Raw genomic sequence first — 72,089 nt, 5'->3', positions numbered from 1 at the left:
TAGAGTTTTGGAGCTAGTTTCCTTGAAGAGTCTTTGGGGTTCCGGTAATTCTTTGAAGTAGTGTAAGGGGTATGTTGTTGGTGTTAGGTAGGTTGGTTCGTGGGGTTCTCTCTCTGTTCTGAGGGTGAGGTTTAAATTGTTTGCGCTTATGAGTAGTTGTGCTTGTTGTTGCTCAGGGTTGAGCAGGTTTTGCTCAGGTGTGGCAGGTCAGAGGCTTTTGGGGGCAGCTCAGGGTGGAAGGTGTTATTCACTCGTTACTGGTGGAGATAGGCTTGGATGTGGCAGACCTGAGGTCTCGAGGGGCAGATCGGGACAGGTGGTCATGCATGTTGTAAGCGATATTCAATCAACACTAGAGCTAAGTCAATGCCTAGTCTGGGATGCTGAGGAAAACCCTTATTGATGTATTTTTATGTCCAGTTCAGTATTCTGGATGACAACCCTTGTATAACACCCCCCTCTTAGAATCCCCCTGTCCCCACTGAGCCAGGAAGTAGGTTTGTTTTGCAAATTAAAAGGTTTATTTGAAAAATTAAACAATATCTATATATGTCACACTTTTATAATAAATTAATATCTGATAGTACACTTAGACATATGATGTTGATCAACAAAGGGTAATCTGGCACTAGCACACTTCTTTACAATCAATGAGGAGTTAGTATAGGATGGATAAAGTAGCAAAAATACTTTTATGGTTTCAAGGGAAAAGCAATGAGGAATAAAATGCAGTACAGAAATACTTGATATGATTTTAGCAAAAGATGAGATAATCACTTTTTCTCTGGCAATTCACCCCCCTCCCCTATGCAATGTAAGAAATGGAAGGAGATGGAAAGAGGAGCACACCGTTCTCAGGAATGCAATCAAATACAATACGAAATTCAATTCCCACACCAGCAAGCTTGGAGAAAACAGGTATGAGTTTTAAAACACAGGCCCAAGTGTTTTGAATGTGGTGGCAGTGAAGTGAGAAATATGCTGAAAATGCTTTTAATTCCCTTTAGGAGGATCAGGGTGAGTGAGAGATACTTGGGATGAGCTCAGGCTCACTTTAGCAATGATTCAGGGATGGTTATTAAGAGACAAACAAATTTTTAGCACAGGAAAGCAAAAAGCTGCTATCTTTTTACAGGTAAAGAAATCAGGCCAAATCGCAAATCGCGGCACAATTCGCGAGTGCGTGAATCATGATTACGGCAAAAGCATAAGGAGCAAGTCGGTTCTAGGCTTGTTGGAAAGCTTAGTTTCTAAGCTTTCAGTGAAAAGTTAAATCTCGTTCCTAGCCCAAACGGTTCCAGAGATACAGATGATTTAATAAAGGTAGATTTTCGGATTTAAAGTAAAACTCAAAATGACAGGTGACAGCTTGCAGCTGCAGAATTAACAGGTGACAGTTGTGCAGCTTTAAAAATGACAGATGACACGATTTCTAGGAGGCAGTTCTACTTAGGTTAAAATAGTTTGGATTAGATTATTTGAACTAAGAGATTGGTTCTGCACAGTTCTGCTAGCTACTCACAATATAAATTTGAACTAGGCCTCGTCACGGATCTGGTCAACACGTCCGGCTGCGGTTCTGTCTGCTCGGCGGGTCAATCAGGCACCAGTTCTGCTCACAGCGATCTGGGTCAGCTCTGCTCTGCTGGTCTAGCCTCGCTGGATTCTGGATGTAACACTGCTTTCTGGGTACTGCTACAGGTTCTTGCAAAAATCCTCGGCAAAACTTCAAACAGCTCGCCCGGCTGTTGAATAGTTTGGTTAGTTTTGAGGCCTGCTGAAGAGGATTCAGCTGGTGAATTCAGGCCTCTCTGCTACATTCTGCTACAGGTTCTGGAGATTGATGTATTTGAAGTCTGGATCTCTGGATGTGAAGTCGTCGGTCAGCATGCTCCGCAGCAAATGGAATTGAATGTCTCTACCTGTCTCAGCAGTCTCTTTTTATGTGTTTTGGAAAGTGGGTGTGTGCGTTGGTCATAACTAAACCTGCCCCTCTCACTTATCATTGGCCAATTCCTCCTCTCTCCCTTGATTGGGGGAAGGAAATGTGAGTCAGAGTGATGCTGTAGGTTTTATGGTCAGAGGAACCTCCCCTTGTCAGATTGCACACAAATCTATTTCTGACCCAAATACATATTTATCTATGTACCATTTTTCTAATATTATAGGTCCAATTAACATATTTTCTGTAGCACCAAACCATCCGATCCCTGTCTTTGTACGATGTCGTGTCCACTGATGACAGAATTCTCCCCTTTTCATCCAGATAACGACCTCTAAACCTTTCCAGATTTTACACAAATGTGCACCAGGGATATAGGTTTCAGATGATAAAGTGTCAGATTTTTAACATGCATACATTTGGAGTGAGACCCTATTTTCCACTAGCAGCCCCCCAGAATACACCACAGGGTCCTAACGCCTCTCAAAATGTTCACAGACAAATCACAAAAATAATGATATTACTTATATAATTCTGACAAGTCCGCACTATGAGTTATCTATCTTTTTAAAATTATGCCCTGGTCAAAAAGGGGTGTGGCTTCCCCATCACAGGGTGGAATAACTGGTTTATCCACTTCCCCCAAGCCAGCTTGTTCACAGAGGCACAGCTGCCCCCCAGTTTCTCCCAAGAGGAAGCTATTTTACGACGCCCCCAATATAATATTTGCCTGAGTCCAGGACAGGCCTTTGTTCAACTCCCTGTAGTCCCCAGCTGCTCCACCCCTAATCTAATCAGAGAGGTGACAACTCCTTTTGGCAAGGGGAAGAGTGGCTGAGCAGGTTTCAACTCCTGTCGGGGGTAGTTGTCAGGCAGAATCCAGTTTCATTAAGCCAGGTTTCAGCTAAATGTCACTTTTTGTTCCCAGTTTAAATCACTTACAATTTTTACATATACATTAAATAATTACTTCCTTCAAGTCATTTCAGAATATAGTTTTACATTGTATCCACCTCTTAGAAAGTCTTTCCTTGGTCTGGTTTTGTTTCATTTGTTCAGTTTTACACAAAAGTCTGGTGGTTTTAAAATGACGGCTTTCTGATAGTGGTGAGTACTGGTAATGCAACCATTTTTGGGATTAAGAAAATGAATTCCCCACAGTTCTGAGTTGCTTTTTTGGCAATCAGCATTGCCATTCCCAATGGTTTCAGGCTACTGTGTGTGTAGCCCAATGGTGGTTTTAGGCAGTGCCCTCCTGTGCTCACAACATAGGCAAAAATGGGTGGCAGCCTATTCTTCATGTTTTCCCTGTGCATTCTCTGGGCAGTTCTGGCCATCATGATGTTTTCCATGCCAGTACTGCACAGTTTTATGGTAGGGCTTGTATGCATGGGTAAAAACATCCCACAAGCCCCCCCTCCTGCAATGGCCATTCTGTCCTTTCGCTGATGGAACTCGCAAGATCTGGGATGTTCGCCTCCTCTTCTTACAATTCCATGGATGGCACAGTTCAGCATCTTTTCCTCCCTCCAGTCGATCAATCAGTTTTCCTTGCTGGTCCTGATGGGAGGCGTGGCCGGTAGTCCTTGCCCCTCGGGTCTCTGCTCCCGGTCCCCGGTCATCCTCCTTGGTCAGTCTCCATGGTTTCATCTCTCCTAGGATGGTAAAGCAAAGTGGCAATACCTATTCATAGACATTTCTTCACCACTATTAATGGTGTGGCAAACATATACATTTTATGAATCAGAAGATATGAACATATACATTTTCTTTTTTAAATTAGGAGACAAGAACATATATATATATATATATATACAAGGATCACAGAATTTGATATGCTATATGTGGAATATTTTAGGGTTGGAACTGAATTACTCTGGAGCGGCCCCCTCTGGGATTCCAGTGGATTCCTCCAGTTGTTGCAGAGTGTGCCTGGGATGGCAACACTTTAGCTGATTTATATGTACCCACTTGTCTTCCCCTTCCGCCAGACTGCCTTTGGGGATGCAGATCTTATAGGCAACAGGGGAGATCTTGTCTATAATTTAAAACGGTCCCTTCCATGTAGGCAAGAATTTTCGCTGTTTGGCCTGGTTCCTTTGGAAATTGTATAGATAGACCCAATCACCCACCTTATATTCCTTTCGGGTAGTTTTTAAATCATAGTGGGTCTTCATGCTCTCGGCTGATCTTTCTAGATTCCGCTGAGCATAGGCAAAAGCATGTTGAAGGTGTTTCCTTAAACTCTCCACATACTCCTGAGTTGTGGAGGCATTTATCAGTGTCTGCTCTTGGGTCCTGTAGAGCAAATGCTGGGGAAGCACCATCTTGCGTCAAGTCATTAACTCAAATGGTGACATTTTGGTTGCAAATGAAGGGGTAGATCTGATGGCCATTAGGACCAGAGGTAATCGGATATCCCAACTTGGCCAGAATCTGCCACAAACTTTTTTAAGATGCTCACAATGGTTCGGTTGTATCTCTCTACTGCCCCAGAAGAAGCTGGCCGGTAAGCAATATGTAGCTTTCTTTTGACCCCCGGTATCTCCCACATCTTTGTCATGACTTCACTGGTGAAGTGGCTACCTCTGTCTGACTCAATCCTTTGAGGTAGACCAAAACGGGAAAAGATGTGGTTAATCATCAGGGCAGCTGCTGTTTCTGACTTGCAATTTGGGGCTGGGAGACATTCCACCCACTTGGTAAACAAGCATGTAACGGTCAACATGTACTTGTTTCCTCTAGACGAGCGGATTACAGGGCCTACAAAGTCGATTTGCAAATCTGACCATGGCAGTGTCATCCCCCTCTTTTGGAGAGGTGCACGGTGTGTGAGGGATGATGGCTGAAATTGTGCACACACAAGACACCCCTTCAAGTATTGGTCGAGGTCCTGCCCCATGTGTGGCCAGTATGCAACCTCTCTTAAGATTTCCAGTGTTGTGTGAAACCCCCTATGACCGGCGGTGGCCGCGTCATGGGTGTGACTTAACATCAGGCTTCGGAATGAGGTAGGAACCACCCACTGATTGTGGCCAGCTTTGGATTTGCTTACCAGCAAACCGTCTTGGATCCGGAACATTTTTGGACATTTCACCAACACTCTTAGGTCCTCTTTCCCAATGTAATCTGTGTCCATCAGGGGAAAGTTCTCAGGGTCCACAAGGTGTTGGTAAAACTTACCAATGATTGGTTCCCCCTTCTGAGCTGTAATCAAATCAGCATCAGGGGTCTCCTTGCTCCATTGGGCATTTGAAAGATCATTGCGAGCATTTGTCTGGGACCTAGTGATCGCAGTGACCTGGAATTCCCCCAACAGGAACTCTATTTCTATTAGATCCCCTTGGATGGCCCTGGATTTGGCCAGCTGACCAGCTAAGTCATTTCCAGTTTTGTCTGGTCCCTCTACTTTGGAATGACCCTTGATCTTTTTCCAGTAGATGGTCATCCCATTCGATGTGACCAGATCATCAATATTTTGGATTAACTTCCCATGTTTCAGGGGTTTGTTATTAGCGCATAACATGCCTCTGGTTTTCCAATTAACCAGGTGCTCCACGAACCCGTTCCGTACATAATCCGAATCGGTGATTATGACCAGTTCGTGGAGTTAATGTTGGACAGCAGTGAGGATGGCCTGATGCACAGCCATCAACTCTGCCACCTGACTAATTCGGGGACCAATTTTGTATCCAGCGGAGGGTTCTGGAAACTCCTTCACCCAGGCATTCCCTACGCCGCCCACCAGTTCTTTCTCCCCGTTGTTGTGATCATGGTACGAGCATCTGCTTGTCTGCTATCCAAGAATGGTGTGCCGACAATGACCTCTGCCTTAATGCCAGTAAGACTGAGATTCTACTCATCGGTACTCCCACTCCCTCCTTCCCTGCAGCTCTCTGGCCTGCCTCCCTTGGCCCCCTCCCTGCTCCTACCTGCAAGGCAAAAAACCTTGGGGTCATCTTCGACTCCACACTCTCCTTCTCTCCTCATATTTCTGACGTCGCCAAGAGGTCACACTACCAGCTGCACCTCCTCAGAGGTATTCTTCCCTTCCTCTCCTTCCCCCAGAAGCTCACTGTCTCCCGAGCCCTGGTTCTCTCGAAGCTGTACTACTGTAACAGCCTCTATCTTAATCTGCCTGCCTCCACTCTCCGCCCTCTGCAACTCATCCAGAACAGAACTGCGAGACTTGTCCTTGGCCTCAAGCCCAGGGACCGTATCTCTCCAGGACTGAAATCTCTACACTGGCTCCCAGTGGCTGCGAGGATAAAGTTCAAAACCCTCTGCATTGTCCACAAGGCCTTCTGGGGCCTGGGTCCTAAATACCTTCAACTCTCTCTTCCCAAATATCTTCCTTCCCGAGCCCTTCGCTCATCCGCCTCCAATTCCCTCAGGGTTAGCCGCTTCTCGAAGCAGCGAGCTGGGGGTAGATCTCTCTCCGCGGCAGGGGCCTCCCTCTGGAACAGCCTTCCTGCCTCCCTGAAACTTGAGGAGAACCATCTCCGGTTCCGGAAGCACCTCAAAACCTTCCTCTTTGGTTCTGCTTTCTCTCTCCCTCTCCCCTGCTGAAAAGCTAATTAATTCTTCACTGAAACTGCACTGATCCTGCAACTGGACCACTCTAAACGGCCTCGGTCCTGGGCCCAGCCACTCTCCACTTGCACTGATGCCCTGGAACCCCTTTGCACTGCGGGACTGTCTCTGTATCCCTACAGCCCCCCCCTTCCCCAGCACTTGCTCTGCACTTACCTCGCACTTGCCACCAGCTGGCCCTATTTATTTATTTATTACTTTACGCCACTTACCTTGTACTGCACTTCCCCCCTCCCCTTCCCCTTGCACTTTTCCCCCTCCCCCACCCCTGCACTTGCGCGATCTGAATGACACCTGGCCTAGTAGGATCGTTGTCTGTCTCCCCTTGTCCCTCCCCTCCCTGCCTCGTCGCGCCTTGAAACACCTGTGTATAGGCGCGTTACAAATACCATATCATATCATATCATATATCATATCATCCATCCACATAAACAGTGGGCATTCCCTCACACTTGTCTTCTTCAAAGACTTTGTGTGGGGAATTAAGGTATGCCTCTATGTTGTCCTTGATTTTTAGACTTTCGTCCTCGAGACAGTTTTCTCTGGCACAATCATGCAAGTCAGCCAGAACTTGCGCGAGGGGACTCTTCTTGTTTTGGCCATATCTGACCTCCACAGGAAAGCCTTGCATTGACACAATCCAGGAAGTAATTCGGGAATTACTCACATTTCCGGCCCGGATTCTCTCACTCTGGAGATATTGCAGAGGCTGGTGTGGAGTCTCCACTATGATGTGTTCCCCCTGGATAAACGGGCGGTAATTCTTCAATGCCCACACCGTTGCCAGGAGTGCCTTCTCACAATCATTGAATTTTTCCTAGTTTTGCTCGCATAGGAGATTACTTTATTGACCTTGTCATGCTTTTGGTATAATACTGCCGTCAAGCACGTGTTAGAGAACCCTGTCTCCAGGAAGAACTCCTTGTTTCTAACAGCGTAAGCTAGGCAAGGCGCTTGTGAGAGGCTTCTTTTGAGTTGTCTTACTGCCTCGGATTGTTCTGGATCCCATTCCCACTCGACCCCCCCTTCAAGAGATGAATCAGGGGTCTAGTGATCTCTGCGTAGCCTTCAATGAACTTTCTGCTGTAATTAGTCAGTCCAAGGAGGTTCCTTAGTTCCCACAGAGTTGTGGGATCCTTCAGTTTCTGGAGTGCTTCCACTTTCTTTTCTTGGGGACAGAGACCCTGAGGAGTAATCTCATGCCCCAAGAAATTAACACGGGTTCTACACCACTGTGCTTTCTGGAAGGAAAGTTTTGCTCCGGCTGCCCTCCACTGCGTCAGAACATATCAGATCTCCGCTATGTGTTCTTCCACAGATGAACTTTTGATGAGGACATCATCTACATAAGCCAGGTTACCCCTCGCACCCAGGATAGACATGGCCTTATGTAGGAAAATGTTGAATTCATTGCCAGAGTTGAGGTATCCGAAGGGAGTCCGGGTCCATGTCTACTGCTGGCCTCCAAAGGTAAAAGCCAGTTTGTATTGGTCCTCCCTACTGACGGGCACGGTCCAGTATCCATTGGTCAGGTATATTACAGTGAATACCTGTGAACCCTGGATCTGGGCCAGCCCTTGGTCAATGTAGGGAAGAGGCCATCGGGAAGTATGGACCTGTTTGTTGAGCTCCCTAAGGTCGGCACAGAGTCTCCACTGGCCGTTCGGCTTCAATATTCCCAGCACCGAATTATTGAAAGTGCTGTTGACTGGACGGATTATTCCCCGGGACTCAAGGTTCTTAATTATTTCAGTAAGGGACTCCATGGATGCGAGAGGCAAGCGATATTGCTTCACAAACACTGGAGTCATTCCAGGGTCCGTGGGAATTGTTGTGGTGTGGATGTCAGTGCGACCACAGTCATATGAGTCTACCGCAAAGAGATCTTGGAAATCCAAGAAAACTTGTTTCAACTTTCGCTTCTGTTCCAGAGTCACATAGGCATCAGCTAGGTTGACTCTCTCTTCCAACATCTGCCAGAAGCCTGGAAAGACTTCTGGTTTGGCTATCTCAGCGGCCTCCTACAGCTGGGTGGAGAAGTCCCTGGTCAGAGTGCTGATTTGGACTGGAGGCTTCAGGTGGGAAAGGCAGTCCTCATGGACCTGGAAAATCACCTCATCCCTCCTGAAGTCACAATTCACATCTTCCTTACCATAAGGGCAAGAAGTGTACACCAGGAAGTTCCCCTCATGCCGGGTGAAAATCCTGTCTGGTGTTGTATTGTCCTCACTGTCACTGTCAAAACAGTCCTTGGGGATTGGTCCTAACAGTTCATTTCCCAAATCAATGGAGAAATGTCAGTCATCAATCGCCATTCCAATAATGGTGCCTGCGGCTAGAGTAATACTCTTTAAGTCGCTGTTATCCACCTCTATTGGAATGGTGTCATGTTCTATGTTGACTAATGGTGTTGGGTTTACCCCTAACCCTTGCTGTTGGAGAGAAGCATTTAGATGGATATAAGCATCAGGGTTTTTCAATTTTTGTCCTCTTTTAACTTTCACTTCCAGGGAGAATTGTCGGGTGCTTTCTGGGATGGTGACTTCCTCTTTGATCTGAATTTCAACTGCATAAGGTAGCAATTGAGCTGACCTAAATGCTTTTTCTGGATCATCAAAGCCCTTGGGATTATCCGCTAATCGGGACCAAGCTTTGAAGTTTATTAGGTCCAAACTAATGGCAAAGCGATTGAGAATGTTACTGCCTAAGTAAAAGGTGGCAGTGACGTCTCGCACGATCCAACAATTATGGACTATGCTCTTGTTGCCAATGGAGATTTTGAGCATACACCTGCTTGGCAGGAGATGTTTGGAATTAGGTGCTTCCAGGTCCATTTCCCATTTGTCTATCAGTTTGAATGTGGGAATGGCTGGATCTTTTGGGAGTTGGCGGAACATGGCTTCGCTGATGAAGCTCTTACTGTTGTTCACAAACACTCGAGCGAGAACAGAGTCCTTCCCATCATTTAACTGAACAGGGATGAACAACTGATCTCCAATTTGCTGAATATCAGCCAGGCTCTGAGCTGATTTCACATCTTTCTGGACTATAGGAGTGGGAGTGTCTGTCAGGAATCGAGGGTGGAAGTTGTGGGATCGATGGACGCTCTAGTCCTCACCCAATATGGCTGCCTCCACTATAAATTTAGGCCCCGCCTCCAGCTCGGCGCGTTGTATCTGTGTATTGTTTACACTATTCCCAGCGCTCGGAGTTACTCGTAACTTTCTTCCGTATTCCCTCCTCGCTCTTGTTTTCGGCTTGTGCCTGTATTTTTCTCTTGTGTTCCTCTCCCCTTTCTGTCCGCTCTGTGTTATAGTTCTTTGAGGTTTTCCGTAACCATCTATCTGTGTTCAGCCTTTCCCGCGTGCGAATCCCCCTTCGCACTCAGCTCCTCGCTCTGCCTTTCTGAACCCTTTTTCTCCGCTCGCGATCTCTTTCGCGTTCCGCTTCTTGCTACCTGCTTGTTTACTTTCCTCCGCTTGCGAAACCCTTCGCACTCAGCTCCTCGCTCGGCCTTTCTGAACCCTTTTTCTCCGCTCGCGATCTCTTTCGCGTTCCGCTTCTTGCTACCTGCTTGTTTACTTTCCTCCGCTTGCGAAACCCTTCGCACTCAGCTCCTCGCTCGGCCTTTCTGAACCCTTTTTCTCCGCTCGCGATCTCTTTCGCGTTCCGCGTCTTGCTACCTGCTTGTTTACTTTCCTCCGCTTGCGAAACCCTTCGCACTCCGCTCCTCGCTCTGCCTTTCTGAACCCTTTTTCTCCGCTCGCGATCTCTTTCGCGTTCCGCTTCTTGCTACCTGCTTGTTTACTTTCCTCCGCTTGCGAAACCCTTTGCACTCAGCTCCTCGCTCTGCCTTTCTGAACCCTTTTTCTCCGCTCGCGATCTCTTTCGCGTTCCGCTTCTTGCTACCTGCTTGTTTACTTTCCTCCGCTTGCGAAACCCTTCGCACTCAGCTCCTCGCTCGGCCTTTCTGAACCCTTTTTCTCCGCTCGCGATCTCTTTCGCGTTCCGCGTCTTGCTACCTGCTTGTTTACTTTCCTCCGCTTGCGAAACCCTTCGCACTCTGCTCCGGTGTCGTGGCATTTGACACTCCCAGCATTCTGCAGTGTTCTGACTTACAGAAAGCCCTTGTATTTAAGATTCTCATTCCTGAATCTTCTGCATATCAGTCTGGAACAATTTGCCTCATACCTGGCCTTCGGAACCACTCTTCACCTTGCCTGCAGATCTTCATTCAAGGGTTTTTTCTGCCGCTTCGGCTTTTTCCCTTGGGCATAGAGGCTGGCCCACTGGGAGCCCCCCGCGGCAGGTTTCCACTTCTGCCAAGGTGGCCTCCGGAGGGGCCAGACCTTATTTGCACGATAAGAAGGTTAGAACTCCTAAGGATCTTATCTCGACCAAGAAGAAGGAACGTCCCCGAATTCGGACTACGGTAAAGGACTCTGTATCAGAAGATTCAGGTGAGGAGAAGGGGGAGGTTGAGCCGAAGTCTGACAGCATACAACGCCTAACTACCAACATGGCATCTTTGGAACAATACCAGGAACTCGTAGCAGCTATACAGAACCTAACAGCTGAAGTACAATCCCTAAGGGCTGAAAATATAGTCCTTCGCCAACAAGTAGTGTTGCGTCGAGATGACCACGGTGACCTACCCACGATGCCTCTTTCCTTCGGCAAGTATGATGGACATCCAGGAGGTCTCAAGGATTTTTTGGATGCCTGTAAGGTATACTTCACATTCAGGCCTCATGCTTATGAGTCTAACCGAGCCAAGGTCGGATTTATAATTGCCAATCTCTCTGGGAATGCCTTATCATGGGCAACTCCACTGGTCTCCAATGATGATCCTTCCCTAAATGTCTACGATCAGTTTGTTACAGCCTTCAAGGATAGATTTGATAGACCTGAGGTTCTATACTCCTCATTAGAAGCTATCCTTGATGTCCGTCAAGGAAATACCGACGTGCAAACCTATATCTCTCGCTTCCTCAGACTGGCTGCAAAGGCTGACTGGCCGGACTCAGCTCAACAGACGATCTTCAGAAGAGGACTTCAGGACGAGATCAAGGATGAGCTTGCAAGGATAGCCAGACCACAGTCATTTCGTGACTTGATGACCTTGTCCCTCCAGATCGAGTTCAGGCTGCATGAACGCAGACAAGAACGGAGACGTCCACGGGGAACCTCACAGACAATAGGCCTGCCCTCCCAGACTCCGATCCCGAGGCCGATATCATCCACCGAAGAGTCTATGCAGATAGGAGCTGCTCGTGGACCGCTGACTCCTGAAGAAAGGAGACGACGCCGAGAGGCAGGATTGTGCATGTATTGTGGATCCTCTAAACACCTGCTGAGGAACTGTCCAGAAGTTCCTCCTAAGAAGAAGGAAAACTTCCACCCCCGGGCTGTTGCAAGGGAAGTCTCGGGGGACCTGCCAGTTACCCTTGCAACCACTCAAGAACCCTAGAAGAGGGCGAAGACAGTAGCTTAATGGTTTTCAAAGTCCACGTGAAGTTATCTGAAGCAACATCTGTTGAGGTATTGGCAATGTTGGATTGTGGTGCCGCTGGAAACTTTATGGACATTAACTGGGCTAAGGAGAACTTAGTCTCTACCAGAACCAAGCCCAAACCCATACCTGTTGAGGGTGTTGATGGTGTACCTCTTTCTTCGGGTCCTATCCGGTGGGAGTCTATTCCATTGCAGATTAGAGTAGGCAATCACCAAGAGCTCCTAGTATTCGACCAGATACGTGCAGCTCATTTCCCTTTAGTTCTGGGAATGCCTTGGTTGAGGAGACATAATCCTCTTATCAATTGGTCTGCCAATAAGGTGTGCTTTGATTCTCAATTCTGCAGATCAAACTGTCTGATTGCTACTGCAACTAAGGTGGTGACTGGAGAAGGTTCAGAAGCTCCCGGCTCCTTAATTGTAGCAACAGTTCCGCCCCAATACTATGAATACACCGAAGTCTTTCTGGATACTCTCCCCAAGCAGCTACCCCCACACCGGGCAGAGGACTGCTCAATTGACCTGGTGCCTGATTCTATCGTTCCTTTCGGAAGGATGTATCCCTTGTCCCTTCCGGAACGAAGGGCCCTCAGAGAATATCTGGACGCTAATTTACAGAATGGGCTGATTCAGGAATCCAAGTCATCCTGCGGGGCATCATTGGTTTTTATCCCCAAGAAGGATTCGGATGAGTTGCGCCCATGCATAGACTTCAGAGGACTTAATAAAATCACTATAAGGGACAGGTATCCCATGCCCCTTATACGAGACATCCTGGAGGCGGTTCAAGGGGCTAGGTATTTCACCAAGTTAGATCTAAGAGGGGCCTATCACCTCCTTAGAATCAAGGAGGGGGACGAATGGAAGACCGCCTTTCGCACTCCGTTCGGCTTGTACGAGTACAGAGTCATGCCGTTCGGTCTTGTAAATGCTCCGGCAGTTTTCCAGAGGTATATGGACAAGGTGTTTGCTGACATGTTATACCTCTCCGTAGTGGTCTACCTAGACGACATCCTTGTCTACTCCAGATCTCGTGATGAACACAGAGTACAGGTCAAGAAGGTGTTGAAAAGACTCCTTATCCATCGGTTGTTGGTCAAGCCTGAAAAATGTCAGTTTGAAGTCACTTCTGTGTCCTACCTTGGATTCATCCTTTCTCACGAAGGGATCGAAATGGACCCAAGAAAGGTTAAGGCCATTCACGATTGGAAGGAACCCGGAAACATAAAGGAGCTACAGAGTTTTCTGGGTTTAGCCAATTTTTATCGGCGTTTCATCCCCAACTTCTCACAAACAGTGCTCCCCCTAACCTCTCTACTTAAGAAGGGAGTACGGTTTTCTTTTGAAGGAGAACCGCAGAAGGCTTTCCAACTCCTTAAGGAAAGATTCTCCACGGCTCCCATCCTGATCCAACCTGATCAGACAAAACGATTCATCATGGAGACTGAAGCCTCTATAGGAGCAGTAGGAGCCATTCTCCTCCAAGATTCTGAGGACGATCTTGAGCATCCTGTAGCTTATTTTTCCAAGACCTTAACTTGTAGCGAACGGAATTATTCCGTATTGGAAAGAGAGCTACTAGCCATCAAGCTAGCTTGTCAGGAATGGCGTCATCTCCTACAGGGAGCTGCTCATAGCTTCTTGATTCGCACCGATCACAGAAATCTCAGAGTACTCCAGCAGATGGAATGCACCAATGCCCGTCATGCCCGATGGGCCTATTTCTTTCTGCAGTATGACTTTGTGATAACTTACATTCCTGGAACAGAGTACAAGAAGGCTGATGCTTTATCCCGAAGAAAGGGGGAGGTATCAGGATTATATCAAGGACATGACTTTGTTCTCCCTAAGCTCAGAATTTTGGCTTCCACGACACTTTTTCTCAAGGAGCTTATACCCCTGTATCAGAGCGGCCCAGAGCTCGCGCATAATACCACCAAGGGGAAGGATGGATTGTATTACCATAATGAGGCGCTTTACGTTCCCACCAAGAAGCTTCAAAGAATGGTTCTTTCCTAGTGCCATGACTTGCCCTTGACAGGTCATCCTGGCATCAGAAAGACCTATGACTTATTAAGTAGGGGTTTTTGGTGGCCAACGCTAAGAAAGGACGTGAGTCAATACGTCTCTACTTGCTCTGTTTGTGCCGCAAACAAGTATCAAACGGGTAAGCTGATAGGGTTATTGCAACAGCCTCCTCTAGCAAATCGCCCCTGGGAACATATTTCCATGGATTATATTGTGGATCTTCCGGTGTCTTCTGGTATGACTGTAATTATGGTCACTTGTGACTCCTACAGCAAGTTGGCACACTTTTCTGCCTTTCAACAACTGCCTTCGGCTTCTGAGACAGTGGCTGTATTCCTCCGTGACGTAGTCCGCCTGCATGGTTTGCCTAGGACTATAGTCTCTGATCGTGGTTCCCAATTCACCTCAAGATTCTGGGCTACTCTCTGTCGGGTTCTGGGAATCCATAGGGCTCTCTCCTCGGGTTACCATCCCCAAAGCAACGGCCAAACGGAAAGACTCAATGCCAATTTGGAACAGTACCTTAGGTGCTTCTGTAGTCCACAGCAAGAAAGGTGGTTTGAATTTCTCTCCCAGGCAGAGTTTGCTTATAACAATGCAATTCACACCACCATACAGATGAGTCCGTTCTTCTGTACATACGGTTTCAACCCACACCATCTACCCTGGGTTACCTCACGATCGACCAAGGTTCCAGCCTTAGATGAGGCTCTCAGAGATCTGCACGAGGTACAGGAGACAGCCAAGAAGGCTCATCTATCCAGCCAGGATGCCCAGAAGAAGTGGGCAGACAGGAGCAGACGCTCAAACCCCGATTGGAAGGTGGGACAATTGGTATGGCTGTCAACCAGATTTCTTCCCAGATGGATTCATAAGGGGAAGTTTTCTTCTAGATTTCTAGGACCCTTTCCCATTGTTCAACAGATCAATCCGGTGGCTTTCAAACTTACACTTCCGGAATCCCTCAAGAGGATTCACCCTGTCTTTCACACTTCTCTTCTCAAGGTCTACAAGGAAGACCCATTTCAGAGACCTGTTCATAGGGGACGCCCTAAGGTTGATCCTGCCCCGGACGAGTACGAGGTGGCTCGTTTGATCGATTCCAGGTATCGTAAGGGCAGGCTACAGTACCTGGTACATTGGAAGGGCTATCCTAAGGAGGAGAGAACCTGGGAGCCTGACTACCACATACATGCTCCTCATCTTGTGAAAAGGTTCCATCGCTTTCAGCCAGGCAAACCAGGGGGACCACCAAGGAAGAGGGGGTATACTGTCAGGAATCGAGGGTGGAAGTTGTGGGATCGATGGACGCTCTAGTCCTCACCCAATATGGCTGCCTCCACTATAAATTTAGGCCCCGCCTCCAGCTCGGCGCGTTGTATCTGTGTATTGTTTACACTATTCCCAGCGCTCGGAGTTACTCGTAACTTTCTTCCGTATTCCCTCCTCGCTCTTGTTTTCGGCTTGTGCCTGTATTTTTCTCTTGTGTTCCTCTCCCCTTTCTGTCCGCTCTGTGTTATAGTTCTTTGAGGTTTTCCGTAACCATCTATCTGTGTTCAGCCTTTCCCGCGTGCGAATCCCCCTTCGCACTCAGCTCCTCGCTCTGCCTTTCTGAACCCTTTTTCTCCGCTCGCGATCTCTTTCGCGTTCCGCTTCTTGCTACCTGCTTGTTTACTTTCCTCCGCTTGCGAAACCCTTCGCACTCAGCTCCTCGCTCGGCCTTTCTGAACCCTTTTTCTCCGCTCGCGATCTCTTTCGCGTTCCGCTTCTTGCTACCTGCTTGTTTACTTTCCTCCGCTTGCGAAACCCTTCGCACTCAGCTCCTCGCTCGGCCTTTCTGAACCCTTTTTCTCCGCTCGCGATCTCTTTCGCGTTCCGCGTCTTGCTACCTGCTTGTTTACTTTCCTCCGCTTGCGAAACCCTTCGCACTCCGCTCCTCGCTCTGCCTTTCTGAACCCTTTTTCTCCGCTCGCGATCTCTTTCGCGTTCCGCTTCTTGCTACCTGCTTGTTTACTTTCCTCCGCTTGCGAAACCCTTTGCACTCAGCTCCTCGCTCTGCCTTTCTGAACCCTTTTTCTCCACTCGCGATCTCTTTCGCGTTCCGCTTCTTGCTACCTGCTTGTTTACTTTCCTCCGCTTGCGAAACCCTTCGCACTCAGCTCCTCGCTCGGCCTTTCTGAACCCTTTTTCTCCGCTCGCGATCTCTTTCGCGTTCCGCGTCTTGCTACCTGCTTGTTTACTTTCCTCCGCTTGCGAAACCCTTCGCACTCTGCTCCGGTGTCGTGGCATTTGACACTCCCAGCATTCTGCAGTGTTCCGACTTACAGAAAGCCCTTGTATTTAAGATTCTCATTCCTGAATCTTCTGCATATCAGTCTGGAACAATTTGCCTCATACCTGGCCTTCGGAACCACTCTTCACCTTGCCTGCAGATCTTCATTCAAGGGTTTTTTCTGCCGCTTCGGCTTTTTCCCTTGGGCATAGAGGCTGGCCCACTGGGAGCCCCCCGCGGCAGGTTTCCACTTCTGCCAAGGTGGCCTCCGGAGGGGCCAGACCTTATTTGCACGATAAGAAGGTTAGAACTCCTAAGGATCTTATCTCGACCAAGAAGAAGGAACGTCCCCGAATTCGGACTACGGTAAAGGACTCTGTATCAGAAGATTCAGGTGAGGAGAAGGGGGAGGTGGAGCCGAAGTCTGACAGTGTCTGATTGTGGATTGGTGAAGAATTTCAGAGTGTTTACTTCCAGTGTGGAATACCACCTTAAACTGGAAGGGAGGTTGATTTTCAGAAATAGAGAGGACCCCCCATCACCAGTCTGTTGTTCTACTGCTATTACTGTCACGTCTGGAATCTGGTTGTTCTGGAAGTGAAATTCTACTTGGTCAGATTTTTGTTCAACCATGTGGCAGGTGCCGTTTAAACTAACATGGTTGACACTCTGTTTTAATTTTATTGGTCGGCTAGTCTGGGTCCAGAGGACCTTGTTTACACAATCTATTAGGGGTGACAACCTTCTCAGGAGGTCATTCCCTAGTAAACAAGGGGTGCCCTCTGGAGTCACTACTATGACCGGGTGTTTCACCTTGTGTCGCCCAATTTTAATGTCCAAGTCTGCAGTCCCCTCAACGGGAATTTCCTTCCCGTCAAAGTTCTGCAGTTGTCCAGGAAGAGAGGTGAGAGGAATTCGGTAATTCTCCCCCCTTCCTGCATTTAGTTCCTCAAAGGCCCTTTTGGACAGAAGGGTAGCTTGGGATCCAGTGTCCACCAGTGCCAAAATTGTACCCTGCCCCTGTACTTGTACCGGGGCATAGTATCTTCCCTGCTTCTCCTTAAGGGGGCACAGATAATGCACATTTTTGGACAACTAGTGGGCTAACTTTCTTGTTTTGGACATTGCTAGCGAAGAGATTTGGGCAGAATTCTGTGGAGAGCCTGGGGAATCTGAAAGAAAAAGTTGGCAACTGGAAATGGTTTCGGGTTCCGGGCCACCCCCCCCCTTTTTGGAGGCAGTCATCAGGATGGGTTTGACCCATGGGATTTTGGTATTGTCGGTTCTGGGATGAGATGATGGGCGGCGGTAGCTCAGTCTCCACATCTCCCCAGTCTGCATTGACATCCCTTGGGACCCATTTTTCCTTGGGAGGAGTTCCCCCATCTCTGAGAAGATCCTTTTCCCAGGACCTTCTGAGGATCCCTCTCCCTCAAATTGGAAGACCTGTACCTCCTCCACAAAGTGGGTCTGTTTGGGTCCTTTGTTTCTCCTACCCCCCCGCCCCCCCCCTCTCTGCTCCTTAGGAGGCAGGCTTTCAGGGGCAGGAGATTTTGTTTCCGGTTCCTGGTTTTCCAGGGGCTGTTTACAAGTTGGGAAGGAAGCTTCCTCCAAGGCTTTACACCCCCCTTCCCCTTGTGCCTCCTCCCTTGGAACCGGTGGGTTATTGGGGTGCTGCCTCCGTCATTGTTCTGGAGCACCAGGTCCAGAGTTTGGGGCATTCTGCGGTGGCATTCTCATCTGAGGGTTCTGTTGAGCCCTCAGTTTGTGACCCAGATCTCGTGCCATATTTTGGACCTGGCGCTCAAGTTGTGAAACCCAGCTCAGGCTGATACGGGGCTCTATTTTCTCCCCTGGGCTGATCCCTTAAAGGGTAGCTATCGTTTCTCTGGTAGTACCCCTGGTTGGGAAGATTTTGGTACCCCTCCACCCTTGGCCTCCCCTCTCCCAGATTAGGTTGTCTGGCTCAGGGAATTGGGGAAAGAATGATGGATGATTTTGGGGCTGGAAATTGGGTGGATACCTGGGGAAACATTTCTGCCCAGGATTTGGTGAATTTCTGCCCTCCTGGGGGAACTTAGTAGGGAAGTTCCCCGGGTCAGGAGCTTGGCTGGATCCCCCCCCTTAGGCTGGAGGAGTCCACACATAACCCAGGATTGGTCGGTTTCCCTTGTAGCGGGGACTTACATAGTCAGGGGAGCGGGGGACCCCATTTGTGAGACTACCTCCTCGACTCCCTGTCTGTGACTGGCCCGAGGGCCTTCTGGGCTGTGAATTATTTGGTGCAGGCAGGTTTTTAGGCCATCCCCAAACCTAAAACGGGGGCAACCTTTACCTCTGCCACCTTGGCAGCAGCAGGGGTGCTGTTGGTTTTGGGGTTTTTCGGTGCATTATTTTTATTTTCGATGGGCTTCTGCACCTCATTGATCTGGGTAGCCTGTTCAATGACCCAGTCTAAAGATCTTTTCTCATGAAAATCTCTCACGAACTGGGTCATTATGTATTTGGGTAAGGCATGGAAAAACGTATTGAAAAATTCTCTGCTATCCGTGCGCACCCTTCTGGTGGTCTGCGCAAAAGCACGCTTTAATTCTTGCACAAACTCTTGTGGGGCCTGATCCTCCCCACATTGCAAATTGTAGGCTGCCTTGCGAGCCTCTTGAGGATTTCTGTGAACAGAAAAATGTTTCAAGATGGCCTCCTTATAGGTGGACCATCTTAAATGATTTTGGTCCTCCACCCCCGCAAAGAAACTGGAGTATTCTGGTGAGAAGGTCCATTTTACATATTGAATACAGCTTTGGCTGTCCTTCAAATGGAAAGTCTCCATCATTTGCTCATAGAGCGCCAAGTGTTCCCAAACAGAATACTTGGTGTTCTTATGATAAGGCGTGATAACACTCCTTATTGCCTTTATTTGTTTCAATGGGTCCTTAAGCAAGGCCCTTTTTGCCTTATTGGCCTTTTTGGTTCGGGTAACCCTGGTCCATTCATCCTCCGACTCAGAAGTGCTGCTCCCATAGGTGCCCGTCTGATCTTCCAGGTTTTCCCGGATTCTGCGAGCCTGGGAATGGCTGGCAGAATGTGGGGACCTGGTCTCCTGTGTCCTGCAATGCTCAGAGGAGTCTTCAGACCCCTCCTTGCTGCCAGGATTTGATGGGTACCCCCCCACTGACCTAATTGGGCAGAGGTTTTCAGGATACCCTTAATGGGCCTACTCTCCTGGGGTTCCCCACTAAATTGCACTGTGCTTGGGTGCCCATACCCGGATGCCCGCCCATCCATTCCTGGGAGGTAATGGCCTATGAGCCCCATACTTCTAGATGGATAGTAATCTGCCATCCCCGTGGCCCTGGGCTCATGTGCGCGAGGGGACATGGGTTCGGAAGAGTCCAGGGTCTGGGAGAGATGAAGGCCTCTGGTACTAGGGCTCCTGAGGTTATGCTCAGGAGTTTCTCTTTCCCAACGAACCTCATCTCTATCAGCTCCTGCTTCCTGTTGCAATGCAAGAGCCTGCACTTTCAGTTCCTCAGTTAAGGCCTTACTAGACTCTATCAGTCTCTCCTGCATGGCTACCTGTTGCTGGAGCCTATCATTGTGCTGACAGAGAGCCTCATTTTCTCTCTGTGCCTCCTGATTGGTCCTGGAGTACTGGGCCAGTCTCTGCTGCAGGAGGGTTACCTCCTCAGTCCCATCCCTACTGGCCTACTCCTTTCTTGCCAGAGCCTCCTCCACCCTCCTGGTGTGCTCTAACAAGTTCTGGTGTTCTTTTTGGAGGTCACCCAGTCCCTGGAGGGCCAGGTGATTTTCTTCCATTTTCCTTTTTAAGTGGCAGACTTCCTGGCCTAAGGTATTGCTTTCCTGAGTAAGAGCCTGCATCTATGCCGCCAGGTCATCCCTTTGCCTTTGGAAGGCACCAGCTTTCTGGCGCTCCTGGTCAAACTCTGCCTGGATATCCAGGTCTTTCAAAACCAGTTTATTGCTCTCTGCCTTCTCCCTATCCAGGTGGCTTTGCAGGGTGACTACCTGCTCGGCACATGCCCTATTGAAATCTAATTGTTGCTCCAGCTTTTTCTGGCTCTGCAGTAGGGAGTCCAAACCTTCTTGGTACTCCTTCTGCAAGGCCAGAAATCTGGTATCCTGGTCCGCCTTTTCCTGTTGCAGCACATCCATATCCTCCTTTATTTTAGTGATGTACTGTCTGCTGTCCTTTTCTGACTCCTGGCACCTGAGCAGCCTCTGCTCAGAAGAGTCCAGATCAGATTGGGGCTTCCCTAACGCCACCTGTTGACTATTTGCCAGATCTTGGCCTTCAGCACATTTGTCCTGCATGGCTCCCATATATAGGTACAAATATGCCGCTATCCTAGCAATCTTATTATGTTCATCTTTGGCTTTAGGGGCCATATAGAGTTCACTCAGGGCCACATGTAGGGGACCCTGATCTCTCCATATATCTGACCATGTTTCAGTGACCTGTGTTCGCGATTGCCTGCAACCAGACCGTTTGGTCCTGATGAGTCCACTCACCTCTCACAAATAGCTTATGTAAGAAGTGCTCTCTGGCTATTTTGATGTCTACCAGTGTCGTCATTCTGGAATTTGAGTTCCTTCCTGACTTACAGAAGTTTGTATTTTATTTTGCAAAACAGACCGTTTCCTTAGAGCGTTCCTTTGAGGGATGCTTTCACAGTGTAAAACAGTGTGGTGATCTAACCGGATATGTGTATCTGGTCAGTTGGCACACTGTATTAATCTGCACGAGTGGTAATTCTAACCCAGAATATCCCGGCTCCGAGCCCCCACTTTTGTAAGCGATATTCAATCAACACTACAGCTAAGTCAATGCCTAGTCTGGGATGCTGAGGAAAACCCTTATTGATGTATTTTTATGTCCAGTTCAGTATTCTGGATGACAAGCCTTGTATAACACCCCCCTCTTAGAATCCCCCTGACCCCACTGAGCCAAGAAGTAGGTTTGTTTTGCAAATTAAAAGGTTTATTTGAAAAATTAAACAATATCTATATATGTCACACTTTTATAATAAATTAATATCTGATAGTACACTTAGACATATGATGTTGATCAACAATGGGTAATCTGGCACTAGCACACTTCTTTACAATCAATGAGGAGTTAGTATAGGATGGATAAAGTAGCAAAAATACTTTTATGGTTTCAAGGGAAAAGCAATGAGGGATAAAATGCAGTACAGAAATACTTGATATGATTTTAGCAAAAGATGAGATAATCACTTTTTCTCTGGCAATTCACTCCCCTCCCCTATGCAATGTAAGAAATGGAAGGAGATGGAAAGAGGAGCACACAGTTCTCAGGAATGCAATCAAATACAATACGAAATTCAATTCCCACCCCAGCAAGCTTAGAGAAAACAGGTATGAGTTTTAAAACACAGGCCCAAGTGCTTTGAATGTGGTGGCAGTGAAGTGAGAAATATGCTGAAAATGCTTTTAATTCCCTTTAGGAGGTTCAGGGTGAGTGAGAGATACTTGGGATGAGCTCAGGTTCACTTTAGCAATGATTCAGGGATGGTTATTAAGAGACAAATGAATTTTTAGCACAGGAAAGCAAAAAGCTGCTATCTTTTTACAGGTAAAGAAATCAGGCCAAATCGCAAATCGCGGCAAAATTTGCGAGTTCGTGAATCACGATTACGGCAAAAGTATAAGGAGCAAGTCGGTTCTAGGCTTGTTGGAAAGCTTAGATTCTAAGCTTTCAGCGGAAAGTTAAATCTCGTTCCTAGCCCAAACGGTTCCAGAGATACGGATGATTTAATAAAGGTAGATTTTCGGATTTAAAGTAAAACTCAAAATGACAGGTGACAGCTTGCAGCTGCAGAATTGACAGGTGACAGTTGTGCAGCTTTAAAAATGACAGATGACACGATTTCTAGGAGTCAGTTCTACTTAGGTTAAAATAGTTTGGATTAGATTATTTTAACTAAGAGATTGGTTCTGCACAGTTCTGCTAGGTACTCACAATATAAATTTGAACTAGGCCTCGTCACGGATCTGGTCAACACGTCTGGCTGCGGTTCTGTCTGCTCGGCAGGTCAATCAGGCACCGGTTCTGCTCACAGCGATCTGGGTCTAGCCTCTCTGGATTCTGGATGTAACACTGCTTTCTGGGTACTGCTATAGGTTCTTGCAAAAATTCTCTGCAAAACTTCAAACAGCTCGCCCCCGGCTGTTGAATAGTTTGGTTAGTTTTGAGGCCTGCGGAAGAGGATTCAGCTGGGGGATTCAGGCCTCTCTGCTACAAATTCTGGAGTTAATTTCTGCTACAGGTTCTGGAGATTGATGGATTTGAAGTCTGGATCTCTGGATGTGAAGTCGTCGGTCAGCATGCTCTGCAGCAAATGGAATTGAATGTCTCTACCTGTCCCAGCAGTCTCTTTTTATGTGTTTTGGAAAGTGGGTGTGTGCGTTGGTCATAACTAAACCTGCCCCTCTCACTTATCATTGGCCAATTCCTCCTCTCTCCCTTGATTGGGGGAAGGAAATGTGAGTCAGAGTGATGCTGTAGGTTTTATGGTCAGAGGAACCTCCCCTTGTCAGATTGCACACAAATCTATTTCTGACCCAAATACATATTTATCTATGTACCATTTTTCTAATATTATAGGTCCAGTTAACATATTTTCTGTAGCACCAAAACCATCCGATCCCTGTCTTTGTACGATGTCGTGTCCACTGATGACAGAATTCTCCCCTTTTCATCCAGATAACGACCTCTAAACTTTTCCAGATTTTACACAAATGTGCACCAGGGATATAGGTTTCAGATGATAAAGTGTCAGATTTTTAACATGCATACATTTGGAGTGAGACCCTATTTTCCGCTAGCGACCCCCCAGAATACACCACAGGGTCCTAACGCCTCTCAAAATGTTCACAGAAAAATCACAAAAATAATGATATTACTTATATAATTCTGACAAGTCCGCATTATGAGTTAGCTATCTTTTTAAAATTATGCCCTGGTCAAAAAAGGGTGTGGCTTCCCCCATCACAGGGTGGAATAACTGGTTTATCCACTTCCCCCAAGCCAGCTTGTTCACAGAGGCACAGCTGCCCCCCAGTTTCTCCCAAGAGGAAGCTATTTTACGACACCCCCAATATAACATTTGCCTGAGTCCAGGACAGGCCTTTGTTCAACTCCCTGTAGTCCCCAGCTGCTCCACCCTAATCTAATCAGAGAGGTGACAACTCCTTTTGGCAAGGGGAAGAGTGGCTGAGCAGGTTTCAACTCCTGTCGGGGGTAGTTGTCAGGCAGAATCCAGTTTCATTAAGCCAGGTTTCAGCTAAATGTCACTTTTTGTTCCCAGCTTAAATCACTTACAATTTTTACATATACATTAAATAATGACTTCCTTCAAATCATTTCAGAATATAGTTTTACATTGTATCCACCTCTTAGCAAGTCTTTCCTTGGTCTGGTTTTGTTTCATATGTTCAGTTTTACACAAAAGTCTGGTGGTTTTAAAACGCTAGCTTTCTGATAGTGGTGAGTACTGGTAATGCAACCATTTTTGGGATTAAGAAAATGAATTCCCCACAGTTCTGAGTTGCTTTTTTGGCAATCAGCATTGCCATTCCCAATGGTTTCAGGCTACTGTGTGTGTAGCCCAATGGTGGTTTTAGGCAGTGCCCTCCTGTGCTCACAACATAGGCAAAAATGGGTGGCAGCCTATTCTTCATGTTTTCCCTGTGCACTCTCTGGGGAGTTCTGGCCATCATGATGTTTTCCATGCCAGTACTGCACAGTTTTATGGTAGGGCTTGTATGCATGGGTAAAAACATCCCACAATGTGTTTTTTACTTTTAGTCCTCAGAGGTTTTTGTCGGTCCTCGATTGTTTGGATGGGAAGCTTAAGGCCTTTGTTCCATGTCGGTGGGTGTTCTTCCTTTATTTGCCATTGGTGAAAACAGAGTGGATTGTGGTGCAGTATAGTATTAACAAGGGGGTGCTGTGTAGTGACAGAGTGTTATCTGCAGCGTTATTCGATGTGGGTTGTGCGGTTGTATTCCGTTCCACATGTGCCCATCTGAGTATTGGCACGTATAGGTGTATCCATCTGGACCAGTGGTGCTGTTTCTTATTTATTGTTATTTTTTTTAATGTTCTTTATTGGCGAGAGGTTGTGACAGGTACACAGCACAAAACATGAACAGTTTCTTTCATATTTGTGGATCACACATTACATTTAGAGAGCACACACAGGAATGGTCACTTAGCCCACTGGGTTTTGCAGAGTTCGGGGCTCAGGTTGGTCTTGCAAGCTAGTCGAATCCGGTGAGTCTGGTTCTACATCCGTACTCCTATTGAGGTAGCTACACAAATCAGGTGCCGTTTCTTATTTGTGTGTGTGCTGGCCACACGTCGGACTTGTGAAGAGCTTAATTGTTGTTGGTTTGCCTTTGTTTAGGTAGAACGGAGAGAGAGGTGTCATAATGTGTGTTATTGGTGATGCCATGGACAGTGTGAAATGTACTGATGTCCAAGTGGAATGTTACGGGTGAGTGGCTATGAGTGTTGTAAGGGTGGCAGTTGGTATCTGAAGCTGGCTGGATGGGATGTGCCAGTGTCTATGACCTATGCAAGACACTTGGAATAAACTTACCTGAAAATGTACCTGCTGGCTCAGGCGTGGTGCATGTCTTGAGAACACCATTACTTATGATCTTATGGTTATCCCAGAGGCAGATGTGCATCATCTCGTGTTTACTATTTTTGTATTCATCCTTCGAGCTTATCCTGCTCTTGTTAGGCATGATGTTGACATTCATACTTTTTTGCAGGATCCTAAAAACGACCCAGTGATTAGGAGGCTGCTCATAGCAATCGTAGAAGTATTATTGCAGTTACCACATATGTTACAGTTGCCGGAGTAAAGTGTTTTTCCTTCCTTAAATTGAGTATAGTAAACATGAGGAATGTTGAGAATGGTACAGATTTGGAAAATGAGCGAGCACAACGAATTTCGATATATCGCAAATGGTTGGGACTAATGTGATGGTTCATGATATATAAATGTGCCACCATACTTTTTGTCTTTCTGTTTCTCCTGTTTAGCATTCCTTATTATCTTGATGCTCCTGTTGAGGTAGAGGCTACTATGGGTGCCCCTACTACCGGGACTATTCTTCGTTAGTTTACTTCCACTATGGTAGATGTCCCTATGATCCTCCCCACAAAGAGAACTCTTTCTGATATGCGTCTTGACTAGTATGCAAACACTTACTCTGTACAGGGAAGGTACAAGAGGAGTTCAGAAGAAGACAGTGATGAAATAATAAATTATTTAGACAGCACAGCACATTTGGGTCATAACATGTGGTATCAGCACATGAAACAGGTGGGAGAGAGAACATTCAAAAAGAGCTGCTATGTTTTTTCCCTCATTCCTTATGCCATGAATGCTGCTCAAACTTTCATTGCCAGAGAAATCCTGGAGTATGACCCCAGATATCTCGTTCATCTTGCAGTATGCATGACAAGAGGCAAATTTCAAGGAAGTTGGGCCACTTTGCGATGGAGATCGAAATGGTCATTTCCATTCCAGGATGATTGTATCAAGACTATGCAAATGGAAAAAAAAAACCTGCATGGAAAGGCAAGATGCTTACGTATCCTAGGGCAGGACAGGATGAAGTAGTCATAAAAGAAATGAAGAAAATAGACTGTCCCGATAAAGTAGAAAAGCCTTGGGTGCCTGCATGCTGGGAACGATCTCAGACGTTGGTCTATGGGTGAGTGAAACCCAAGAAAGGATGGGAAGAAAGACTGATGTCCTGTGCATCTCATCTATTCAAGTCAAAATACGTGCGAGAAGTGCAAAAGGTGAATGATGGATGCTTTAAGTCATGGGCCGAACATGCCAAGCTGTTGACATGGGTAGAAGATGAATCAGGTCCAATAATGGTGATCCCATTGACAAATGCGACATTGTGCTTTCATGAGAAGGGAAAAGGCACATGGGAACTAATTTAGGGTGTGCAACTACAGTTGATGTCTCTAAAATAGGAGCAGGCACAGTCGTACTGATGGACCGATGTTGGGCTTGTGGATCCAGAGCTTACATGAAGCTATCCAAGGACTGGGGAGGGACGTGTTCCATAGTGATTTTTAATGTTCCATCATTAGTAATTCCGAAATGTGACCTGAACATTTGAGATTTCCCAAAAGCAGATGCTCATTTGAGAAAGAGAAGATCGTTCAGATTTCTCAACTGAGCGAAGAGGGAGAATTACTTTTCTGCTAAATCAATAGAAGCCTTTCACGCAATTCCATATGAACACAGGTTGTTCAGTGAGAATTTAGCAATATTCACACCGATTTTTATGCCAGGGATCCAGGCAATGGCGAATATGAAGTGGTTACAAATCAATCGGTGGGAGTTCCTACAGATGATCAACACCACCATAATGCTATCAGAGAAGAATTGAGAAGCACAAGGCTGATGACTCTCCAGAATAGATATGTCCTTGACATGATCACAGTTATGGAAGGAAGTGTGTGCACCAAAATTGGGCCATCATGTTGCACATTTACAACTTCTCACGATGACGAGAATGGGACCTTGACAGAGGAAATAACGATGCTGACAAACCTACACAATAAGATGGAAGATGAAGTAGAAGACATTGCAGATAACAGTTGGTTTGCATAGATCTTCTCATAGGTTCCAAAATGGATGGTGAACATGTTGGGAGCAGTATTGGTGATGGTGATGTTTGGATTCTGTGTAATGAGGATAATAATTGCAAAATGTAAGAAGACAGCAAAAAAGGTTGTAGGAATGAAGATTATGATCGAGGTCGAACAGGGTTTGGACCCAAGGAGCTGATAGATGAAGACATTAGAAAATACATAGAGGTCAGCATTCAAGCACCTGAGGGAACAAACTTCTTGCATCCAAGAAATCACAGGAAATATGTGGGAGGATGGATCTACTACAATCTGAATGGACAATGCAGCCACATGACCTGGAGCTTTGATGACCATGTAAAATCAATAGGATCTCTGAAGGAAGTAGTGAAGATTTGGACCTCAAAGGGACACTCACTTCTTCAAGAGAAGATATCCAGATGTGAAGACTGATGAAGGAATGGTTGATGAATCAACCAGAGGGTGGAGTGTAGAGGACCAGCTGAATGCATCTGCAGGAAGTCCCGCCCCCATTGTGCCTATATGTTAGAAGCCAGACATTGCGACATGCGCAACACCAGTAATGGTGCCTATTCCACGAAAAGTCATTGAGACAAGATATCCATTGAGAAAACCCTATCTGAGATATCCCCAAAGAAATGACGGTGTCCTGGAAGAAGATCCCAAAGGAATATGAAGATGAAGGAAAGAGGAGATTGGTGACATCACACAAAGTAAAAGTGATTTACTGAGAACAGTGACCAAGGTAGAGGATGTATAGTCCTTATAGAATCTGACGATGAAATAAAGAATCAAGAAGACTTTTAGATGCAGAATAACGATTGCACATGTGAGGAGCACTGGGGAAAATGCAAGTCATTTTTATAACTGTACAGTTGCAGCAACGCAAGTAGACTAAGTAATCATGAAGGCTGGCTATACATAGTTAATAGACGGCAGGCGGTGCCACCACTATATATAGAATCTGGATGTCTGATGTCGCAATTTAAGTAAGCTCAGATTTATGAAGAAGCAGGGATTAATAGCTGAAAGTGTGTTGCAGCGAAGCAAGCAGCTGAAGATCGAGGAAGGATCGAGAGGGCTGTCTGGACTGGTGTCAAAAGCTGGGGGAGCCAACAACTGCTTATCTATCCTTGAAGATACAGAGACGTGAGACGCAGAACCATCCCTTGTTAAGGTGCGAAGAAAAGACACCATGAGTGCCAAGTTGTATTCATTTAATACTATTAAATACGAAAAAAGAGTCAAAGCATGGTCTCCTATGACAAGGTTTGGATGGAAATAGAAACTGGGCATGCAGCACCAGACTTGAATATAAGAATGTGCTAGCACTCCCTCTTATTCTCAGGAGGGTAGCTCAGGGGCAACGTGCTTGCCTTGGAATCAAGGCAACACAGAACAACACAGGTTTGATCCCCAGGTCCATGCTCAGAAACCTCTGGGTATTAAGCACATTATAAATAAGTAATTATATGGGAGCAATGATACTTTGCAAGGCCAAGTCCTAGACAATTCGAATGGCAGAAGGCATGAGCGATGATGGATTATGATCTAATTGGGTGGGGAGACACGGTCAAGTCCACCCACTGACACCTGAGGTACCAGCTTGCATACTGCTAGCGAGTCGAATGTTCCAGAAGGGTACAAGTGTGCCAACCAATTGTAGATGGCCATATAATGAAGGGCTGTATAGTGTGAGAGCCAATGAGATGGTGTGTACTTCATTACTGATGAGGATGATTTGCACTAGGGGTGGGCAGAAGTTGTCCACCTGACTGTAAAGACCCAATCACAATCCAAGCCCTTATAGAAAGTATACCTAGATGTTCCCCTTGAACCAAACACAATTTCATATACATTTTCTTAGTTTGCCACATAGTATGATATCACATATGATGAGTTTTCACTATAAAAACGATGTTTTTTATGAAATATGTTGAGTTGAGTGGAATATGAGAGAGACTATGCTGTGTGACATGTGTTGATGTCCGTTGTAACTCCCTGTTTTAAACAATTAAAATTAAAACAGTCTTTCGAGACACTTTGCCAACTTCCTGAGTCGCCCTTATCATTTGGTGTAAGAGTGACTCTGCATCTCCCACCATGGTATGATGTGTAGCCTCGATAAAAAGGACAGTAAGGTTTCACTCCCTAACAGTATTAGCCCCACACATTTCCCAGAGGTTGATCTACTGCTGTTCAATTTTATTTAGAATTCAAAAAAGCCCAGGCGAGCGCACACGCACCGTGCAGATGAGCGCACACTCCCCGTGCAGATGGTCGAATTCCTCACAGACACCATGATATTTTAATACTAAAGTTCCACCAGAGTTCAGCCCTGGAGGCCAATCCGTTCAGATGTCATCAGGACAAGACATTTGAACAGCTAATCTTGGGTGCTACGTTTAGCGTCCGTTCAAAATATGTTTGACGGCAACAGGAGCCACCATTTTGTCAAACCTCTTTCTTTGCCTTCAAGACATGAACTGTCACCCCTTAACTCCGTTGGACTTTGCAGACTTATATTATAAACCTGTTGATATTTTTGAAATGCTGCGCAATGCTTCAGCGATGCAATGCTAAAACAATGAATTACAGAAAGGCCAGCTCGAAGGGATTCAAAGTCTGCAACCGAAAAACGATTTTCTCCCTGGCAGGTACAGTCATTCCAGAACACGCGCAAGTGCACATTACCTCGGCATTGTCGACACCATGGTTTAGCGATAATGCTGATGCCTGGGGATCCACTTAAGACCACGGCGATTATGGAAGGGGTCGTTATCTTAATAATTATTTAACACTTCGTGAGTCACATGGCGCTGGGCGATGATTGGCTCCCGGCTCTTTGGGATAGGGTTTAAAGCGCAGGGCAAGACGCTAGACTGCTAGAAGGAGCCGGCGACTGACAAGGCTCGTTTCAGCGCGTGCTACGGCTCTGGAGATTGCGAGATCACAAGGTATGAGCGCCCAAGTCTCGGTTTCAACTCTGCCTCGGCTATACCGCTAGCGAGCACTGTTTCTCTCGCATAAAGTCTGCGGCTGATATACAACTGTATTCTGTTCGCTAATTTCTTGAAATTGGATGAAAACAAGGCATTTCAGCCACTCTAAGGGGATAGTGGGTTTAAACTTTGTGCAGCAATGCTTTACTTTCTGGCATCTTCCGTCAACAGGAGAGCCTAATGTCTCACTATTCACGTTAGGGCCTGATTCATGGAATTTGTAGCGCGGTGCAAAATAACTTTGCACTGCTAACAAACACCCTGATTCACAGAACGGTGCAAAAGTACCATCTGCACCGTGATTTGGGCGCATTTAGCACGGTGCAAAGAGTGCTTTGGCTGTGCAAAGTGGCTTTGCACTGCAAAAACACACTTTGCACATCTCTGTGATTCAGGGTTATTGTTGGCAGTGCAAAGTCACTTTGCACAGCGCGCTAAACATTCCATGGAGCAGGCCCTTCGTTGCTACTTAACATCGTGTGTCCCGGTTTGCATGCGTGGCCACTGCAGGGCTTGGCTAACCTGGGAAGTGAAGCCGCCTCACCTGCACATGAGAAAGCCAAACGATGGGGCTCCTCACGTGTGTGCTGGTATTTGTGGTGCTAATTCCTCCAACCGTAAGACTAGGAACAGTGACCTCCCTACATGCTTGCGGGTTTCTGTGATTCCCCTCTATGACGTCACATTGGACTTGATAGGGCAATGGAGGCATTATTGCTGGCCGGAATACCTCAGATGGTAATACCACCTGTTTTAGATGTAATACCACCATGCATGCGCCGGCTGTTAAACAGTTTACGGGATTACACATCCATAATTGTATTGTATTTATTTATATAGCGCACAGAGCCCTGAGGCAACTGCGTAACACAGTTGTGTCCAGTGCACCGCCTGTCTCCAGCCTCACAAGGAGGCCTGGTGTGTGTTAGAGGTGTTGCAGGGGTGAGTGACTTGCTATGTTGAATAGCCCTGGGTTCAGAAGAGGGTCTTGGCCCAAGAGGAATATAGTCCCCTGAAATCCTTTACAGTGGATGCAATCAAGGGCTGTCCCCCAAATACCTGTGCATGTATCCATAGGGAAAGACTGAGGTTTATCAGAGGGTGTTGACAGCGGCACATATCTGAAGAGTAGATTATGTTTGCTCAGGATGGCAAAGGCCTCCCACAGATCCAGGAACACACACATATCAACTCATGCATCTGGTGCAAGCTGCCCAATACTGCGGGACCGGGATTTGAACCTGTGTTGCTCTATTTGCTTATTTCCAAGAGCTGAGCCCCTGAGCTCTCCTCACAGTAGACATACTGTATTATCTATACTATACTCTCGGTGCTTTCTATGTTTAAACATAGCTTGTCTTCACAGAGTGGGTTTCGGGAACAGTCTTCACGTTGGTAGTTTATTATAGCAGGAAATGGAGCACATTAGGGGGACCAGACGTCCCAGGTTTTTCTGGACTGTCCCGGAATTTGGCCCCGTGTGGATCATACCTTGTGTTCTGATTCATCTGTAGGGGCCAGTGGGGCCTGCTGTCGAACTCCTGATTATTTGAAGTACTCGCCCATCACTGGGTGTGCCTAGTAATAATAAAACACCTGCATCAGTGCACCTTACAACAGGATGAGTGGCAAATGCGGAGTGGCAGCACAGAGTATTGTTGATATCCTTGTTTATGCAGTTTGAGCCAAACTGATACTTTTTGTTTGTAACAGAGGTCGACGTGGGTGGGAAGTGAAGGTTATGACGTTTCTCTACTCTTTGATCAAATCAGCCATCATGTCCTTAGCGTTTTGGGTCAGCGAGTCAAGGGCATGCTTTTTCTGTACCACCATACTGGGGCCTGAATATTGCTTGCATTGATCCGCTGTAACGTCACATCCTGCTGGGCTAATGCAGCAGCTGGCTTGCTGTTGTTTGTTTCCGAAGCTTGACTGGGATATAAAGCACTTTCCTGGGCACCCTCGTAACACTGATTCCGCGGTGATCCGCAATTGTCTGCTGCATTTAAGCAACCCATTAACGGTAAATTGTTGCAGTCACAGCTGTATGTGCAGGTAATGGGTAGATGGGAGCTGGCACCGGTCATTGGCATGCTCCTCAATGGGCGGTGATTATAAAGGCAAGCATGTATGAAGCTCTATGCTGTGGGGGACCATGACTGAAAGTACTGATGGTCGTTTATTCTCTTTAACCGTGTTTCTTTTGGTCTTTGTAGTGCAGATGTAAAACACAAAGGAGGGCAGGGTGGGAACATAGTTCCACAACTTTTTTTTGTATACTTCGACCCCAGGTTTGTGGGTGTCAAGTGGCACAGCGAGTAGAGCGCTCGCTTTGACATCAGTGCAGAGCTTGCTAACGCAGGTTCGAATCCCGGCAGGGCCAAACTCAGCCTTTCATCCTTCCGAGGTCGATAAATGAGCACCACACACCATGGGTAATGCCAAATTATTACTAAGGAGTGTTGCCACGGCAACATTGAGCAAATCCCCACAACGAGGCCTAGGCTCAGGGAGCAAATCCCCACAACGAGGCCTAGGCTCAGGGATGCACTCGCCTTATAGCGCCATTCCCCTGACTGTGACCGGCCCTTCACAGGCTAGGAGCATGGGCAAGTGCAAAGTAGCCAATGGGCATTTCAGACCAGTTTCAGCCCTGCAGCGACAATTATTCCATACTCTCCTAAAGAATGAGTGCCTCCATTTATATTTCGTTGCCTGATCCTTTAAGTCGGAGGAAGAATCGAGGGGGGACACCAGTAAGGATGCGTGGCCTAAGTGCGGGCGTGTGTTTGCTGGCGATTGATGTGGGGTGGTGGAAATTGCTTGGCTCACAGACAGTGGAAGCTAAGCGGAAGGGGCGGGCGCACTACTGTCATTCCTTATGGTATGGAATAGTCTGCCTTCAGGGCCGAGCCGGTGATTAACAAACAAAAGAAAAGTCGGCATACCAAAAGGAATGATAGCAGTGTGCCCCGCCTCTCCTTTAGTTTTGTTTTTTAATGAAAGGCACACTCCATTCAGGTAGCCCTTTAACTCAGCACAGCTGCATGTTTAAAGAACTGCCTCCAGGATTGGTGCATCTTATTAACAAACAAAAAGACAGGTGTGCACAATTCTATCATACTTTTTGGTGCTCCTGCCACTGCTTTTTTTCTAATCAGAAGTGCTGACCCCCACAGGCAGCCCTTTAACCATGCTTCAGAGGGTCGGCTGCTCTACGCTGGTTAGAGACAGCCAGGGCTAGCCCTGGCCCACTTAAAGCCATGTACATCGCCCACACAGGGCTAGTGGGTACCTAGCCAACAATCAGATGTCCAAGGGGCTTTGATCTTTCAGATACTCACTGTCATAGCTCACCTCGTCCCTACCACATGCAAGGGAGGGGGAAGTTGAACAATTAAAGGACCGACGTCTGTGAAGGGAGTGGTGCCTGGGTCATGAAACGCTAGACGAGATCATTTGGTTGTTTCGGGCACCAACCCCACAATCAGTGCCACCTGGGGACGCCGAGAAACCAGTTATTACTCCAGGGTGGAGGCTCAGTGCAGCTTGTGTACAAATTAATTTAGAATTGCAGCCAAAATGAAATGCCGAAGCTTTAATGCTAACTGGATCAGAACTGATGTTTAACATTGTTCTGATATCTTTTTTTTAGGACAATTCCCTCTTTTGGAAATGAAGGCTGTGGCTCTGCTCTTCTGCCTCATTGGCACCGCGTGCTCACTTCCGGTAGGTAGAAGTCAGTACCCGACCGCTGCCTACTTTAACCTTGAGCGTTTTTGCAGCATGTGTGCTTGACATGCCTTTCATATTGCATTTCAGCTCATCCCTCGTCGCATTTTTTCTGCAAGTGCCAGCAATGAGGTACGTAAAGCTAGCACTTCCTGTGGGAAACGTTGGATGTAGTTTTGAGTGTCTGCAAGACATGTAGAGGGGCTGGCTAAAGCCACCATTATGGTGAAATGACACGAGTGTCTATTGTGAAAATGTCACAGCACGGTGGCCGTTGGGTGTGGGGCTATTGTCAGATCGACAATGCACAAAGGAAGATTCGGTTAGATTCCTTAGTGTGAGGCCCACAACAATCAGCTGCTGTCTGATGTAACAACTTCCGGTCAGCTGTGCGCAAAGGCCAGCCCAAGGTAATATGGGGGCCTTGTAGCTGCTAATATGATCAGCTGATCTGTCACCGTCAGCCTGATTCGATTGACACCCAGGCCAGCTAGAGAAAGCAATTATATCATTGCTTTATTTCAGGATTGTGTGTATGAGTGCTTTTGTTTGGGGGTATATGTAGCTATTCAGACGACTTTAATGCCCCTGGACAGGAAGTAGATTGGAGAGGTCATAGAAAGAGGCAGTCATATAGTTTTCAATAAAGAACGGCAGTTATTTTAGGAGTTCGACTGTAGTGTACACGGTCTGAAAACCACAGGAAAGACAGCGCCCTCTGCAGGCACGAGCAGGAAGGTACACCGGCCGCAGACGCTGAATGATGACTTGGTGTCCAGGATGATCCTGTCCTTTCCTGCAAATTCTATCACCGTTTTAGCCATTATTCACTAAGTAACCCCCTACCATGTTGCACACTTTCCATTTCTGGATGTGGTATGCAATTCTCAATTGTTCTCCTATTTTCTTTCCAGTCCCTCTTCTTTCAGTATGCTCCCCTGCACCCATTCCATCGGGGAGGCGGTGCGGCAGAATGTAGGGTGGGGGGTGTTGTAGTACAAACTTTGAACTCAGTGTTAAACTATTAGGTTAGTTGCTCTCATGTCAAAATGTAAGCAAACAGCACAGCAACGACTGCATGAAGTAAATTGTGCATAATACAGACGGGTGCGAAATGTTGCCTTGTTTTGCCATCTCTAATGCCCTGTTGTGTTCTGCCCTCAGCTGCTCCTGGCACTGGGACTTAGCAATGCTGGCCTGCTTCCCCCGCAGCTCCAGGTGAGTACTGGCAAGCACTCCCTCTCATTATGCACCCGGCAAGACTATTAGCACTCTGAATGTACTCGGTTATTTGTCTGTCATTGTGGAGCACAGTACTTACTACCTCTGTGAGATAACGCACTGTAGAAGGTCATTCTTATGCAGGGGTGGACTGGCCTGTGGGGAACTCTGGCAATTTCCCGGAAGGCCTCTGCACCCTGGGCCTCTGTTGTGTGGTATTTCTAAATTTCCCCATAGGAAAAGGGGTTGGGCTTGCTGAAAATGTGTAATATGGGGCCACTTTGAACATTTTTTCCAGGGTCTCTTTTGGTTCCTAGTCCACCCCTGTTCTTATGCAAGTGCGAAGCAGAGCTTGGCTGGCCCACCGACTGAATACTAAAGTCCAGGCGGATTTCTCAGGTATCCAGAATGAATGGGTAACACACATTACCTCTAAGGTATTTCAGTGGACAGTGTTTGCCAGTGTGTCACTGGTTCTTATGTCGTGGCTTGGCTTCGCTGTTCGGGAGTAACAGGAAGCCAAGGCGTCCCCACACTTCGTATACTGGATCTTTGGAATTTTAGGATGCCAGGTTCTGAGATGCAGGAACCTGCTCAATGGGTAACAAACAATACATTGAATTGCATGCACCAGAAAAGATGGCGCTGAGCATCTCTGGGTCTCACTGGAAAGACCGGCCACTTCGAACAGATGGGTCACTTCGAACTGTGCTAATAGTTAAACAATATATTGAATTATATGTAACAGAAAAGCTGGTTCTTAGCATCTCTAAACCTCACTGGGAAGACAGGCCACTTAGAGCTGTGCAATAAGTAACAGTGCATCGAATTTTATGTAGCAAATAGCCTGGCCTCACTGGGAAGACAGGGCACTTAGAGCTGTGCAATAAGTAACAGTGCATAGCATTATGTAGCAAATAGCCTGGCCTCACTGGGAAGACAGGCCATTCAGAGCTGTGCAATAAGTAACAGTGCATCGAATCTTATGTAGCAAATAGCCTGGCCTCACTGGGAAGACAGGGCACTTAGAGCTGTGCAATAAGTAACAGTGCATCGAATTTTATGTAGCAAATAGCCTGGCCTCACTGGGAAGACAGGGCACTTAGAGCTTTGCAATAAGTAACAGTGCATAGCATTTTATGTAGCAAATAGCCTGGCCTCACTGGGAAGACAGGCCATTCAGAGCTGTGCAATAAGTAACAGTGCATAACATTTTATGTAGCAAATAGCCTGGCCTCACTGGGAAGACAGGCCATTCAGAGTTGTGCAATAAGTAACAGTGCATAGCATTTTATGTAGCAAATAGCCTGGCCTCACTGGGAAGACAGGCCATTTAGAGCTGTGCAATAAGTAACAGTGCATAGCATTTTATGTAGCAAATAGCCTGGCCTCACTGGGAAGACAGGGCACTTAGAGCTGTGCAATAAGTAACAGTGCATCGAATTATATGTAGCAAATAGCCTGGCCTCACTGGGAAGACAGGCCATTCAGAGCTGTGCAATAAGTAACAGTGCATAGCATTTTATTTAGAAAATAGCCTGGCCTCACTGGGAAGACAGGCCATTTAGAGCTGTGCAATAAGTAACAGTGCATAGCATTTTATGTAGCAAATAGCCTGGCCTCACTGGGAAGACAGGCCATTTAGAGCTGTGCAATAAGTAACAGTGCATAGTATTTTATGTAGCAAATAGCCTGGCCTCACTGGGAAGACAGGGCACTTACAGCTGTGCAATAAGTAACAGTGCATAGCATTTTATGTAGCAAATAGCCTGGCCTCACTGGGAAGACAGGCCATTTAGAGCTTTGCAATAAGTAACAGTGCACCGAATTATATGTAGCAAATAGCCTGGCCTCACTGGAAAGACAGGCCATTCAGAGCTGTGCAATAAGTAACAGTGCACAGCATTTTATGTAGCAAATAGCCTGGCCTCACTGGGAAGACAGGCCATTTAGAGCTGTGCAATAAGTAACAGTGCATAGCATTTTATGAAGCAAATAGCCTGGCCTCACTGGGAAGACAGGCCATTTAGAGCTGTGCAATAAGTAACAGTGCATAGCATTTTATGTAGCAAATAGCCTGGCCTCACTGGGAAGACAGGCCATTTAGAGCTGTGCAATAAGTAACAGTGCATAGCATTTTATGTAGCAAATAGCCTGGCCTTACTGGGAAGACAGGCAATTTAGAGCTGTGCAATAAGTAACAGTGCATCGAATTATATGTAGCAAATAGCCTGGCCTCACTGGGAAGACAGGCCATTCAGAGCTGTGCAATAAGTAACAGTGCATAGCATTTTATGTAGCAAATAGCCTGGCCTCACTGGGAAGACAGGCCATTCAGAGCTGTGCAATAAGTAACAGTGCATAGCATTTTATGTAGCAAATAGCCTGGCCTCACTGGGAAGACAGGCCATTTAGAGCTGTGCAATAAGTAGCAGTGCATAGCATTTTATGTAGCAAATAGCCTGGCCTCACTGGGAAGACAGGCCATTTAGAGATGTGCAATAAGTAGCAGTGCATAGCATTTTATGTAGCAAATAGCCTGGCCTCACTGGGAAGACAGGGCACTTAGAGCTGTGCAATAAGTAACAGTGCATAGCATTTTATGTAGCAAATAGCCTGGCCTCACTGGGAAGACAGGCCATTTAGAGCTGTGCAATAAGTAACAGTGCATCGAATTATATGTAGCAAATAGCCTGGCCTCACTGGGAAGACAGGCCATTCAGAGCTGTGCAATAAGTAACAGTGCATAGCATGTTATGTAGCAAATAGCCTGGCCTCACTGGGAAGACAGGCCATTTAGAGCTGTGCAATAAGTAACAGTGCATAGCATTTTATGTAGCAAATAGCCTGGCCTCACTGGGAAGACAGGCCATTTTGGAGCTGTGCAATAAGTAACAGTGCATCGAATTATATGTAGCAAATAGCCTGGCCTCACTGGGAAGACAGGCCACTTAGAGCTGTGCAATATGTAACAGTGCATATCATTTTATGTAGCAAATAGCCTGGCCTCACTGGGAAGACAGGCCACTTAGAGCTGTGCAGTAAGTAACAGTGCATAGCATTTGATGTAGCAAATAGCCTGGCCTCACTGGGAAGACAGGCCATTTAGAGCTGTGCAATAAGTAGCAGTGCATAGCATTTTATGTAGCAAATAGCCTGGCCTCACTGGGAAGACAGGCCATTTAGAGCTGTGCAATAAGTAGCAGTGCATAGCATTTTATGTAGCAAATAGCCTGGCCTCACTGGGAAGACAGGCCATTTAGAGCTGTGCAATAAGTAACAGTGCATTGAATTATATGTAGCAAATAGCCTGGCCTCACTGGGAAGACAGGCCAATTAGAACTGTGCAATAAGTAACAGTGCATAGCATTTTATGTAGCAAATAGCCTGGCCTCACTGGGAAGACAGGCCATTTAGAGCTGTGCAATAAGTAACAGTGCATAGCATTTTATGTAGCAAATAGCCTGGCCTCACTGGGAAGACAGGCCATTTAGAGCTGTGCAATAAGTAACAGTGCATCGAATTATATGTAGCAAATAGCCTGGCCTCACTGGGAAGACAGGCCACTTAGAGCTGTGCAATAAGTAACAGTGCATAGCATTTTATGTAGCAAATAGCCTGGCCTCACTGGGAAGACAGGCCATTTAGAGCTGTTCAATAAGTAACAGTGCATAGCATTTTATGTAGCAAATAGCCTGGCCTCACTGGGAAGACGGGCCACTTAGAGCTGTGCAATAAGTAACATTGCATAGCATTTTATGTAGCAAATAGCCTGGCCTCACTGGGAAGACGGGCCATTTAGAGCTGTGCAATAAGTAACAGTGCATAGCATTTTATGTAGCAAATAGCCTGGCCTCACTGGGAAGACGGGCCATTTAGAGCTGTGCAATAAGTAACAGTGCATAGCATTTTATGTAGCAAATAGCTTGGCCTCACTGGGAAGACAGGGCACTAAGAGCTGTTCAATAAGTAACAGTGCATAGCATTTTATGTAGCAAATAGCCTGGCCTCACTGGGAAGACAGGCCATTTAGAGCTGTGCAATAAGTAACAGTGTATCGAATTATATGTAGCAAATAGCCTGGCCTCACTGGGAAGACAGGCCATTCAGAGCTGTGCAATAAGTAACAGCGCATAGCATTTTATGTAGCAAATAGCCTGGCCTCACTGGGAAGACAGGCCATTCAGAGCTGTGCAATAAGTAACAGCGCATAGCATTTTATGTAGCAAATAGCCTGGCCTCACTTGGAAGACAGGCCATTTAGAGCTTTGCAATAAGTAACAGTGCATCGAATTATATGTAGCAAATAGCCTGGCCTCACTGGGAAGACAGGCCACTTAGAGCTGTGCAATAAGTAACAGTGCATAGCATTTTATGTAGCAAATAGCCTGGCCTCACTGGGAAGACAGGCCATTTAGAGCTGTGCAATAAATAACAGTGCATAGCATTTTATGTAGCAAATAGCCTGGCCTCACTGGGAAGACAGGCCATTTAGAGCTGTACAATAAGTAACAGTGCATAGCATTTTATGTAGCAAATAGCCTGGCCTCACTGGGAAGACAGGCCATTCAGAGCTGTGCAATAAGTAACAGTGCATCGAATTGTATGTAGCAAATAGCCTGGCCCCCAGCATTTCTGAGTCTCACTGGAAAGGCAGGCCACTCGAGCCCTGCAACAGAGAACACTAGATTGAATGAGCTGAGCTACATGCAGCGGAACAGCTGGTGATGAGCATCTCCGGCTCTCACTAGAGAGAGAGGCCGCTTAGAGCAGAGGGCATCATATTTGCTGTGGAGCATCCTTCAGGTCCTGGATGTTCCCCCCATGTTTTGTGCACTCGCAATATTTGTTGATTTGGAATCCCTTGTTATGCAATCACTTGCACCAGATTGAAAGTAAATAACAACTAAAAGGGGTTCAGCACCACAGCCCCAGCCCCCCTCAACCCCAGGACTCTTGACACAAAAAAAGGCTCTGTTCCAGCAGCTGCACATGATTAGCCACCAACCCCACCCAGTTTCCATCATCTACCAAAAAAGAGCTGAGCAATCTGCGTTACCAAGTTGAAATGTCCTGAATGGAAGTGGTTACCCGACGTAGCCGTCCCATCAGAACTGGGGGCCGAGCTTCCTCTTCACCGGCCCCCGAATCTGGAATTCTGCCTCAGAGGACCTCGAGAACATTACCTTTGACCTTCAACTACAGAGGGCACAAAAGAGGTGTCATTTTAAACAATGACATACCTAGCAGAACATGTATCGTGGCCATAAGGCATTCGCCGAATTCTCTTAGCATAAGACACCATGAGAGGGTCACGGCTCAGTCATCACAAGGCGAGACTGGGACAGTGATCCAGGTATATGTGCTAGCATAGAGACGTCTTGCCAATAGATGCAGTTCCAATGACATACATGTAGGGAGCAGATATAATAGTTCTGATGGCACTCGAGCGTCACTTTTCTTTGTAAGCGCTTCTTTCATTGCTACGGTTCCTGCCTTGGCCTTTCGTATCATATTGTAGATGCACGCATGCGTCAGCTCGCTGTGCTTGGTACATACAGGAAGAGCTAGTCATGAAATGATCAGAAAATGGCTGAAGCCCCTTCTCTTTCAGTTCCCATCTGGCCGAGCGGCCTGGTGGTCCTACACTCGGAGGCTGAACACGAATGGTCCGTTCTGTCACTGGGCCTGCAGCGCTGGTGGCCACTCCAAGCACTTATTCGCAATTGCCCTGTCTCTGCTTTCTGGTTCTCCTCTGCAAATGCTGCTGTGCACTATGTTGGGCCTCGTTTGGTTTTGCTCTTATTTAGTTGCATTGGAATTTGTGTCATCGCCCCTCTATGGACCTTAGCTGTTCCTTAATGTTCCCGAGCCTTGAAGGGCCAGATCCATCCTTTCCTTCCCCTCCTCTCTCCCTCTTAACCCTTTCACTCTGTGCGCATATAGTCGACTGTCTCACTCTACATCATTGTTTCAGAATGCACCCTTGGCTGGTGCAAGAAGTGTTTGCCACGAAAGGTGAAATGACATTCTTGTGCCATTTTGGTTCTAGATTTATAGTACTCAAGGGCAAAATAGCACCAAATGGTGCCCCTCTGTTGGTGGTGCCGATATTGTATCTCCAACACTTAAGTTACCCCAACTGCACATAATTATAGTAGGGCCTCCACAATATTAATGTTGAGGATCGCATATGCAGTTTGGGTATTTTATTCCTTGCACGGGTTTGGCTCCAGGCAGCTGTTCAAATACCTTATTTATTCTTAAATGTATGTTTGTGTTTAAAACAATAAATACAAGTCAGAATTCAGACGCAAGGTATAGTGGCATGCATTCTAAAGTTAATTGTAACAAACAGATCAGACGTGCACCCTTGGGCGACTGAGAGCTACACGTACTGGTGGGCATCTTGCCTCCTGGTCAGGGTCTCCTGCTATAGGGGAAAATAGGGCTGGCAGTAGATTTGAGGGCACGTTACACTTGCACTTGGAATGTAAACATAACCCTTAAAATGTTCCCTTTATATCCCAAATGTAGTGTGACACATAACAGCCCAACTCAAAATACATTGATCAGAAACTCAGGAGGCCTGCGATCCACCAGAATCCAGGACATGTGCAGACTTGAACTCTGCCGGTGCAGGAAGGAAAGAACCAGAAGACAGGCCTTCTCTGCCAATGCCTCCAGGCTCTGGAAACTCCTCCCTGTCAACACCAGACTCTACCCCTCGTTTTTACCTTTCAGGAAACAGCTCAAGTCCCTCCTCTTCAGTGAATGGCTCCACCATAACACCTGGGTCAACAACTCCTCCACTCCCCACCTAACTTGCGACTGGGTGATCTGCTCCCCCACTTTCCTCCTATGGTTGCTTGTAGATCACTAGATGCCAAATTGCCCTCCCCCCACTCCCATGTTGTTAGCTCCCCGCTCCCTTACATTGATCCATTGTGATCCTCTTCCCTCGCCGGTTCCTTCCTCCTATGACCTGTACCGCACTCCCTTGTTTCCAGAAGCTAGGTCCGAGACCAACAAATACCCCAATAATTAGAAATAATAGAATATTGTACATATGAGATGGGGCAAAGAAGAAGAACACTTGTACAAACAGCCAAGTCCCAGAAGAAGAATGTTTACATTGAAATCACATATTTTTGATGGGTGTCTATGTGAAAATGCTCTCATTACAACTTTCACATTAGCTGGGTATCACATGGACCTTTAATTTACAGCTCCAGAAACACACTGTATGCTGGAGGAAGGAGAGTTCAGTAAACATGCTCTACTCAGGTCTGGCATATGTATGGATGCTGCACCAGGCAACGTGACTTCATGTCACCCACCATTCTTATGATGGGGCCAGATATGATTTGTATATGGCCAAGAGGGTGCCCTCTGTTGCCCTTCTGCAAATGGTAAACCAGGTAGACCCTTAGAAATGACGTTTGTAGCAATAGCCCTTGTTCATGGCCTTTTAATTATCTCAAAACCACGAGCAATGTATGCACTGCCATCAAAAATGACCGTCAACTCAGTTAAAAAAACAAAAAGTCAATTGCATGTTACCCTGCAGTGGAGGATGTGTGGGTGCATGTGTTTGTGTGTGTGTGTGTGTGTGTGTGTGAGTGAGAGAGTCTATAAACAATGAATAGCCAAAGTGCACAGAGACATATGAATCTGTAAATGCATTCTGTAGTCATGATACTGCATTACAGAAGACAATAGCAAATAACTAGAAAAAGAATAGCCTACATCACCAAATAGATTGACATAATGTTGTACACTGTGTTTTTTATGCAGGGCGGTGCAGTGGGTCGCTTGTTTCCTGGAATCCTCCAGCAACCGCAGATACCTGGTCTAGCCCAAGTGGCATTTGGACCAAGGGGACCTTTTGTGGGACAGCTGCCAAATCAGATTGCTTTCCCTGGGCAAGTTCCATTGCCCCAACCTGGTCAAGGTGCGCAGCAAACCCAGCAAGCGCAGCAGCAGGATCCAGCAAATCCGCAGGGACCTCAGCAGAACCAGCAGCCCAACCAAGTGAGTCCAAATGAATTTCTTCTCAGAAGAGCAATTGCTTGGGTTTTGTATCACAGTCTGTAGCTTTCTCTAGTGATACATTGCGTGCATGCGCAATCTTTTTAGGGGCGCACAGCCTCCTCTATCTAAGTTGTTTCCAATTGTGCATCTTTTGGTATCGCCTGTGTGTCGGTGCAAGCGTAGGAGACTGTAGTTCTGCATGATCGGGAATGAGTTAAGGAAACATGATATGATATGATATGGCATTTATAACGCGCCTATACACAAGTGTTTCAAGGCGCGACCAACATCGATTGGTCTATGGATGCGAATGTGTTTCCTTTGTTAATTTTTTTGTGAATGTATTTACATTGTTACCCCATGTGGCTTGAATCACGCACACACCCCTCTACAGAAAAAAGAGCGTAATAGAAATTACCTGGAGAACAAACGGGTCAAGAGTCATGATGAAGCTAAACAGTTTTGCAAAGGGTCCTCATTTTAATTAGTTGCATTTACTCGATGCAACGCCTGTAGGGTAATGTAACCTGCTCTGTAAGCTCCAGGCCCTCCCCCCACTGTATACAGGTACGAGGCACCCCCATCCGTGTGAATTATAACTTTTATTTCCTGGACCTATATCATGGCCATGTGATCTGTGCCGCTGACCCTTGAATTCTGCACGTAGCTTTCCTAAAATGGAAAGAGGGAGATTGTAAAAACTAAATATCAATTGATGATGGTTCTAAGCTTGAGAGCTGCCTTGCCTGGGTCATCCTCACGTTGTAGCATTTCATAACCCTGGTCTTCACACATTGTGAGACCCTCTCTGCTGTGAGAGCACGCCCTGTTTTTTTTCTGGATGCTTTTTTAGCCCACAAGAGGACAACTGACTCCTTTTCTGTGATGGAGCTTTGATGCTGTGTTTATTGGTACCTCGGGGAATCTCCAGCCTGTTAAAGTGGCAGCCGCGAAAGCCTTTTTTTCTAGCTATTGTATTTTACACAAATCAGCAGACACAGATTGCATGCAATCCCCTTTGCATTGCGCTTTGGACTCTGGGATTGTTTGGGTTTGTTTGTGTGTTAGATGCTGTAAATAAGAGGTTGGCCTGCGTGTAGGTATGACAAACACCATGTTCTTTTTTTTGTTTTGCGTCTTATGCTAGTCCTCTGTCTACTCTGTGGCTGTAGTTGGAAACCCCTTTATCCTTCCACATCTCTCTTATAGGACCTGGAATTTGAGATGGGAGAAAGCACGTTATAATCCTGGGGCCCCTCGGTTTTCCTTAACTCTCTTTAATGCTCCGTTCCCTGTCCTGGGAGGAAAAGGGATCTTGCGTGGCTCTGGAAATTCCTTTCCAAATGTTTACTCGCCTCTAATGATGCTCTGACCTTGGAAGATATATTAAAGATATGGAAAATTGAACCAGAACACCTATTTTTGTAACAGAGACGACACGATTCTTCTAAGGGCAACAGAATGCTTTGATTCAGTCCATCTACGTCTACACAGGGAAAAAGCAAGGCCTCTTCGAGGGTGAGGGTTTATGGAATATCTAGGGCCCCGTTTCAGCTCCACCAGACCCCGAGCTCCAGCTATCGCCTCATTCCAATTACTGGTCCCCAAAATAGTCATTAATACTGGGGTGAAGGCTTGTTGCCTTCTAGCTTTTGAGCCCTGTAATCACTGGGAGGTCCCCTTCTTCTGCTTCCTGATGCTTTGATGGATCTCTGAGTCCACTGAAGTGAATGCAGGCAGCGTGGTGGATTGCATATTACTTGTGCCACCCACTATGGATTAGGGTTGCCGCATTAACAGAGGCAGCAGATCCTTATTCCTACTCCTACTTCTGTGGAAAAGTAGATGCCTGTAGTAGCCATCTCCAAATGGCCTTCTTTGGGAGCTTGTTTTGCTTTTCCTCTGACCACAAAACCATATTGCATAGTCTCAGTGCCAATTTTAGATTCCCAATAATCTGGTGCATCCAGATTGGTTAGGTCCTGCTCATCAATTTTTGTTCTTGTGACTTTAGTTACTCCGGCCACAGGAGCTTTATATATATATTTTTTAAGCTCTCCTGAATCCTGGCACATTTTTTATTAGCATTCTATTCCGCTTTGGTTAGAAAAGGGTGGGACAATAGTTTACGTCTAAATGCAAGTCAGAGTTGTTTGACTTGACTCTATGGTAATAGACTTAATACATAGCCTACTTTATTGAATGAGTAATGCAGGAGAATTATTTTACCTGCAGATCACAAAAGGTCTTGGTTGATGTGTAGACTATGTTAAGTTGTCCATTTTGTTCCCACTATTATCTAGCCTGTTCAACAAAACACAGTGACTCAATGGATCCCAGAGCGATACACCAAGGGCTTGTTTAGTTCTTTAACTTGATTGGTATAACTTTAATTTAAGGGAGAATTAATCATTTTAGCGTACACGATTGAGGATAAGCCTCAAAATGTATTAGGAGGATTGGAAAGGGTAAAGGTCGCTTTGTATTTTTCATGTGGGTTTGGTTTTGTTTGCCAGGTTATGCCATACATGGTCTCCTATGGATTCCCCCAAGGACAGGGGCAAGGCCAAGGACAGGGACAGGTAATGTATTATGTATATTTAAAAGGTGCATTCCGAGTTCCCTAAATGCACCTTTCTGATTTCTGTAATTGTTCTTTACGTGCACTCTTTTCATACTAACCAAGGCTTTTGGTGGATTACCCCAAATCTCTTTCCACCCTCTTTCACTTTCACCTTGCTTTTGTTTATTCAAACTTTTCACCACCTCTCTTACTATCTTCTTCCTGACTGTCTCTCACTTTCCTTTGTTTTCTCTGAACCCTCCTCTCTCTTGCCCATTGTTCCTATCATCTCTATGTCCACCTTTTGATGTAAATCCTACAATGCAAAATGGCTTTGCATTGAAATGCTTTTCGGTTCACCCCACGAGGTTGCGCGGGATTGAAATTGCTCTCGAATCCATGGGCTCATCTTTGATCATGGCACATGTCCCTGTATCAAAGGAGGTTACATTTCATTTGCAAACAAAAATGTGTTTTTGACAATCATGCAGCATTTTTGAAGGGCCCCCCGCTCTACATTCCATACACAGGGCTCTCAATAGGCCTTCAGTCAGATACATGTAAGAGAATCCTGTCTGACATCAAGTCCCAGCATGCACTTTACTAATATTTCAGGCACAGGAAGCCTTCTAACCCTATGCAGAATCCAGAGTACCTGGGTTCAGCGGCAAATATATTCCAACCTCTTTCTTTCCCTGGCTTTTTGAAGTGACAACCGATTTTACGCGATCCTGTAGATCATGGTGTCCATTTTCCTTAAACCTTTTGGGATCTACTGCGCAGGGCAAGTTCACACGTGAAGCCACATTTTAGTTCACAGTCTCGACTAAAAAGAAAGGCATCTCGCAAACATTGAAAACCTTGCAGACGATTTGCACAGATGTTACTATGAGTAACCATTGTCTTACCCTTCACTTAAAGTAGCAGAGTGCTTAAAATACTCAAAGTAACTCTGCGTTACTCTGGCTTACTCTTAATAGGAGTGAACCAGTATTACATCAGAGTTCCATTTGGAGAGTTATATCTTTGGGAATATAATAGCTATATCCTGATTCAAGTCAGAGTTATTCACGTACCCACCTTATAACTTGGTGAATAAGAAGGTGGCCTTTGCCTTCAGTTCACATTTCAGTTCCATGCAGCTGAAAATACAAATATATTAACTCACTAATCTGTAGATGAAATTCTGATGCAATATGTAAGCTTTGCTCATGTTTTTTCTTGTTTTCGGTCAGTCACATGAGTTCCTATGTGCTGCGTTCAGACCCTTGCTCATTAGCAGTAACTTAGTTTTGTTTTTCAACTCACGTTTTCAACCTGTAAAAAGCCCAACTAGTAGGCTTGCTAAAATGTAACTGTTTGCTCACTAAACGGTTCCCTGTGTTTGCGAAATATCTGACCCTGGAGTCTGAGAAATGTCTGACCTTTGAGTCAGAGAATCATAAATAAATGTGAATTAACATATGCACTGTCCTTGCCCAGTAGAAACCTTTGGGGTTGACCAGGAAGTTGGACAGCACAATCCACACTCTACCTGACCTACATTTGAAATTGCACCCCCTTCATTGTCTCTCCCCCCAAACAGATGATGCAATATTACCCACTCTACATGTACCCACAACAACAGCAGCCTCCACAGCAACCACCTCAACAACCAGGACAGCAGCAGCCCACTGACCAGGTACCAAACATTCACAATCCGCTATTGTCCTTAATCTTCAATGAGTTTGCATCGCTCAACGTGTTGTTGTGGTATGCTCATTCATCTTCCTGAGCTGAAACCTCCAAGAACGACCAATGTCACAAGTACGCGGGATGAAAGCGAGGGAAGAATCAAAGGTGACACCCGAAGCATGAAGAGCTAGAAGAGTAGTGTGAGCCACAGTCTCCAAAGCGGCAGATAAGTCAAGGAGGAGGAGACTAGAAGATCATTTAGAGTGGTGGGCTGAGAGAAGTGAGTGAGAAACACAAAGAGGAGCAGTTTCTGTGGAGTGGAGAGGGCGGAGCCCAGATTGGGCGGGAGGGAGTAGAGTTAGCGTTAAGGTAAAATGAGATTCGAGAATGGACGTCTTCCAATATTTCTGAAAGATATTAAAGAAGAGAGATAGGGTGCAAGTTTGCAGGAGAAGATGGATAGAGCAAGGTGTTTTTTTAATTCAAGTTATAATGGCAGATCTTTTGAAGTCAGCGGGAAAGGTGTCCTTCAAAGAAACCTAGTATTTTATAGCAAGAAAAGTGATCATTAGCTCACGTTCTGTGCAAGGGAATAACGAGCTGGAAGTAGGACTTCACAACCCGCCCAGGTAATTTGAAGCATACACTGATGGCGACCTGAAAACTTATTGAGGTAGGCTAACAATTACTTTTGAACTATTTTGCCGTGATCTTAAAGAACTTCCCATGACCACACTTTGACCTTGTTATACTTTTGGTGGAAGACTGTCTCACTATGAGAATTTTGTATTTAACATATAAAGGAGTATGGATAATTCCATAGTTTAGCGAGAGGTTGGAGCAGTATCCGGTAATATTATCCCCATATATACGGTCGCCATACATAATGACGCCCGGAAAAGGTTGTGGTGACATTATATATGGTGACCATATACATCAGGTCAAAGGGAGCAGGGGTTCTGGGGGTGTCCCCCGCTCCCCTTAAACAAAAAAAAAAGGTTTTGTGGTTTGCAGGGGTGTCCCCAACATGTTCAGTTTTATAATGTCCCTGCAAAAAGCGGCCATTTCTTGGTGACTTTTTTGCCAGGCGACATTCTTGCAGGGATATTATCACATGGAACCGTTGGAGCTTCCCTGTTCCGGGGACAGGTACATTTTAACTATGAACTGGTGGTGGAACACTTACCATCGGGAAGAAAGGCTCTTGTAATGGAGGCTGGTGTGGTAGCCATGTTGCATTTTCATCAAGTGCGTGCCTTCAGATGGTTAACTACCACATAAAGATGTGATGTCTTCATTTTCTCGGCAGAACACTCCTTTCATCAATCAGCAGCGTGGATTTGTTCCCCAGCAAGCAGCACCTGTAAGTAGATATTTTAACACAAAACGTGTATACACACAGGACACCCTTGTGCATTGCATGATGCAGAGTGTTGTATTAGGATGCAGACAGCCATCCTTTCAGTGAAATCAGACACACTCCGGAGAAGATGTACTGTCTCGGCCTCCTCCTTCGTACGCGTTCTGTCCATTCAGATCCTTTTAGGATTTAATCAATTGTAGTCAGTGATATAGAGCCACCACTAAGCGGAACGACCCCACATTGGCCCCATGAAGACCATCGGGGATGGGTAGGGAAAGTTCATTCCATACTTTTCTGATTTGGGTGGACTGTATTCCATTGCATGGCAATTATATCATCGCAGGTCATGTTGAGTCTGAATTATTATCCCTATGCTATGAAGGCTGCTGAGCCGGGTTCATGACAGCCAGTTTTCTATCCCACATTGTCCATTTTTCAGCCGGATCTGAGGAGACCGGCTGGTAGGTGTGGTGGATGCACTACTCAACGCCTCAGTGTTGCCCACCGATGGAGAAAGACAGAGCTGGGGCAGTGTTATGCGCTGCCTCGCCTTCTTTCAGAGGGATCCCGGGAGGCTCCAAAGTGCAAAGGAACAGTGAAAGGGGTGCTCTCCCCATTGATGGGCTGCTAAATAGGAAATGAGTGCCTCCTCCACCCATTCCTTCTGTCTCACTATTCTGCTAAAACTGATGCAGGGTGACACCCCACGCATTTACTAATGGGGATGGTAACCTATTTTCATCAAGAATCATGCAAATATATATACATGTTTAGAACATTGGTCTATAACCTGCACCTCTCCAGATGTTTTGGAATATGACACCCAGGAGTCCTTACCAGTAACATTTCTGTCTAGATCTGATGGGAGTGGTAGTCCCAAATATCAGGAGTGTCAAAGTTTGCAAATCTCTGCCCCTGACTGTAACTGACGGGGAGTGATTGCACTATGATATGATCTGATATGGCATTTATAACGCTCCTGTAACACGAAGAAGACATTCCCAGTCTTCAAGAACTGATAAAGACTGGAAGTTGTCCAATCAAATGGTAGTTTGCATTCCACTTTTTTCATAATGTACTTTGGTCCTCCAGTCCACAATCTATTTTATCACATGCAGTAGATACATAAAAGGGCAAGTTCTTAGCAGTGCAACTTAGAACGAGAGAGATTCTACCAAACTCTTCATCTCTAAACTGTTGTTACTTCCAGCGTCAAGTCCTAAAAAAAAACAGTGTTGGAACTTATTAAACATAACAATTGAATGTGGCATCACGAGTAATTAGCATACCATGGGGGCCTCCTGAAAAAAGTGGGGGGACTTCGTCCACTCGCATGTACCCTCAACTTGAGCCCTGGCTTTTCAGCAGCATCTTTCCTGAGAACTAAACTGAGAGCGTTGGAGGGCAAATATTCCATGAATCGGGCCCTTTGTTGCCCCACTTTGATGACACGAATTGTCTTTATTTTGGTCTTCCATTTTACCTGGTCAGGCGCCAACACATTTTTCAAAATGTGGAAGCCAGTTTAGTGGCTGAAGTGCACCATTCAGTGCACATTTCATCTACTCCTCACTCTGCTGGCTTCTTCTCCAGCAGCAGGCACATGCCAAAGCACTCCGCCTTGTGCATCGCCTCTAAAATAGTCTGAGGTCATCATTTCTGAGAGATAAGCTTATCCCCCGCTCTCTTTTGTGCGCCCTTTCCTTCAGTCTACTGAACCTGAAGTGGCTTGCCCCCTAACATTAGAAGTATAAAGATGGCCTGTTCCTTTCTATCCTGGCTGCCACACTCCCATCCCCGGGCATCCCATGGTCCTCCAGTTGTCATGGCATATGACTCCCATGATCATTAACTATACTGGCTAGTACGGAAGAGAGTTGAAGGCAAACATATGTAGGGCCACTGGTTGCCCGCCACTGCTCTCCCCCTTGGATCCCAGCAATCACAGATTATCTCTCTTTCAATCAAGCCCTCAAGACCCGAATGGGTGTGTGCTTTATACACCCCTGCACCATAACATACATTAGGACTTCAGGACATCATTGCTGTTCAGGCAGACATCATGAGAAGTTTAATGTAGGTCGTAAGATGGTAACATAACCTGCCTTATCGTCATGCAATTGAGGGGTGAAGGGACCCCACTGTGCCATGTCACAAATCCCATGCTCTCTTTGACCCATTTTATTTTGTCCGACATCGTACAGGTGGTTCCGGGGGCACAGCAGCAGCAGCAGATGCCCAGTAATCCGTCGGCAGCCGGTGCACTCACGACCCAGACCGTGGTAAGCAAATGAAGGCCATGAATGTATACCACAGAACCAATTCCTGGGCAAGAGAACTGGAGGCAAACCTTCCAGGGAACATTGTTTGCAGTGCTTATGCCCATTACATGGACTAAAATGAAGTATTGCACTATGCAACTCAGACCAGTGCCCGTCAGATGCGCCATTTTGTGTATTCATTCTATTTTGAGCATTTACTGAGCGTTGACTTTGCTTCGGGAGGAATGCAGTGTTGTACACGCGTGGTGGTTCCAGACACTCAATGGAGGGTTGCCTAGGGCAAACATCACACTGCAAGACTGAATAAATACATGCTAAGATGCCTGCAGTAGATATGAGTAACAACTAAAAGAAGGGCAGAGTTACATATGGTGTAGAATGTGTGTACTATGTGGTGCATAATTTGAGAGCCACTTTGTCTATGACCATGATTCACAGAGCGTTTTCCAATGAGATTGCAACAGTGTAAAAGGCTTCTGTCGATCAGGGCCTACATGTTGTTGAGTAGAATATGCTTTGCACCAGTTAATGCACCATCAGTAACGCAACTACGAGGCATTGAGAGTTAGCAGGTGGGCACACTGAATATCTACTCTTACATGCTAAAACCTTTACAGTAAAGGGCAATGAAGGTTCTAGACTGCGAGGATGAGGAAATCAGAAACCCCCAGGACAGTTATGATTGAGAGTAACGAATAAAGAGGTAACGTTTGAGTAAATGCAAGAGGGGCTTCGAGGCAAATTGCACAGAATAAAACACCCCAAGCATGTAAGCTAGCACGCAGCTTAGGGTATGAGATTGTTCACCCTAGCCCACACGAAAGCACTAAGATGACTTTAAATGGTCCAAAGCATACATGATGGAATTTTGGACGAGTTTTACAGCCTGCGATTTAAGGTTGGAGCACCTTCTGTTTATAATAATGGAAAGCACACCTCACATGAAATTCTATAAAATGGTGCCTGGTTGCACATGTGCCTGTCATTGGAATTTGGAAAGCAGGCCAAACAATCAGATGTCTCTGAATGAATTCCTTAAATAATGGCATAGGACTCTACAATTTCTCTCAGAACGCATTGGTCATTCACTGCAAGCTCTGGTAGAGTAGGAACCAATGAAGCTGGTGTAGGCGACCACTTATCTATTCACTAGGTTTATTGATCACTACCGATATCCTCTATCTATGTTAATTATCAATCGAACAGGTTATCCTTTACCGGGTGCTTTCAGACCTGATGTCATGTCTATGCTATTAATTTATCTGCTTGCATTCCCCTCATCAGTCACAGAACGTAACCTTTATTGAATGCTAGCAACCCTGACCGTAAACTGACAGTTTGTAACTTGTGGTTCCCCAGACTTTTACACCTATGACCCCCATGATCACCCATACTGACTATGCTGACCAGGGCTGATAACTATCTGGGCCAGATTACCGAAAATGTGCCCCCATGCAAGTGCAATTTTACACAGTATTAGCACTATGGTAAATATCGACCTAATGCAAGAACCTATTCTTTCAATGCATCTTTACACCAGAGAAAGGTTTGCCCTAGTGATAATACTGAATGATATGCATCAAAAGTATATGATGTTTGCACTAGGGCATTTTTTTCCTTAATACTGGGCACATTTGCATTGCACCAGGGAAAGGTTTCTCTACTACGTTCCATGTTGGTAATCATCAGTGGTGAACTTTCAGGGGCAAAAGACACTAGTGTATCCTCATGGAGAAGGCACCAGGAATCAGACAATGAGGAGTGCACACTCACTGACCATCACCAAGATGATCTCAAGCACATGCTAAGCATGCGGTGGGGGGGAGGGGAAGTGTTGGAAAGTTTAAAGCAGTAGCAGCCTTCATTTTACAAAGCTCAGTTCACACATTAAATAGTCTTATTGGTATGGAGCCATTGGGAGGACAAAGATAGGCTCCAAATATAGACATTCAAAGGTTGTCAAGGCCCAACAATAGACAGAATCAAAATATTGACATTTTACCATCGACAAGTATATCTGGCTGAGAATGGGACAGGCATGGAAGAGTTTTATAGAGGTGACACCCCCATTATGAAAACAAGAACATTTCAATTAAAATGTCAAATAAAAATACATATGGGTATGTCAGTGTATACCAGTTTCTCTAAGGTTGCATGGGAAAAGATGTGGTAGTCCTTTACATTGAAGGACATATGACGCTAGGGATGTCATTTCACCAAAATGCCAGGGGTAGGGGAAGTGACAGCTCACAACCCTTGAACTATGATGACATCACCGGAAGTGAGGCCAGTTGACTCCGCCCCAAAGTGACATCACGGCAAGTGATGGCACATGGCCTTCCTACCTGTTATTTCAGGTTCGGTCCATAACTCCAGACCACCCTCGGTTCCTCCCTGATGCTCACAAACAGGAACCAGGAGTCTGGGAGTCCATCCTGGCTCCTGTATGTGAGCTGCGAGGAAGCCGGAGGAGACGGGTTTGGGGCTGAACGTGACACATGACACATGTCATGGTCAGCTCGCTCTAATGAGTGCTTCTTTCAAGTGCTGCAAGTCCCGAGCCCACACCTCACCCTGATAGGTGAGGACTGGGCCGCCCCCAGACCTGGTGTGGGGGGACCCCATTACGCCAATGCCCAGGAGCTTCATAAAAAAAAAAATTATGTTGGTATTTTTTACAGGGTTATCAAGGGAGAGCCTTGTCGACCCCCAAATGACGTCCCTGTATGACCCTGGGGTCCTGAGGCTCAAAAGACATATAACTATCTCATTAATATATTTTCTACTTACATATCTCGGCTGTCATTCAGGGATAGATTGGAGGGACTGCAAAGGTTTATTCACTGATATGTTATCTAACTTTATGACATGTTAGGTTATGTTCCTCTTTCAGGTCCCCAACAATACAGTGTGACCTCTTGCACTAAATGTGTGGGTATACAATTCGATAGGGGTGGCTGCAGTTTCAGGAAGAGAAACCCCTTAAGCCACTTTCATATTTTAAAGAGTCACAGAGTGCACATGTACAATCCTTTCAATGCCAGTGCCTACACTTCAACGCTGCCACCAGCGTGAAAAGATTGAACAAAAAAAATGTTTTCTGGGGGGTCCTCTGGACATGGGTTGGGGAAGTCCAACTGCCCCTGGTGGAAAAAAAATAGTATATATACGCACACATTCTAGCGGAACTCAAAGTCTTACCAGATGTATCAGAACACTGTTCTATAATTTGGCCAAGGCACATGTGGAAAAAAGTTTACTATTGTGAATCAACTGAAACATTTGAACAATCAAATAGCTGTACACTGTATTGTTCAAAGATGGCTGCCTTATTATCACAGTAATTGAGGTATTCTATTCTCAGTAGTTTACTAACAGGGACAACGAAGTAATGTAATAAGACAGTAAGGAATGTATGAGAGGGAAGGTTGATCAGTAGAAACCCACATTTTGGGAACCAGTGCATACGATTTTGTTCAGTATACTTAACGTCATTGACGGCTGCTAATCATGCATTTACCACACGAGACAAGTATGTACCGAGAAGAAAGTTGTAATGCCATTTCTGTAACCAGCAGTCTCTTCTTTATGCCTACAGCCATTTGGAGGAATAATACCACAATTCCATGGAGACAGAATGAATTTTGCTAATGGGGGCCTGATGCTCCCCACCACCACCATTGCCCCATCTGCTAAGGCTTTGGCTTCCTCCCCCGATCCAACTGTTGATGCCAATAACCAGAAGGACAAGGTACGGACGTTTTCATTCATGTTACAAGTGAATACTTCCACTGCAAAATGTCGATTGCAAAAGTACCGCCAATGTGTTTATTTGCCTTTCAAAAGTATCAACATAAAACACGCATACTTCTGTAAGGTTAGCATTCTGCTTTAAAGGGGAGATTGTTAAGTCTCCTTCTCCCTGGTCACCTCACATCTGTCCACTTTTTTTCTCCTTTCCCAAGAGGGTTGTCCTACCCCTTCAGCTGAATACCACAGTAAGGCAACTAAAATGTAGCTTTATGAACGCATTACAAAAGTATGCCTGTGGTGCAGACCTGTGCCATGAGGGAATGATGAGTGTTGAGCTTTTTTTTTTCTTACATCTACAGCTATGGGTAAGGATTTTGTTTTATGCAGAAATCAAATCTTTCCGTGAGTTCCCGTTCATCCCATCCCCCATTTCTGTTTGGCACAGTAGCTCTACATTTGCTTTGAGACGTAAAGAGAGGCAACGTTTTATCTGTTTAAATAACAGCTTTAGGGAGGAGAGGACATCAATCCCAGCCCATCAGGGAGCTTGGAATGCAAACTTTACCACTTGGTATTGGCTGCCTTGCAAGCCCCCTGAGAAGCAGGAGGTCACCATCTGCCTAACTCGACCTCGCCCTCTGCCCCACCCCTTCACAACTTCGACACCCCCACAGACTCCCCACAACATCCCATTCCAGTCCCACTTACCTGTGAATGCCTCACCCATCACCGGGTCCCTCAACATCTGGTGTCCCGCCCCATCCCCTCTGAGGCAGTGGGTATCATGGAAAGAAAGAAGGGACTACATGTAATTCTCTTCACCCTACATTCATGGCATTCATTTTGGTTTGTAGGTTTTTTAAACTGAGAAACAGAAACTGCAGCGTTTCTAGCTTACATCATGCCATGGTGCTATTATCTATAAACCTCTTAGTGGGCAGCCATTAGCAGTCGGGTAATAGCACCAGGCCCACGTTAAGGCCTCGTTTTTCTGGGTTCATTGCTGGATTATATCCTATAGTGAAATAGGCACTATAAAAACAACCCCCCCCCCGCTCTCATTCACCACACACAAATGTTGCTTGTGAATTCAAATACAATAATGTTTAAGAAATATTTAGGCAGGTCCATAAAATTGAAATACACTGTTGTTCAAAAATGTCCTTATACAATATGGAGCCTTCGACTATCCAAATAGGTTCACATGAAAATTCACGATTTGCACATGTAAGCCACTTTCACATGGTGCCTGCCTTATTTTGGGTCACAGCCGACTCTTCAAGCACTCAACTAGCAAGATGTGCTAATATTCATGCATTTCTTTATGTGCTTTACTTTAGGCCAACTTTAACCTCTTCATGGAGCCATAAAGGACGGTCTACCAAGAGTGGCTTCAATAATCCTTCTGTAAGTATCATTGTCGATGCAATGCAATGTTGGTGACACTTCCAGTGCGCTGTGCGTATTGTGGCATGCCTTCGTAGTCAAAGAGTCCCTTTTCAATTGAGCTTCCCAGCCATGTGTGGAAGGGATGCATAACTCATTTCCTGCCTATCCACCATCAGTCATTTGGCTATAACCTCCCACACGTATTCCTGATCAGCATCAGCCATCATAACCTTCACGCAGCCCCATTCTAGAGCCTCTGTTGGTCAGACCTCTTGAAGGCAACACTCCTCTGGTAGCAATTTGTAAATCACTTGTCCAACGTATGCTGCAAACATCACCTCCTGATATTCAGAAGGAAAGCTTCCATCGAACATGCATTCATTGCTGCCAGGTGTAGTCATCGAGGATGCACTGGATTCCAGCTGTATTGAGCATCTGTCCTTAGTGATGCAGTTGCCTATTATCTTGAAGGTGAGCAGATAAAAACATTCATCTCCCCACACTGAGGTCATGTTCTAAGAATCTACACGCTGAGATAGTGTCTAGGGATGAATCAAGCATTGCCGCAGATAGCTCGGTCTGTTGGTCACTTGCTGCTGTGAGCTGTCTGTATGCTGCAAGTCACTGGTCCCAAGTCGGGCAGAGCAGACTCTGCCATTGCAACGTTAAAATATTGAGTGACAGTCATGCTGGTAATCATATATTCATTGTAATAGGAGCAGTATCGAATGTATTTATTTATTTTGGTATTTGTATAGCACACTAAACCCGTGGGCATCAAGGCGCGGTTAAAGGAGCAAAGGTTGTGGTAGACATAAATTACATACTTAGCATAGGACAGTTACAAAATGCTTTGCAGAGACAAGTAGTATAGGTCAGGTTTAGGAGGTGCCTCAGAGTTACGGTTCCAGGGTGAAGAGCAGTGTTTTCAGATGTCCGTGGAAAGGCCAATAGGAAAGTTCTGATCTTAATGTTAATGGGAGGGCATTCCAGTTCTTTGCCACAATACCCGGGAAACTGAGACCTCCTGTTCTTTGCAGTTTGACTTTTGTGGTGATGATGCAGTGCGTGTAAACCGATCGGGTGGGTCTGGTCGATTCAGTTCTGTTCAACTTTTGAGGCAAGTATTTTGGGGCAGTGTTTGAGAGACATTTATGGTTGATGGCCAGCGTTTTAAACATTATGCGCTCGCACATGGGTAGCCAGTGCACCTTTCCTTTGGATAAGGAAATGTGATCTCTTTTAGGGATGTTCAAGGTGGCTTGCAGTGCATTGTTCTGTATTATCTGCAATTTGTTTATGTTGCAGGCGCTAGTGCCAGCAGACAGAGAGTTAAAATAATCGATTCTGGATCTGAGCGCTCTTGCAATAGTAATACAACTGTAAGGGGAGAGGAACGGCCTACAGCGTTAATGAGCTTGGTGGTGTAGGCTGAAGAGGAGGCGCTCGCGTTTACTTGCTTTGTTAGTGATAGGTTGGAATCCAGGTAGACCTGCAGGGTTTTGACTACCTGTGAGACTGGGAGGGTGAAACCATTGATGATGAGGGATTTGTAGTCTCCATCGAGTTTGTTCAGTAAGAATTGCGAACCAACCAGCAGCAGCTTGGTCTTGTCATTATTAAGGCATAATGAGTGAAGTGCCATTCAGGCCTGGATGGTTTGGTAGAACGCTTCCAGTGTGGCAGAGTCAGAGTATTTGCCTGTGATTGGTAGAAGGATCTGGGTATCATCCGCATAGTTGGTGTAGGAGATACACTGGGTGTCGAGGAGATCAAAGAGTGGTTTAGTGAAAACATTGTATAATGTGGGTGAGACACAGGAACCCTGAGGGTCGCCACAAGTCTGGGGAGGCCTGGGGAGGCCAAAGCTGAGGAGTCGGACACTCCCACAGTTCTGTTGATAAGGAAGGATGAGATCCAAGCAGTTGCTTCTGAGGAAAAGCGAGCAGCTGTCGATAGGTGTTGGCAGAAGATTTGGTGATCCGACAAGTTGAAGACAGCTGAGAAGTCAAGTAAGAGAAGAAGAGCAAGTTTGCCAGCATCTTTAACTCATCCATTTGAGTGTTTAAGTAGAGTAGTGCTGAGTCTGTGCTGTGTCCTGGGCCGAACTCTGATTGTAGTAATCCCAGTAGTTTATTAGGTTTAAGGTGTGTCCAGGATTTTGAGATGGAAAGGGACAGTGGGGATAGGGCAGTAGTTAGTGGTGATATTAGGGCTAAGATTTTTTTTTTTTTAGTATTGGTTAGACCCATGTGTCTTATAGATTAGCTGAAACTGAACTGGAGGTGAAAGAAGCGTTGATGAGCACTGAGATGAAAGGTGCAAGTGCTTCTTCACAGTCTTTGATTACTATAGCAGAGCAGATGTCTCCTTGGAATCTAGAGGGCTTGAGGCCTTTGATAATTTTAATTACGTCAGCTTCTGAGACAGGCTTGAAGTCGAAACAGTGGATGTTGTGTAGGGAGGGTGAACTTTTGGGCTCGGATGAGGTAACCGGTGTAGACAGTGTGCTTTTATTTAGTGTGATCTTTTTTTGAAGGGATGATATTTTGTCTAGTAAATAATTTTGTATATTTGTGAACCAAGTGTCATCTTTGGTACAGTTGCTGCGGGGGGTACAGGAGATTCTAGTTCCCGGAGTATGGTGAATATCTCTCGAGAGCATGAGGTGGCTTTGGCAATTCAGTCATTGTATGTGGTTCTTTTGTGTCGGACTATAGCCTGCTTTTAGTCTTTGGAGCGAGTGGGGAACTTTGCTTTGTTCTGAATAGTGGGGTCATTCCTCCAACTAGTTTCTGACTCCCGTTTATTTGAGGTCAGGGTTGAAGGGGTGCGATTGGTTTGGACTTGCGGATCCCCATAGGTGCCACAGTAGCGATGACGCTCAGTAGGGATAGGTTGTAAATATCCACAATTGTGGCCATATCACTAGGGACTTCTTGGTGGTGAGTAAGTGTCTTCAGCAGGAGCAGGATACAGGAAGGAGTAATGTTTCTGAGTTTCTGTTTAAGGTGGCAGGCAGTGGCTTAGGCAGGACAAGTTTTTGGCTGCAGATCAGACTAAGAAACTATATGATATTATGATCTGACGACGGGCATGGTACATTAGATACAATCATAAATTTCAGTTGAGGCCTGTCAGCCAATCTAGAATGTGGCCTTTGTTATGGGTTGGGCTGGTAATGCATTGGGTAAAACCTAGAGCTTTGGTGGCATTTGCTAAGGCAAGGGCATTCAGGTCAGTGCTGTCATTGTAGTCTGATTTGACATTGCCCAGGAGGACAATTCTTGAGGGTGGCTTAGCTTCCACTTAATGGAGGTGTATAATGTGATCCTCGAAGGTAAGTAATGGACCTGGAGGTTGATACACCAAGGATATGGTGGTAGTGTGTGACACTTTGATAGACAATAGTTCTCCTGATTAAATGACTGGATGACTGGATTGTTTATTTCTCTATTACCTAATGAGTCTTTGGTGATAAAAGCCACCCCCACGCCCTTGCATCCAATCTATCTTTGTGAGAAATAGAGTAGTTGATTGGGTCAGAAAGGGGTAGAGTAGGGCCTGAGGATGTATTCAGCCAGGTTTCAGCTATGACTAATAGGTTGAGTTCTTCAGTCGTAATCAGGTCAATGATATCCAGTGCATGGTCTGTAAGGTATCTGGTCTTGAACAAAGCTCCTTTTGATAGGTGTGTCTAAATGCTGACTAAATGTACTTGGTTGGCTGCAATGTGGCAACGAGCGTGGGTCTCTAGTTGGTGTTGGAGGGGCTGGCCCTAGATAAGATGTTTTATGGAGAGTGCTAGATATCCATGCAGCAAGAGGCAAGCTTAGGGGCACTAGTAACTCTGAACTGAGGGGCACAGGATATTCAAGAAGGCCAGGAGTTGCAGACATGGTGTGGCTCAGCGGCGAGCTGAGGGGCAATGGAGATACTGCAGTGAGGGTCACAGGAGACTCAAGAAGGCCAAGAGTGGCAGACATGGTGTGGTCAGCGGCGAGCTTAGTGGCACTGGAGATTCTGCAGTGAGGGGCACAGGAGACTCAAGAAGGCCAGGAGTGGCAGACACGGTTTGGTCAGCGGCGAGCTGAGGGGCACTGGAGATTCTGCAGTGAGGGGCACAGGAGACTCAAGAAGGCCAGGAGTGGCAGACAGGGTGTGGTCAGCGGTGAGCTGAGGGGCACTGGAGATTCTGCAGTGAGGGGCAGAGGCGGCTCAAGAAGGCCAGGAGTGGCAGGCATGGTTTGTTCAGCTGTGAGCTGAGGGGCACTGGAGACTCTGCAGTGAGGGGCAGAAGTGACTCAAGAAGGCCAGGTCTGCCAGGCATGGTGCCGCTCAGTGGCCATCTGAGGGGCACTGGTGCCCTCAGGTTGCTAGGCGAGGCTATATAGATACAGCCAGGTTGTGAGCTGAATGGCAGTGTTAGATCTATGTGGCCAGAGGCAGTCCCTGTCATCAAGAAGAGCCATGCTTTAGTAGTTTCTTTGCGGAGAAATAGTAGGAGGGAAGCTTTGTAGGCTGTATGGCTCTAGCGAAGGTCTGTTGTCATTTAGGGGGGCTTACCAGTGTGACCCTGTAGGCACGCTGGGTATACCTTTGAGACTGGAGGCGTTTGTTCCTCCTTTTGGTCAGCATTGGATTACTCTGGGGATCTGCTTTGCAAACAGTTCACGATGAAAGACGCAGAAACCTTATTGCTCCACGGCATGGTTTGCCGGTCCAACATGTGGAGACTGAAGGCTGGCTGCTAGGGCAAGGTTGTGTGTGCTGTGGTGTAGGGGTGAGGTTGCACAATAGGGACGGTTGCAGTGTGGCCGGAGGTAGGAAGCTAGAGGAGATGAAAGTTTGATAAGGAGGTAGAACAAGAGACATTGTCAGAGAGACCAGGTGTTTACGTGAGCACATGCAAGAGAAGACATACTGTGGGTTGAGGACAGAGCTTGGGCAGCCTTACATGGCCTGACAGGACCGGGCAGGATATGACTGAGGCCTTGGGAGGTGGCCTTTGAATATTGTTATGGACCTAAACCTCTTTTCATGTGATGTAAGTTTGAGAAACACACTTCAACAGAGCTTTAACTGGTATGGAGCTTTGTCTAAGCATTGTATATCACTAGCCACTCTGTGTATCTCTGCATGGCCAATGAGTGCTGTATTCCTTTCTAGTGCCCTCTTCTGCTGGAAGACTGAACAGTCTTAACTATTCTTGGTAGAATGCCCAACCACCCTAGTCTATATGCTACGTAGCATACAGCTGGTAGAGAATCATCAGCCAATCCGGTAGCCAGGAATGTGGGCCTTAATAAAAAATAAAGTCTGCATTCTATGCAGGCCATGACACCACTCCCAAGCCACCATTGTTTTTTATCTGCACACTGTCCCTGGTGGTCCCCTGCACACACTCCCCTCACCCCATTTCCACAGAGATGCCCCACCCCAGCTTCCACTTACCTCTTCAGCATGTCCCTCCCCAGCCCAGCATCTCTGCCACAATGGACATGGAAAAGGGAAACATCTTCAATGTGCAAGGCGCTCGCTCACCTTTACATACTTTTAAGTGGTTTCAGTGCACACGTGACGTGCAAAGACAAATTACCTGGAAAAAAGTCATTAGCAGCCTGGCACGCCTAATTGGACAGCTGATAGGTCTGTGTAACTTGTCCTTGGGCGTTACTTGCGATTAATGACCTACGGCCCACGTTAACACCCACTGTTCGCTGACGCATCTAACTTTGGCCCACATCTATTACTGGCCAGTAAAGCCCACCCACTTCGATACATATTGGTTAAGTAACCAATAGTTATGTTCCTGTTGCAGTGCAGTGCAATACACACATGTATAGACATCGTTTAAAAACCAAAACAGCCCCAACTGCAACGAGGGCTCTAAACCCTATTAAGTACAATGCAGAGTGACTGACCCAATACACATATGTGCACCGTTCTTGGGTGACACATGTGCAGCAGGGGTGGGAGGGTGCAAATCTCCCACCAGCGCCTCACCCCTCTTTACCATTCTCTGAGACTTTGCCTAAATCGGAACAGCCTGCAAGACCTTGTACTTGAAAGTGGGCCCATCAACATTCAATAATTGCACACATGTGTGAAATAAGTTTGAACAGCTTTCTAGCATTATTCAAACAGCAGAAGAGGCTTTGCGGTAGACGTTACCGATATAAACAGTTTGTATAATAACCTTTACAACGCATGAGATTCTGAAATAGCTACACATGCATCTGTGAAGCCTGTGTGTGACATCACTACCCATTTGCAATAGGAACACTCATCACTGCTCAACTACAATAACGCATCACATGTGTTATTATATGTATTACCTTGAGCCAAACGCACCATATTATACTATTAAAAGGGTACGCAAAGGGGGTTGAGGGTTGACTCAAAAATATGGTCATTGAACTATTTGACCACTATTCAAACACACTCCAGCAGCAACCGCTGAACTTACTGAGCTATATGACTGACTTACGACAAATCTGCCAGACAACATGCCAGAAATCTACAAAAGGAAACACAATTAACAAGTGTGCCTTTCGAACCAACATTTGAATCGTTACTATTTCGTTCACATTCCATGATACAGCATTGCTGCATATTTGCAAAATGTCACTGTTATTACATCCTGTACTTAGTAAACGATTAACATATATATATTTTCTTTTGTTCTTTTTGACAGGGAGAAGACGGTTGAAAACTAATAGAAATCCACTGTATTTCAATGAACTATTTATTATTTTATCAAGTTATTGTAACACTTTAGTAAGCCTCCAAAGTACTACACTAATGGTGTTTACAGTCTGTCTATAATTTAACTCCAGATTTGTGTAACCATGTTAAGAACACCTTTCTTTACTGACTGAACTAATAGTTAAAAAGGAATGCATCAATAGAAAATGCCAAGGTTATTAATGGTGTAATGAACCTAAGTAAATCCCTAACTTGGTCATTTGTTTTGTAAAGCTTGTTCCTGTTCAACTAAGCATTGCATGTTAAGAAGAATGCACTGAGCTATCCCTCTGTAGGATATTTCAATGATCCCTCTGTATGATATTTGTTAAAGAGCCAGTTGTGATGTATTGCCTCGGGCACATTTAATAGATTTAATAAATTGTCATGACAAGGAATATGGCAACAAATAAACACTGGTTTCATGCGCAATTATTTCATTTTTTGTCACTGTAAAAATGCAACCTGAGAACTGATGTTGAACAATTTAGTGGTGAACGATCTGCACCAGTAACCCCCCCCCCCCCCCCAATCCCCGGTATATGCAACGGACACGGTCCTGCTTCCTTTAGAATCAGGCCCCTCGCACCTGGGCCCAGACAATGGATGATGTCATAATTCATCTGTTTCTTCGAACCCATCCATACCAAAGCCGTGTCAAAGAGTAGCCTCCCACGCAACATTGGCTATGCCAGCATTTTGCCGACATTACCCTGAAGCAGCCCTGCATGACATGTTTTGCCCCACAAATTTCCTTTTCATTCAACATACAAAGTACATTGGCATAAAGCAACTTCCTACGTCGACAAAGACTCCTTGTCATATAATCTATCAAATTGCATTAATATAAGACTCTGAAAGAATACTGTATATGACACCAGAGTGAAACGAAATATGGCTGAAGGTCATGAAAACTTAGGTACATAAGGGAATGATGAAGGCTGAGAAACCTAAACGGAACCGTCCATAAAATCGTATCTAGCAATGGCTGCAATATGTGAAAATTTAACAACCTCTTGACTGCTTTCTTTTGCGCAGTAGGGCTGGCGATATAGAAAATCTATCCCCTGATTCCTTCATTTGTAAATTCTTGCACAGTAGGGCTGGCGATTTAGCAAACCTATCCCCCGATGCCTTCATTCATAAATTCTTGCACAGTAGGGCTGGAGATCTAGCACATCTATCCCCTGATTCCTTCATTCGCAAATTCTTGCACAGTAGGGCTGGTGATCTAGCACATCTATCCCCCGATGCCTTCATTCATAAATTCTTGCACAGTAGGGCTGGTGATCTAGCACATCTATCCCCTGATTCCTTCATTCGTAAATTCTTGCACAGTAGGGCTGGCGATCTAGCACATCTATCCTCCGATTCCATCATTCGTAAATTCTCACACAGTAGGGCTGGAGATCTAGCACATCTTTCCCAGTTTTCATCATTCGTAAATTGTTGCACACTAGGGCTGGTGATCTAGCACATCTAACTCCTGATTCCTTCATTCGTAAATTCTTGCACAGAAGGGCTGACGATCTACCACATCTATCACCCGATTCCATGATTCGTAAATTCTTGCACAGTAGGGCTAGCGATCTAGCACATCTAACCCCTGATTCCTTCATTCGTAAATTCTTGCACATTGGGGCGGGAGATTTAGCACATCTATTCCCCCCCCCCCCGATTCCTACATTCTTAAATTCACCAGGACTGTTGAAAATTCGCAAGAAGGGGCCTATTTGGTAGAGAAAATAATGGCTGAATATTTGATGATACGTAGGCGCCGTCCAGATAACAACCAAATAACATTTAATCAAACGAAAATAGAGAAACCTATTTAAAAGCAAAGTATTGTTCTAGATGGTAAAAAAGTAATAATCTTATGACCCCCATAAATATGAACTCTTGCCAAAAGTGTCACAATTGACCTTTACTCCTAATTGTAAACATTTAATAGGATACCTTAAAACATCACTTTTTGATATGTACTGCTTGCACCCCCTTTCAATTATCTTCTTCGATTACTTATTAAGATAATGATATCAACGAGAATGGCAGATGACTTAAGCAATCCACCTACGATTGCTATATGTATTTAAACTATATATTTGTTCCTGCCTGTTCCTGACATGCTTTCTTCCAAAATCAGGCTTTTCTCATCTAGGGAAATACAAAATACACAGAGATGTGTGTATGAGTGCAATACCTAGGCCATAAAGGCAATTCCCACTTACTTAGCTCTGTTGGCTGCCTGCAGTGCATAGGCAGGGATGCGCCAGGTGAGTGATGACCGCCTCCCCCTAGTGGACCATGGCAATCCATGTTCATTTGTGCTCCTAAACAGCTCAACAGTACTTGACAGGCCACCTACAGGGTTCCTCTTACCATCTCTAGTGCCGCATAGTGTTGTAAGGTGAAGTGCTAGACTAGTTATGTTCTTTCATGCACACCATAACACAAAGTGTGAAGGTTGAAATGTACGCGCTTAATACCCAGAGGTTTCAAAGCACGAACCTACGTTGCTCTGCGTCGTCTTGCTTGCAAGGCGAGCACGTTGCCCCTAAGCTATCCTCCCGAGACGTCTAGTTCTGCACCTTCCTGACACACTGCAGTGTGCCACAGAGTTCCATCAGGTCTTCCGGTCCTTTCAGCAGATATATATAGTGGCAGGGATGATGCAGGGCTCCATTGAAGGAGCCACCGAAAAGTAATCATTACTAGGTAGGCAGATGCAGGCCTCCCAAAAGAAGTGGAATATTAATCTTATTAAGTCACTATTTACTGTCTCAAATTACTATACTAATTACAACACTAATGGCCATAGCTCAAAAAGGTAACTTGTATAACTTTAGAAAGGCATGCTTAGAAAAAGGAAAGGAGAATTCAAGTACAGAAATATACATTTAGAATTATAATAGCTCTTTCCTGCTTAGCATCCGCTGATCTAGCAGACCCTGAGCTGTGTGACTCTGTTTCTACTTTCAATCACCAGATGTCATCATAAGATCATTATAACCACTAAATGTAATTTTTGACCAACAGTCATCTAGTGGAGAAAATAAGTAGTTCACCAATGTTACACAGATATCCTAAGCCTTTTATATGAATGGGTATTGTATCTGGTACATTGGTTTTTAACTGGTGTGGCAAACAATAATAACATTTAGTCGCTTTATCATTTTTGGTAAATATGTGTATGCAGGCCTGCATATTACCATTTCATCTGACCAGCATGTGTAATTTCAAAAGGTATAATGTTTTTATTTTCTTTTTCTGGAAAATAACATTTGCCACTTTCCCCACTTCCGTCAAAAGACACAGTGCAGGGAAGCCCAAGCAAAGTTCGGTTGTGACATAGAAGAAAAATGTGCACTAATGTGTTCTTAAAATAAATAAAAGCGCAGTACAAACTAAACAGGCGATGCTAACAAAGTAGTCAGTGAGTTTACGAATGCTACTTTCAACTGCATCAGTGGTTTATTTGTGTTGAAAAAGAATCAGTCATTAATGCCGATGGAAGGTGGGGTTTCACACAACAGAAAACATAGATAAAATATTTTGGAACAGTTTAATAACAGTTGTGGCATTCAAATTAGTCCTACACTTATCCTGTCTAACTGAAGTTATCCCTTTTAAATCCTCTAATATATTCCTTATTTTAACAAAAATCTTGGTCTTGTATTGTGACACACTCTGTAACATCTTTGAGTGCAATTATTTTATAGTTGAAGCTGGGGAACTATTTTAGAACAGGTTATGCTTTCTATGTACTTGGAACACTTTTAAATTCCCTGTGCAATGCCTTTACAACTAGGGCTTTGTGGATTGGAGTAAACTGTGTGGATTGCACTCTGAACGGCCATGTCTACATGAGGGAGGGAATGTGTGGGATACCACACCATACCTACTTTCATGGGTGTCGACTTTTTGATTTTCGGTACCGCTGCAAACATTCCTTTTGATTTTACATATACTGAATCTGCAAACCTAATACATGTGTTTTGCTATTTACTTTGCCACTATGTGGTGGGAACAATTAACATTGAAACAAAGGGTGATTTTGCCCAAAAGTACAAACTGAATTAGTCCAATCTGTGCAATTTAGGATTCAAAACACATTACCCCCATGTAAAAGCAAACAAAAATATCGAGGCTGAGTACCCCAAAAGGAAATACACCAACACGGGTTTACAAAGATACACAGATCTTTATTCTACAAGTGAACAGTTTTCAAAGGGCAAAGTAACAGATAGCTATCAGGCCCTCAATACAACACAGTGAATACCAGCCCTGTTTGGTGTGTGAAGTGAGTGGGACTGTACATAAGAATGTTCATGCTTTTTATACAGTTTGTAACCTGATGCCCAGCCCATTTGCAGGTTAACCATTTCATGGGCTAGGGGTTCATGCCAAGTTCGTTCCTAATTTATGCATCTATACATTTATGGATTAACCTTAATACATACTCCAATAGTTTACAATAGTAACAGTGTGTCTTTGGATTCAACACATTAAGCCTTCGTACATATCTTGTACAATATAGTTAAACAAGTGTTCACATTAAATGCTCAAACAGTATTGTTCATAATATATGTTCATGGATTAGTATCGTTGGCACAGGTAATCCTCTATCCACAGGTCAACGAAGGACAAGGTCTTATTACATGACCCTAACATTTGGCCTGCGGGCAGTGTAAGCATATGCAGAGGTCAAGACGGCCATGTTACAAACAGAATGACACTGTCCACCATCTTAGAACACAGGGTGACTTTGGAGTGAGAATCAAAATGGCGGATGAACCTAAATTGGCAGCTAAAACTGATCTAAGGTCAGGACCTTGCTATGCGGATTTCTTCACAGAGCGACTGGGCTTATGCCAATATATACAATAAAGGAGGCACAATATGATTTCCCGTTCGACAAACCCTCCTTTTGGCCTAAGCCAAGCGCTATACTACTTCTAGTTACTTTACGAATAACTCCACGTCTCATCGTCCATACACCCTGAATCACTATCGGAGACATCAATTGCCATAAGATCGGTTACTAGGATTTCTTTCAGCAAGTATTGATTGGAGTTCTTGTCTGGGGCGTATACCTTGCATCCCAATGTACCCATCGCCTGTGCGCAACATCCTCCTAAAATCGAACATATACCAGGAAGACATTGTATACAACAAAGAAATAGCAGAACTCCTAAAATGACCAACAAGACCGAAAGTAGCTTCCAACCCCAAGATCGCAAGAAGTCCCAGAACCAAGTGCTAAGGTCCCAGATTCCCTCGGGAACATGCACTCTGAACTTAGGACATATCGATTCTGTATTGCCTTGAAGATAGTTGGGGATGAATCTGGCACAAAAACACAGCAAGCGGGCCCCACTAATTTACATACCCCTCCACGTTCAGCCAGGATGACATCTAATGCCATCTGGTTCTGAAGTGCTACTAACCTTATTGCTTTCTGTTCTAGAGTCATATTATAGAGTATGTCAGTGGTCCGGTTGATGTTCCTCTCCAGTACTCTCGCCAGTCTCCTGATATCTTCAGAGTTCATTATTTGTCCCCAAAATGGCACAAAGTATTTTACTACATCTCCCAGACCTTGTGCTGAAGTGTCACCATTCTCGTCCCGCCGTGGACGAGCCTTCGAAACTTCTACAGTACTGGCTATGAATACCCCGGGTAACAGAATCCCTAAATAACAAATTCCCTGCCAATCCCTGGGTAACCATGGGAATGCTACATTACCGCAAACAAAGTAGACAGGTTCGCCTACATACAAAGGTCTGTCCTCACCATTCAAATTTGCGACGTTGGCGCAACCTTTAAAATCACACATTGACTGAGTGCCATTCCTCTGTCTGAAGAAAGAAACTGAATCGGGGCTATGATTGACAGTGTAGGAAGGAGGCATGGCATCCCTATTGCCTATAGGAGCCATCTTGAAAGAGATCAAGGATTGAAATGGATGAGACAATCTATCAGATGCAACATTAAGCTTACTCCTATTTGCGAAGAGCGAGCATCCCAAGGGAGTCAAAACACGTTTTTCAAACTGATTCAAATTAGTCCCATCAAAGTTCCCTGAGATGCTATCGTTCCAGCGACCAAAGAATAGTGCTCTAAGAGAAGCATAGCATGCAGTTGTCATGGTAGAGGATGAATATACCAACCTAGCCCCTTATCCCTGTGTTGCGGTAAATGTGAACAGACCCAACAATTAGATTTGTTAAAGATGGCATGTGTAGCATTCATAATGAGTAATAGTGTATTATTATGATATTTCTGTCTGTGCTGAGAGTCTCTAGGAGATAGAGTGTTCAGATGCACGAAAGGAGTAGAAACAGTAGGTACATTTTCAGTCGGCAACAAATTCTCAAGCGGATGTACTTCTTACAAATACCAGAAGCCTAAAACAATTACTATTATAAAACCAATTAACATTATCACAAGACAGCAGTACGTTTTCGGGGCCCACGTAATGGATTGTCCATTTCCACAGCTGGTCACACGTTCTTTTATCAGTCCTGTACGAGCGGGAGCGGTGTCAGGCATTGTAATCTTCAAACGAAAGCACCAATGTCAGTTTGCTGGCGACCTCCAGGCCGAGCGTCTTCTTAGTCCTTCCACAAACCCTAACCAACAGAACCCCGTTATTAACAATTGATCGGGCCAAAAAGGCAAGCCCTTGATGATTTTTCCTCGATGGGGCAGCCGAACCGTGCCATAAGTCTATTTCCTTGGACGCAGATCGTACCTCGTGATCCCTGGTACTGGGTGATCTGAGAACAATGTGTCATCACCTCCCGCTGGAAGCGTCGAATCAGGAATGGAATTGGATGCAGGATCTGGAAAAGCTTCCGGAAACCAAACTGTTGGGGAGTGTGGAGGCAAAATGGCTGTTTCCCCAGGCCCCTCGGGCTCAGGGAGAATCCCCGACACACTCTCAATGCTGTTTACTGCTTCAGGATCGTTGGTTGCAGTACTGATGACGGGTTCTGCTTCTTCTGTATCGTATGGCACTGGGTGTGGAATCTTCTTGGTGTGCGACGCATGAATCCAATTCTTCCGGCCTGCCACCCGCACCGCAGTCTGTGTGACCAGCAGGGCTTGGAAGGGGCCCCACCAGCGAGGTGCAAGGCAAGAAGATCGCTCAAAGGATTTTACGAAGATCCATTCCCCAGGTTGTGTGCTGTGACCGGGACCCTCGTTTCGAACAGGTAAAGTCTCTCGCACCTGGTGATAAATCAAATACAAGTTTTTAGTCAACTGGCTACAGTAATCTGAAAGAAGTACATTTTCAACATTTCTCAAAGAATGACATTTCAGAATATTCCAAATATTAGCAGGCCTCCCCATAACCACCTCAAAGGGAGAGATCCCAGCCTTAGTTTGAGGGGTTGTTGCCATTGATAACAACCCGATCGGTACGGCATCCAACAATTTTAGTTTGGAGCTGGCACACATCCTAGCAAGCTTGTTTTTGATGATGCCGTTGTGTCTTTCCACTAATCCAGCACCCTGAGCGTGTCTGGCCAAATGGAACCATTTATTGATCTGCAATCCCGCACATATCTGCAGAAAAACAGCAGCGATAAAATGTGGTCCATTGTCTGACCAGATGACTCTTGGTAGCCCGAATCTCGGGAAGTATTCCTTTAACATAGTCTTTGCAGTAGTCATGGATGTAGCGTCTTTAACAGGAAAAGCCTTGACCCATTTACTAAAAGCACAGATGACAACTAACACATACTTTAGATTATTGCAATGCTCCATCTCAATAAAATCAAAATGTATAACCTCAAAGGGGACAGAAGGTGGACCAAAACTACCCCTAGGAGTTGATGTGCCCTTTCCCACATTGTGCTGCAAACAAATCATACATTCCTATACAAAGCATTCAGCTACTTTAGAGATTTTGTCATTTACCCATACTTTTTCCAACATTTTTGTGATTTTACGAGCACATATGTGTGGGACCATGAGCCATAACAACCATCATCATAATGTAAGCGTCGGGAAGTAGCCACTTCCCTTCAACTCTGTCCACCCAACACCCATCATCATCAAGTTTCCCCAAGTCCTCAGCCCATTTCTTAGACTCTTCTAACGTGGCATCGGCTTGGATATCCCTTAGGGAATCAATACCCTCATCCATAGTACAGGCATTTGTGGTTTCCCTTGAAGTATACATGTCTGAAGATTGATCAGTGGCAGTCTGTTTAGCTATCTGATCAGCAAAAGCGCTCCCTTTTCCTACATCATCTACAATCTTCTGATGCACTGCGCATTTTACGATAACTAGCTGAGTAGGGAGTGCAAGCGCTGAGAGTAGCCGTACTATCAAGGAGCCATGCTGGATTTTTGTACCATGCAAAGTGAAGAACCCTCTTTCTGACCAAAGTCTCCCAAAGTTGTGAACCACCCCAAAGGCATACTGACTGTCAGTGTATATATTTACAATAAGCCCTTCAGAAAGTTCACAAGCTAGGGTCAATGCAATAATCTCTGCAGCCTGCGCAGAGTTATGCGTGATTCTCTTGGTTTCCACGACCGTGCTCAATGTAGTGATTGCATAAGCAGCTGTGGATGTACCATCCAGAAGTTTGAAGCAGGAGCCATCACAAAACAGCTCCCCTTGTGGAGTATTCAAAGCAGTATATTTCAGATCGATTCTACCCTTTGTCTCTTGTTCGGTAGTGTAAAGGCAATTATGTGACTCTTCGTCACTGCAAGCAGTACCTTGCGGGAAAGGTAAAAGTTCAGCCGGATTAAGAACATGACACCTCTTAATTTGTATGTGTGGTGCAAACAAGATCAATTCATATCTCGTTAACCGTGCAGAAGTGAGGTGTTGCGTTTGAGTTCTGTTCAGTAGAACATCTACAGAGTGAGGTACCATTAGGGTTAAAGCATGGCCTAGGACCATGCCTTCACTCTGTTTTACAGACGCAGCAGCAGCAGCGACAGCTCGCAAACATCTTGGCAAAGCACATGCTACAGTATCAAGGGTGGAAGAAAAGTAGCCGCACAGCCTATTCTTCCATCCATGTTCCTGTGTTAATACATCCAAAGCACATCCATCACATTCATGCACAAAAAACACAAAGGCCTTTTCATAATTTGGTGTGCCCAAAACTGGTGCCGAGCACAATGCAGTCCTGAGCAAATCAAATGCACGGTGGTGCTCCATGTTCCACGGCAATGGCAAAGAAATGCCCATCTTCGTCAGAGCCAACATCGGCTTAATCACTAGTGAAAAGTTGGGGATCCACTGCCTACAGTAAGAA

The 72,089-nt window shown here is 45.6% G+C and overlaps 1 protein-coding gene across 2 annotated transcripts; it reads left to right on the top strand.

The window, feature by feature from the left end:
- Window positions 1-29,863: 29,863 nt before the first annotated feature.
- On the top strand, window positions 29,864-63,216 carry ODAM (odontogenic, ameloblast associated). Of its 2 annotated transcripts, XM_069630587.1 has the most exons (12): window positions 29,864-29,999; window positions 33,700-33,773; window positions 33,867-33,908; window positions 34,941-34,994; window positions 42,795-43,031; window positions 45,548-45,613; window positions 47,180-47,275; window positions 48,578-48,631; window positions 50,836-50,913; window positions 54,512-54,664; window positions 56,007-56,073; window positions 62,753-63,216. In XM_069630587.1, exons 2-11 carry the CDS (start codon window positions 33,720-33,722, stop codon window positions 56,034-56,036), a joined length of 864 nt encoding a protein of 287 aa, XP_069486688.1. In that variant the 5' UTR covers window positions 29,864-29,999; window positions 33,700-33,719; the 3' UTR covers window positions 56,037-56,073; window positions 62,753-63,216. The 2 variants fall into 2 exon arrangements, with proteins under 2 accessions (XP_069486688.1, XP_069486689.1); XM_069630588.1 differs by lacking the exon at window positions 47,180-47,275.
- Window positions 63,217-72,089: the final 8,873 nt, after the last annotated feature.

The sequence above is a fragment of the Ambystoma mexicanum genome, chromosome 6q (assembly GCF_040938575.1).
Source record: "Ambystoma mexicanum isolate Mex_15411 chromosome 6q, UKY_AmexF1_1, whole genome shotgun sequence".
Lineage (NCBI taxonomy): Eukaryota > Metazoa > Chordata > Amphibia > Caudata > Ambystomatidae > Ambystoma > Ambystoma mexicanum.
The sequence above is the reverse complement of the archived record's forward strand: the minus strand, read 5'-3'. Positions and strand labels throughout refer to the sequence as shown.

Excerpts from the sequence above, each read along its gene's own strand:
- ODAM (XM_069630587.1), top strand. The coding sequence starts at position 33,720 with ATGAAGGCTGTGGCTCTGCTCTTCTGCCTCATTGGCACCGCGTGCTCA. Across the intron at positions 33,909-34,940 it reads CTGCAAGTGCCAGCAATGAG|CTGCTCCTGGCACTGGGACT; the intron begins GTACGTAAAGCT and ends TTCTGCCCTCAG. Across the intron at positions 50,914-54,511 it reads CACTCACGACCCAGACCGTG|CCATTTGGAGGAATAATACC; the intron begins GTAAGCAAATGA and ends TTATGCCTACAG.